Here is a 72,089-nt window from a genome sequence, read left to right on the forward strand (position 1 = left end):
CTTTTGTACCGCTAACTCTGGCTCAGGGCCTTTAACAACTGGTATAGCCCTCTGCAGCAGCTATATGGCTATATGAGAACATTGAAATGTTGAGAGCGCCACTGAAGACAATGTAGATCCGGGCTTATAGCAGCTGGTATAAGCCTGCCGCTCCAACATTCCAATGCTTGTCTTAATGTTTTTCTCTTTTTAATTTAGAACATTCCACCCTTAGTGAGTGGATTGTTCTAACAGCTGTATAGCCCAGCTCCTTTGGGCTATACCATTTTTTAAAGGCCCGCACCCGGGTTCAGAAGCTATAATGCTATAGTAGGCATTCTCCTCTCTCTTCATAATTTCAGTACCCTGTGCAAGCAGAGGGCTTGTTATTTTTATACTTCCTGCATACACAGCTAATGAGGAACTGTTAGTGCTCCCATAATGTTTTTACCACTTTCTGTTTTTATTTGCTTGTGAACTCCCTCCTTCAAGTGGTGCTTAGTTCCAAAAAGGTTCAAATGTGACTGTAATTATTTGAATTGCTGGTTTACTTTGTTATGTATTTTTCTATTTTATAGTAATACTTTTCAACTTTTGCAAATGGAATAAATGAAGAAGCGTTAGTGCACTTTTTTTTAACCATTCAGGCTGCAAGAGGCACAAGTTTAAACTTACCACTAAATTCAGCTTCTGCGTGTAGAACCGCAGAACCCTCACCTCACAATATCCACAGAGAATGCCAAATCTACCAATGTGGAAACCAAAAACTTCCTGTGGCGGGTCAAACACAGAAGAGCTACCAATCAGAGTAAGGCAACTGTGATTGACGCTAAAGCCATCCAATCATGATCAATAGATGACAGGTGAAGCCTTACATTCAATGATGTCTGCAACAGACAGCTGGAGCAAAATGAATACCAAAAGCCTTTGTAGTAAGTGCATCACATGTTTAAAAACGCCCTGCGTTTCTAATAAAAAAAGCAAAAACACTTGTAGAGGCATGGGCATTAAAGATGCAATCCTATTTGCAGTCCTTTGATTTTAAAAAAGCAGTGTGTTCTGTATTCACTGGATTGGTAATAATCACGTGACTAGAATATGCAGGTAACAAAGAAGCATGATGTGGGATATACAGTGCAGAACATTTTAACAATTCTTTTTATATGTTCACAGGGAGGCAGCACACCCCCATTGTTGGTGCCTTGGATGACGAACTATGCAAGACCCTAAGCATGATGGAAGAAGACCAGCCCATGCCTGGCGCTGAGCATCACTGGGGTGCTTGTGGACAGTAGCATCACAGATGCTCTTGGACCAACTGGGGCATCACAACTTCAGGCTGATCTTGAAGTACCCCCGGCAAGATGGTAGGGTTTGGGGAATAGGGACTGATTGAAAATTACTTTGATATAACCGTTAAAGTTCTGTGCCACAGCAGTTCAGAAAACATTTTACGTTAGGCAAGCAACTAGAGCCAAATTTCGGGGGGGGGGGGGGGGCTGAAAAAGATTTCAGGGGGTAAGAGGGGGGGGGGGGCTAATTCTTCCAGCCATAGGCAGAGTGGCTCTAAGAAGGGGTGAAAACAGAACAAAAGTCTCATTACCAAGTAAATGGTCTTCTAAAGACCTGTGAAGTAATCGGTGCGGCTACAATTAGACACACACAACGTGGGGGGGGCTGAAGCCCGGTGAGCCCAATGGCTGTTGTGCGCCTGGTTTACATCCTAAATCATAAGAACCATTTTTTGCGGCAAATTGAATGTAATCGTTTTTTAGAGGTGAAATATGTGTGTTCTCATTTGAACCATATCTACATCAATGTGAAATGCACTGTAAAATGTGATAAATGGACGGCTGTGTCTTAGCCCCTGACCATAAAGTGAAATGTGCATTATATAATCTATGCTTTCATTTTATAGGACACAGGGCTGCCCATTATGGCACCTAGGAACTAGGGGTGTGTAAAATTTTCTAATTTGTTTTTCCATAATTATGCAAAGTTTCACTAAAATTATAGACATTTTTAAGTAATTAGACAATATGTAATTCAGTCATTTTGTGGTAAATAAAATCTCGCAAAATACTCAAGAAGCATCCACTTGGGTTATGGCACCACATATTTTTTCTGCATGCTTGCAGTAAAATTTAGCAGTGAATGGTGCGTATTTACGCAATGTGGCATGATTTCGTGAATTTCAAGTAACAAGTGTAACATAAAATTCACAAAGCCATACAAATGATGCCAGCCACTGAGAAGTTCAAGTTCGGGTATTTGTATAGCGCACTGCTCACCCAGAGGGTCTCAAGGCGCTTGGGTAAGGGGTTCATTATTTGTCGAATAGCCAGGTTTTAAGTTCTTTTCTGAAGGAGATGTGGTTCTGAGTAAGGCGGAGGTGAGTGGGGAGTGAGTTCCAGGTCTTGGCAGCAAGGAAGGAGAAGGATCTGCCACCCATGGTGGATTTTCGGATAAAAAGTAACAAAGGTCCATAGTGGACTCATTTTTGAAGTAATTGCAGTACACATGTAATCCACCTTCACTCAGTTTACTGTATCCAATTATTGTCTCGTATATCTTTGTTATTTGTGTCATAAGTCAATATTGATATTGTGGTTTTTCCAGTGACTTCTACTATTTCCCTTGGGCTCAAATCCCTGCTGTCCTGATAATGACCTTTTAACCAACAATAAACATGAAACACTGTTGACACCCAAACAGGCAGATCTTGGGGCCAGCCTAGCTTCACAGCAGGGCCTCTTCATTCCTGTTTGTCCCATCCTAACAAATTGAGCGTCCGATCAGCTGCTTTAACTGTACATGCACTGCCTATCACTTCCTCTCGTCTGGGGATGATATCCATAAATGGATCACTGCAATGGAGAGAGCCTGCAGAGTACAGCAGATCCCTCAGGAGCAGTGGGCAGCAATCTTGTGCCTCTCCTTTGAAGGTAGAGGCCGAGACAGACTCCTCACAGTTAGTGATGGGGATGCTAGAAACTACCTGGTCCTGAAGAGTGCTCTGATTGATGGGTTAGGCTTAACCACTGAACAGTACAGGTTAATGTTCAGAGATACCCAGAAGACACAGACTCAGGACTGGTCTGAATTTGTTGAGTGAGCCACTAAGGCTCTGGAGGGATGGTTGCTGGGAAGCAAGGTTACAGACTATGAAGGATTGTATAATTTGCTGATGAGAGAACAAATTTTAAATAATTGTCAGAACCAGCAGTTGCATCAACATTTGGTTGACTCAGATTTGACCTCTCCCCAAGAATTGGGAAAGAGGGCAGATAAATGGGTAAGAACCAGAGTTAAGCAAAAGAACCAGAACCAGAACCAGGGTGGTGACCAGAAGAAAACAGACCAGAAGGGTGGGGAGCAGAAAGCTAAAGACCAGAAGTCTTCAACAGGGCCCCAAAATGATACAGAGGGTGGGTCCCAAACTTCCAAGAAGAAGAAGAAAGAAGGTCAGAAGAAACCCTGGTGTAAAACTTGTAAAAACACCTCTCACTGGACAAGTGAGTGTAAAATGGGTGGAGCCCCCAGCACTGCAGCCCCTAAGGCAACTGCACCCACTAGTACAGCTAGCAGTGCTGGTCCACAAACCAAGGGGGTAGTGGGTATCACCTTGGGAACTGAAGGAGATTCTGACCTAGGCAGAACCCTTACTCAGGCTGTTCTGATTTGTGAAGGGGACATAGATTTGACCCCTGACATAAGTCCCAGTAACCTGGGCAAATACAGACAGACGCCTTTGATTAATAACAAAGTGGCTCAAGCTTACAGGGACACATGTGCCAGTGTCACTATGGTGACACCTAACTTTGTGGACCCTGGACAATACATGCCAGGTGATAATTACCTGGTGACCAATGCCAGCAATGTCACTACTACACATAGTGTGGCACTTGTTAACTTTTCCTGGGGAGGGGTAACTGGCCTAAAAAGAGTTGTGGTTAGTGCTGATCTCCCAGTAGAATGTTTGTTGGGCAATGACCTGGAGAACTCTCTATGGTCAGAAGTTGAGTACAGGGCTCATGTGTTAGGGTTTGCCTGCAACAGAGAGCATCCCTTTTAAAATAGCTGGAGACCAGTTGTATTCGTTACATAAAGTTTGCTTGTCCAGATGTCAAAAGCAAAATACTATTGGCATTAAGAGAATTTGGTAAAGAACTTTAATGTACAACTGTTTCTTTATACATGATGGTGCATGTTAATGAGTTGTGTCCATTTGACTTTAGCAAGGCTTGTTGATTAAGTTGATGGACTCGTTTTCATTTGCACACGATGAAAAGACTGTTTACCAGAATCCTAGTCAGCGCTGCACGTTCCTAACTGTGGAACCTGGAACGTGCAGCGCGTGAGAGACCCCGCCCGCCCCTGCCTATAAAAGCTGGCTTGGAACTTTGCCGGTTGCTTGTGATCGTCGTCCCTCAGTTTACCTGCATATCCTGCGTCCTCCGTCCTCCTTCGTGAAGCCACATCCTTCCTTCCCTCAGCGCCGGAAATCATCGCATCTGTGCTGGTCCTCCTCCGGAGTCATCCCTTGCATTTCCAGTTAACTTCGGACATCTCTAGCCAAGGTTCCGCCTGCAATAAGAAGCAGAAGAAAAGAAAGACATTAATCAGGTATCACGCGTGAATACCAGTGCACTGAAAGTAAGTTCAATTATTATTTTTTAAGCAGCGAACTTATTTTTCTGACTCAGTGGATAAATCCCAGACTCATTTGCAAACTGTGCAAACGCATTGACTTTTGAAGGTGAAAGAAGTTTATTTCTCTGAACAAAGCGCTTTTGTGCACTACTCCAAATCAATGCAAAAATCCCAGTGCTTATTAAACGATCGTTTTTTGAGAGTTGAAACAGTTTTGGATGGAATTCAGAGTTTGAATCAAAAGACTTTGAAATGCAGCAGAGGATCTAATCTCATCTCATTTATAATTCACGAAGCAATTTAGCAGAGTTTATTTATAAACATCAGTGGACCAATACTAAGTGAGTAGCGCCATCTCATGGATACAGGTGGAATCAATATTTAGAATCCTTATTTTGAATCAAGCTACACTTTATCTAATGTGATATTGTTTTTGTTTAAAGGAAAGAAGCTACACTAAATTCAGGTCCACAGTTCTGGCGACCTATTGAGCCAGAGCAGAGAGGTATTGTTGGTGTTAATGTTTTAACATATATTCTTATATAAAGAAATCTTAGAATCAAGAAAAGAATAAAGTGTTTTATTTCTCTGTTTATTATTTTGTCCAATTTCCCCTCTTGGTACCATCACACTCTTTCTCTTCAGTGCGTTGGAGCAAGGGGTCCATGGGTGGGTTGGAGCAGTCTTCAGCCTTCCAACAGAAGATTACAGGATATTCAGGTAACTGATTCTTGACAGAATCACAAGCCTAATCCTACTTCTGTTGGAAAGATGAACACCGATGTAAATCAAGATACCATTGATGTTTCTGAAATGGCTCAAGCTTTAAGTGAAGATGTGGCTTGTTCTGAATCACTTACAGTGCTTTTACAACAAATGCGTTTAGAGTTAGATCATTTAAAGCAAGAAAATGAGACCTTAAAACAAGACTTAATACGTTATAAGCCTAGAGAGAACTTGTGGGGTTCACCTGTTCCTCCTACTTTTAAACCATCTTTTAACACTGATACTAGACCTAAAATTCAGAAACCCTTATTTTCTCCAGTAGAGGTCACAGTTAATGTCCCTAATGTCGTGCCTTTAGCAGCCCCAGAGCGTTTTAATGGAGACAGCAGTAAGTTTCAAGTATTCTTAAATCAGTGTCAGTTACATTTTGTCTGTAAGCCTCAACAGTTTCCTACTGATGTCACTAAGGTGGCTTTTGTGTTATCTTATTTAGGTGGAACAGCTGCCAGTTGGTCTATTCCCTATGTGGATCGAGATGATCCAATTTTGCATAATTGGAATTTGTTTAAGAGGACGATGACTCGTTTGTTTGCAAAACATACTTATATACAAGCTAGTGATAATGAGCTTTTAAATCTAAAACAGGGAACAAAAGATTTATTAACCTATCTTACTTCTTTTAATCGTCTGCTAACAGAAACTCAATGTCCAGAAGAAAAACGAGTGTCTCTTTTTTATAAACGATTAAGAGATGATTTAAAGGATGCCTTGGCCCATATCGTGGATCTCCCTGATGATTATTCAGATTTTGTTGATTTGGTGGTCAAGCTAGACCATCGTTTAGGTGAGAGAAAGGGGGATAGAGCTAAAACTGAACCTAGATTATCATTTTTTAAGCATGAAAAGAAGGACGTTGAGAGTAAACTTCCAGAACCAGAACCTATGCAGATAGGTACACTCAGAGGGCCTTTGACAACTGAAGAAAAGGAAAGACGGAGGAAACTTCAGTTGTGTTTATCTTATCTTATCTTATCTTATCAAAGTCTTATAAAGCGCTCGCACACCCAGAGGTTTCATGGCGCTGACCAGTAGGGGAACTAACTTACAAGAGGCCGTTAGCACTAGGCCGCAACCTGGGTGAACAGGTATATTGTGGCAAGTCTGGTCATTTTGCTAGAGAGTGCCCAGTTAAGCCAAAGACACCTAAGAAAGTGAATGTGTTAACTTCCATGGAATCGGAGTCGGAAAACTGAAAGGCTCGACAAGGGCAGAGGTCACTTGTTCGAGAAAGAGTCATAATCAGACCTCATTTTCTGCTGCCTTTACTGTGCCACAAATTCCAAAACATTTTTTAATACATGTGATCTTAATTGTGAGTACACAGTTCAGATATACACTGCCTGCGTTATTGGACTGTGGTGCCACAGGAAATTTTGTGGATATTACTTTGGCAAAAAGACTAGATCTACCTATAGTTTTGAAAACACATCCAGAAACAGTGTGTGCTGTAGACGGTTCAGATCTAACTTCAGACTTGATTACTAAAAAGACTAGTCCATTGACCATGGTGTTCCAAAATGGTCATACAGAAGAAATTAGCTTTGATTTGATAGATACTCCCAATTTTGGTCTCATATTGGGAGTACCTTGGCTCACTACTCACAATCAAAAGATTGATTGGGTGGCCAGAACGGTAACTTTAGATTCATCCTTTTGCCATGCTAATTGTTATAGAGAAGCAACACAGGATCATCTTTCAGTGTTGCATTGTGCAATTACTGCTTCAGTAAACAACACAGGTATCCCTTCAGAATATTTGGAATTTCAGGATGTCTTTGACCCAGTTAAAGCTAGTGTTTTGCCACCTCATCGCTCCTACGATTGTCGTATAGATTTGATCCCTGGGGCTCCTCTCCCTAGTAGTAGAGCGTATGCTTTAACTGAAAAAGAGACTCTTTATTTAAGAACATATTTGGACGAATTACTACAATCTGGATTCGTTAGACACTCCACATCACCGGTGTCCTCGCCCCTTTTTTTTATTCCGAAACCAGATGGCTCTCTGCGCGCCTGTATCGATTATAGGGGATTAAATAAGGCAACAATTAAAAATAAGTATCCGCTCCCCTTAATACCGGTGCTTTTAGATCAACTTAGACACTCCACTATTTATACCAAATTGGATTTACGAGGAGCGTACCATCTGGTTCGGGTGAAAGAACACGATGAGTGGAAGATTGCCTTTAAGACTAAATTTGGTCTATTCGAATACACAGTCATGCCATTCGGGCTGTGTAATGCACCAGCGGCATTTCAATTCTTTATTAATGAAGTGTTGCATGAATTTCTAGATGTCTGTGTTATTGTATACATAGATGATATTCTCATATATTCAAAAAATCTTGAAGAACACACTCATCATGTGAAAGCAGTCTTAGCAAAATTAAGAGAACATCATTTATTTGCTAAGTTAGAAAAATGCACCTTTAATTCCACCACAGTAGATTTTCTAGGATACTGTTTAACACCAAAGGGTATTGTGATGGATGAAAAGAAAGTCAAGGCAGTTGCAGAATGGTCGGACCCCACATCTCTTAAAGAGGTACAGAAATTTTTAGGTTTCGCCAATTTTTATAGGCGATTCATTTCCCATTTTGCAGATATAGTGGCTCCAATTACTAAATTATTACGAAAAGGGCAACAATTTTTGTGGGATGCTGCAGCATCACAGGCATTCCAAACTTTGAAACAAAAGTTCATTTCAGCACCTATTTTAAGACATCCCGATCCAAATCTCCCATTTTATGTGGAAGCTGATGCCTCGCAAGTGGCATTAGGAGGAGTACTGTCACAACGAGATTCAGGAGATGGGCAGTTACATCCCATTGCCTTGTATTCTAAAAAATTATTACCTGCAGAACAAAATTATACTGTAGCTGAGCGTGAGTTGCTGGCAATTAAAGTAGCTTTTACTGAATGGCGTCATCATTTGATGGGGGCTAGGTTTCCAGTGACCATTTTTAGTGATCACAAAAATTTGCAATTTTTTAGTTCAGTAAAAGCATTAACACCGCGTCAAATGAGATGGTTGAATTTTTTTAGCACTTATGATTTTGTGAAAACTTATAGACCTGGTACAGAGCAAATTCAGTCAGATGTATTATCCAGGTATGGACACATTTCAGACTTACATCAAGAAACAAGAGGTCATCCCATAATACAACCTCAAAAGGTATTAGCTCCTATACAACAACAGGATTTCATGAAAACTCTATATAATGCACATTTACACATCAGTTCTCAAGATTGGGTAAAAGATAAGACTAATTCCGTACAAAATGGGTTAATGTATCATGGAACCCTTTTGTATATACCAACGTTTGATTTACAACAACAGATTGTTATGTGGCATCATACTTCAGTTTTAGCAGGGCATCCTGGGTGGTTGAAAACTCTTGAAAATGTACGAAAACATTTTTGGTGGCCAAAAATGAGTACTGATATCAAGAAATATGTGGAAACTTGTTCTACATGTGCTTGTCAAAAAACATCACATAGAGCTCCAGCGGGTTTATTAGTGCCTATGCCTGTTCCACAAACACCTTGGCATACTCTGAGTGTAGATTTCATAGTGAATTTGCCTCTTAGCAAAAAATATACTACAGTTCTTGTAGTAGTGGATTTCTTGTCGAAAATGGCTCATTTAATTCCCCTGATTAAATTGCCAACAGCAGGAGAATTTGCAGACATTTTCCTTAAAGAAGTAGTTCGCCTTCATGGACTGCCGAGTAAAATTGTGTCAGATAGAGGTGGTCAATTTAATTCTAAATTTTGGAAGACACTTTGTTCAAAATTAAAAATAGAACCAGCTCTGTCTACAGCATTCCATCCAGAAACAGATGGACAAACAGAGCGCCTAAATCAGACGTTACTACAGACCTTAAGGTGTCTGTTAGCAGAGTACTCAAGTGAATGGTTGGAGGCAATTCCAATTGCTGAATTTGTATATAATAATACCATTCATGCTGCAACTCACTGTACCCCTTTTTATTTTATGCAAGGGTATCATCCTAGAGCCCTGCCAGTTATGATAGATGACTCACTACTTCCAAAAGTTACTGAGAGGCTAACCAATTTAATTAAGATACAGGAAAAGCCAAAAATCATTTAACTACCTATAAAGAACAAATGAAGAAACAAGCTGATAAACATAGAACTGAAGCCCCTCTCTATCAGGTAGGAGAGAAAGTTTGGCTTTCTACTAGGAACTTAAATATGGAAGGATCCCGAAAATTACAACCAAAATTTATAGGACCTTTTGTTATCAAAGAATTATTGAATCCAGTAACAGTAAAATTAGACCTTCCAGATGAGTACCCATACATCCAGTGTTTCATGTATCCTTACTCAAACCCCACAATCCCCTTACCCGAAAAGGAGCTCCCCCACCTCCTATTTCTATAGCAGGTCATCTAGAGTATGAAGTCCAGAAGATATTAGATGCTAAGAGAATTCGGGGTCGCTTATTTTATTTAATTGCTTGGAAAGGTTATGACAATACAGAGAATTCTTGGGAACCAGCTTCCAATGTACATGCACCACGATTACTCAGAATGTTCTATTTAAAAAATCCAGGTAAGCCACGATCTGTGAGGGGGCCTTTGAGGGGGGCGACTGTTAGTGTTTGCCTGCAACAGAGAGCATCCCTTTTAAAATAGCTGGAGACCAGTTGTATTCGTTACATAAAGTTTGCTTGTCCAGATGTCAAAAGCAAAATACTATTGGCATTAAGAGAATTTGGTAAAGAACTTTAATGTACAACTGTTTCTTTATACATGATGGTGCATGTTAATGAGTTGTGTCCATTTGACTTTAGCAAGGCTTGTTGATTAAGTTGATGGACTCGTTTTCATTTGCACACGATGAAAAGACTGTTTACCAGAATCCTAGTCAGCGCTGCACGTTCCTAACTGTGGAACCTGGAACGTGCAGCGCGTGAGAGACCCCGCCCGCCCCTGCCTATAAAAGCTGGCTTGGAACTTTGCCGGTTGCTTGTGATCGTCGTCCCTCAGCTTACCTGCATATCCTGCGTCCTCCGTCCTCCTTCGTGAAGCCACATCCTTCCTTCCCTCAGCGCCGGAAATCATCGCATCTGTGCTGGTCCTCCTCCGGAGTCATCCCTTGCATTTCCAGTTAACTTCGGACATCTCTAGCCAAGGTTCCGCCTGCAATAAGAAGCAGAAGAAAAGAAAGACATTAATCAGGTATCACGCGTGAATACCAGTGCACTGAAAGTAAGTGCAATTATTATTTTTTAAGCAGCGAACTTATTTTTCTGACTCAGTGGATAAATCCCAGACTCATTTGCAAACTGTGCAAACGCATTGACTTTTGAAGGTGAAAGAAGTTTATTTCTCTGAACAAAGCGCTTTTGTGCACTACTCCAAATCAATGCAAAAATCCCAGTGCTTATTAAACGATCGTTTTTTGAGAGTTGAAACAGTTTTGGATGGAATTCAGAGTTTGAATCAAAAGACTTTGAAATGCAGCAGAGGATCTAATCTCATCTCATTTATAATTCACAAAGCAATTTAGCAGAGTTTATTTATAAACATCAGTGGACCAATACTAAGTGAGTAGCGCCATCTCATGGATACAGGTGGAATCAATATTTAGAATCCTTATTTTGAATCAAGCTACACTTTATCTAATGTGATATTGTTTTTGTTTAAAGGAAAGAAGCTACACTAAATTCAGGTCCACAGTTCTGGCGAGCTATTGAGCCAGAGCAGGGAGGTATTGTTGGTGTTAATGTTTTAACATATATTCTTATATAAAGAAATCTTAGAATCAAGAAAAGAATAAAGTGTTTTATTTCTCTGTTTATTATTTTGTCCAATTTCCCCTCTTGGTACCATCACACTCTTTCTCTTCAGTGCGTTGGAGCAAGGGGTCCAGGGGTGGGTTGGAGCAGTCTTCAGCCTTCCAACAGAAGATTACAGGATATTCAGGTAACTGATTCTTGACATCATGCAGAGATGTTAGGGATATCATCACATGTCCTTGCTGTGACCAGGTCACAGGCCAAAAAGTGCCTCTCTGAACCTCAGGTCTTGGATCCTGGAACAATGGACCAAGCACCTTCCAAGAAGAAGAACAGGAGGGTTAAGGCTGTGCCTTCCCAACTGCCTGCAAGTGAGGATCAAGCTTCACAGGAAGCTGGTCTTGAGACCCCTGAAGGAACTGTCTCTGAAGAACTTGAACCTGATCAGGTTGAGTTTCTGGGGACAGGGGGACCTTCTAGGGCAGACTTGGGGCAGCTCACAGTTAACCTGTCCTTCTCTTGAACCCCTCAGACAGCAGGCTGCTGCTGAGGCTGCTGGGAATGCTCAAGGTGCCCATAAAGTTTATTGGGATGAAGGACTCCTTTACACAGAGGGTAGAGACCCCAAGCCTGGTGCAACCAGGAGGTTGGTTATACCTCTGCAATTTAGGGGTTTCCTTCTCACCTTGGCCCATGATATTCCTCTAGCAGGACACTTAGGCCAGAACAAGACCTGGGACAGGCTTGTCCCTCACTTTCACTGGCCCCACATGTCTGAAGACACTAAGGAGTTGTGTCGCTCCTGTGAAACCTGCCAAGCCAGTGGTAAAGCAGGTGGAACAACAAAGGCCCCCCTGATACCACTACCTGTGGTGGGGGTTCACTTTGAAAGAGTGGGGATTGATATTGTAGGTCCAATGGATCCCCCTACAGCATCTGGGCACAGATTCATACTGGTGGTAGTGGATCATGCCACCAGGTACCCAGAGGCAATTCCACTTAGGACCACAACAGCTCCTGTTGTGGCCAGGGCCTTACTTGGAGTTTTCTCCAGAGTGGGGTTTCCTTAGGAGGTAATATCTGATAGAGGTGCCAACTTCATGTCAGGATATTTGACAGCTATGTGGAAGGAATGTGGTGTCAACTACAAGTTCACCACTCCTTATCATCCATAATGTAATGGGCTTGTTGAGAGATTTAACAAGACCCTAAAGGGCATGATTAAAGGATTACCTGAAAAGCTCAGGCGAAGATGGGACATCCTACTGCCCTGCCTTTTGTTTGCTTACAGAGAGGTCCCTCAAAAGGGGGTTGGCTTCAGCCCCTTTGAATTGTTGTTTGGGCACCCTGTAAGAGGACCCCTGTGTCTGGTGAAGGAAGGATGGGAGTTACCTCTCAAAAAGCCTAAGCAAGACATAGTGGACTATGTACTTGGTCTCCGCTCCAGGATGGCAGAGTACATGGAAAAGGCATCCAAAAACCTTGAGGCTAGCCAAGAATTACAGAAAGCTTGGCATGACCAAAAGGCTGTCCTTGTTGAGTTTCAGCCTGAACAGAAGGTATGGGTGTTGGAGCCAGTGGCCCCAGCAGCACTCCAAGACAAATGGTCTGGACCCCATACAATTCTGGAGAAGAAGGGAGAGGTTACCTACTTGGTGGACCTAGGAACTCACAGGAGCCCCCACAGGGTGCTCCATGTTAACAGACTAAAGGCATATGTCAACAGGGAAGACATGGGCTTGCTCATGGCTACAGATGAGGGACAGGAGGAAGAGAGTGACCCTCTCCCAGACCTGCTCACTCAGAACCCTGAGGATGGCTCAGTTGATGGTGTGGCCTTAGGTGGCAGCCTCACTGAACATCAGCAACATGACTGCAGACAAGTTCTACATGCATACAGGCATATGTTCTCATTGACACCCAGTCAGACTAACTGGTGTACCCATGTGGTGGACACTGGTGACAGTCTTCCTGTAAAGAGCAAAATTTACAGGCAACCTGACCACGTCAGGGACTGTATAAAGACTGAGGTGCAAAAGATGCTGGAATTAGGTGTCATTGAGCCTTCAGAGAGCCCCCGGGCAAGCCCAGTGGTTCTGGTCCCCAAACCTCACACCAAAGATGGCAAGAGAGAGATGAGGTTCTGTGTGGATTACAGAGGACTCAATGCTGTCACCAGGACAGATGCACACCCTATTCCAAGGGCAGATGAGCTCATTGACAAGTTGGCTTCTGCCAAATATTTGAGCACATTTGACTTGACAGCTGGCTTCTGGCAAATCAGGTTAGCTGAGGAGTCTAAAGCCAAGACAGCATTTTCTACCCCTAGTGGGCATTATCAATTTGTGGTAATGCCCTTTGGTTTGAAAAATGCACCTGCCACCTTCCAAAGGTTGGTGAATCAAGTCCTTACTGGGTTGGATGACTTTTGTGCAGCATATCTGGATGATATTGCTGTTTTTAGCTCCACCTGGGAGGATCACCTGGTCCACCTGAAGGAAGTGCTTGAGGCTCTGCAGAAGGCAGGCCTCACTATCAAGGCAACAAAGTGCCAGATAGGGCAGAGCAAGGTTGTATACCTGGGCCCAAAACAACAGTTAGTTTGGGGAGAGGCACTCCTTTACTTAATCAAATAAGTGTACAATGTTAGACAAATTAAATATGCGTGCTGTGGAGGAAGATACAACGTCCAATTTGCATCTGTGAACTAGAACATGGAAAAAATCAAGCGTGACCGCTTGTCCTCTACGCACTGTTGCAATTCTGATCAAGGATCAGATTCATTCATAAATAAGCATTAAACCCAATTTTAAACAAGTTTCATGCATGAAAAACTCTTAAATCTTTAAGGTTTCAAAATTTATTTTTAACTGGCATGTCACTTTTTATGAAGCACATTCAACATTAAATGTACATGTATGCCATGAATTCGTTTTTTATAAGCTTATGTCCTTACAGTGATTATCAACATCACATTAACATAATTATAATTTTACTGACAAGTTTGCCCTGCCCAATGCATTTCGGGCCCCATGGCCCTTCGTCAGGGGCGGTACCTGAAAAGACACAAAGTTAAGGAACTCTATTACTTAAATAAAACTGGCTCTTCAAACATGCATTTCGTGGTTTGTCACTGTTTAAATTTCACAGTCAGCATAGTTTTTTTTTTAATTTTTTTTTTAAAAAGACCATTGAATCAGTTGTAACATCTCTATGACAGCCTTATGTTCCATAACACTCACTTGTGTATATTTGTGTAAAGGTGATCAAAACTAAGAAACGACTGAAAAGGGCTGGTCCCAGGAATGGGCTGGATCAAGCGCTCTACAAAAAAAATGACCGTGGTGAGTGATGACAATATACAGAATTTACTAATAAACGGCACGATACAGGAGCAAAGCACTTACTAAGATAAACGGGCGACTCTAATCACAAACGTAATAACTGGTTTTCTCCTGGCTGTTCGTGATCTCTTAGTCCAGAGCAGACCATTATCTTTCACGAGAATTCACCGCATGCAAGGCGCCGATCCTACTGACAGCAAACTAAACGTTATCCAACAACTTGAATGCTCGCTTACGTGTGATCAAATCTATTTCACACTGTTGTTTATGCCAGAGTTCTAGTGACACGTACCTTGTAAAAATAGCAAAATGCGGAAAATATAAGCCTTCCCTTTTTTTAATCGCCTGTTCGTGTCAACTGTCCACAGTAGCTACAAAAGAAAAAAAACAACATTAACTCTACTCTCTACCGTACTATAAGCCAGCCTAACCACGCATCTATCGCCTGTACCTCATGAAGCAGCCACCTCAGTCCTCTTGCTTTTCCTCCTTCTCAATACGTGATGTCGGTCATTCTGTTCGCGAAGGGAACGCCAATTTAGACGCGACGGCCTCTTTTTATGACGCAAGAGCCTAGGTGAATAGAAAAATAAAAAACGGAACGAAAACCCGGAACGGGATGGAAACAACACAGGCGCCATCTTTAGTGTAGCGTGGTGTATGAAAATTAAAACACTAATAGTACAAAGTGAAAACATTGTATGCAAGTGTCTATACCATCCTGAGACATTGGCTATCATTCATGCAAAAAAAATAATAAATCTTGATCAACATTACAGTGCTCCAGCGTTTTTGTTGTGCAATAGTCACAAGAAGCAAATCAGGTCTACTCGATCATTGATCCCTTTGGGATCTTGTGTCTGAAGTCTTTTTATCCAGAATATCTCACGTTGTAACAAAGTTTTGGTGAGACTCTTGCCGGGCGAAGCAGCAACAACTTCGAGAATCTGAAATTTCATTTGGGCTATGCTGTGTCTGTTTTTATCCCAATGGACTGCCAAACTGCTGTTAATGTTCTTATTGCGAATAGTGCTTTTATGTTCTGAAATGCGTATCTTGATTTTTCTCTCCGTTTTACCCACATACAACAACCCACATGGGCATTTGATGGCGTATATAACATTCGCAGTGTTACAATCTGCGTTGATCCTAGTAGGAATTGTTTCTACCGTGTGGGGGTGTTTCACTGTGTCTGATACTATAACATTGTTGCAATGTACACAGTTTTGACACTTTCTCATGCCTTTGTAATTCTCTGTGGGTTTTTTTATTTTGGGTTTCAAAAACTCTTTAATGTTACGAGATCTTCTGTACGCAAAAATAGGTTTATTTGCAAATAAGTCTTTGAAATCGATTTCATTACTGAGCAGTTCCCAGTGATGATTGATACTTTTCTTGATTTCCTGAGAACAAGTGGAATATTTAGAAACAAAAACCTGTCGTTGGTGTGACTGTTTGCTTTTTTCTTGAAATAAAGTTTCCCTGGATATTTTTTCTGTCTTTTCTTTGGCTGTTTCCAGTACCATCATTGGGTACTTTTTTGATACATATTTGTTAAAGATTGCAGTGAGATTGGTTTGTAAGGTCTCTTCTTGAGAACAGATTCTTTTAGCTCTCAACATCATGGAATATGGCAGATTGTTAATGAGGTTTTTGGAATGAAAACTATTATACGTCAAAGCTGTATTTTTGTCTGTTTTCTTATGGTAAACTTCTGTGTCAATTGTGTGATCTCCCAGTTTTACCAATACATCCAGGAAAGGGATAGATTTATCCTCAATGCTGTGAGTAAATTGAATGTTTTCATCCTTCAAGTTTAGCTGAGAAATCTTTTGTTCCAGCAAGATTTTTGAGTTCTGCCAAATTAAGAAAATGTGATCTATATAACGACAATAAAGAACTGTGTTGTCAATCCAGTCATTGTCTGTTAACAGGTGTTGGTCCTCAAACCTTGCCATATAGGTATTCGCATAGGCTGGTGCCCCGGAAAAGCCCATTGATGTTCCTTTGTTTTGCAAATAATAGGCATCATCCCACTTGAAATAACTGTGATGGAGGCTAAAGTGCAACAGTTCCAATAGGAAAATTTTATTGACAGGTAGATCCTCTTGTTTTAGTAGAGCCCATTCTACTGCCTCTATTCCTGCGGTATGCGGGATAGAGGTATATAAGGCCTTGACGTCCATTGTGCATAACAGCATGCCTAGTTTAACCACAACTTTCATCAGTTTTTGTAGAAAATGTGTGGTATCCTTTGTGTAAGAATACCATGACTGGACGAATGGTTGCAAAAACTGATCAATGAATTGACCCAGAGGCTCGAATATGGTGCCACACCCGGTGACTATGGGGCGAAATGGTGGATTCGAAAGATTTTTATGAACTTTTGGCAGCATATATAGTCCGGGTTGTTTTGGGCATGAGACTGTGAGAAATTGACGGGTCTTGGTATTAATCCATTTCATATTTTCTGCTGTTTCCAATATTTTCTGTAGTGTTTCCTTTAGTTCTTTGATCGGATCATGTTCCAGTCTCAGGTATGTATGAGTGTCTGATATATGTTCGAAAACTTTGGACTCATAAAATGTCTGATCCATAACAACGATGGCACCGCCTTTGTCTGCTTTCTGGATGTGTATTCTAGAATTTTCTGCTAGTTCTTTTAGTATGTTTTTCTCTTGTTTGGATAAATTGTGTCGACATTTTTTGTTTGTATTAATCTTTGTGAGATCATTCATCACTAGTTTTTCGAATGCATCCAAGATCTTATGAGATGTAGGTGCCTGAAAGGTGGATTTTGGTCTAAATTCCAAATATTCCGATGGATCTGACTCCGTAACTTGGTCTGGAAGGTTAAAGAAAAAATATTTCAAACGTAAAATTCTCATGAACTTAAAGAAATCAATTTCAATTTCAAGTTGATTTGTCTGGTACGTTGGCACAAAGTTTAATCCTTTATTGAGAACTTTCGTTTGTTGGGGTGACAAATTATATGTGGAGATATTGATCACTAAGTCAGTCGGGTACTTCTCAAGTTGGGTTTTGTTACCTCCTTTGCCTCTCCTGGTTTTCCTTTGGTTTTGCCTGGTGGTTGTGTTGTTTCCGCATCCTGGGCGGAAAAAGACGTTTTGGAGGATGCAGCTCCCTCGATATTTGCCGGGTCTGCTGCCACAGATGTTGTTGAAATCACATTTGGAGGTGCTCTGTTGGCATGGGTATCTCCCTCGGAAGCCACACTTTCTTGAGAAGATGTGTTCGGATTCCGTTTTGTGAAGGTTCTCCTTTGGGCATACACCTCCGCCCACGTGTACACTTCATTAAGCTTGTAGTCTAGTGTGTCACGCTTGTATTTCCTGAGTTTACCCTCTTGGATCTCTTTGGAATGTTTCTCCATTCTAGCGTTCATCTCTTCTAAGAATTTAGACCAATCTTCTGAGTCCATTCTAGATTTCAGATCTGATTCGATTACTGCAATTTCCTCAGTGATTTCCTTGATGACTGATGCAAGTTCTTCTAATAATAATAAAATAAAATCTAAGGAACATTTATTCAACACTGCATACCATCGGTCCATAAAATCTTTCTTCATGTGGAAGCGGAAAAGCATGGGTTTGATGGGCATTCTCAGACCCCTTGGAATTCTCTTGGCACGATGATATTGCACAAGTGTGGACGCGTGGAGGCGCTGATTCAATTGTCTTTTTGTCAAGAATTCTAGTTGTTTCAATTGTTGTGACAAACTACTCCCCTGCACGTTGAAGGACCTGACATCATGGATCAGGGAGTAAATTTCTGAAGCTTGATCATTGGTATAAGCTAAAATATTAGCCCGATTATCTGTTAGACTTGTAATAGCATCAAACGACATGATTGAAAAAATGGGTGCTCACTCCATATGGACAGGGTACAAAACAACAGTTAGTTTGGGGAGAGGCACTCCTTTACTTAATCAAATAAGTGTACAATGTTAGACAAATTAAATATGCGTGCTGTGGAGGAAGATACAACGTCCAATTTGCATCTGTGAACTAGAACATGGAAAAAATCAAGCGTGACCGCTTGTCCTCTACGCACTGTTGCAATTCTGATCAAGGATCAGATTCATTCATAAATAAGCATTAAACCCAATTTTAAACAAGTTTCATGCATGAAAAACTCTTAAATCTTTAAGGTTTCAAAATTTATTTTTAACTGGCATGTCACTTTTTATGAAGCACATTCAACATTAAATGTACATGTATGCCATGAATTCGTTTTTTATAAGCTTATGTCCTTACAGTGATTATCAACATCACATTAACATAATTATAATTTTACTGACAAGTTTGCCCTGCCCAATGCATTTCGGGCCCCATGGCCCTTCGTCAGGGGCGGTACCTGAAAAGACACAAAGTTAAGGAACTCTATTACTTAAATAAAACTGGCTCTTCAAACATGCATTTCGTGGTTTGTCACTGTTTAAATTTCACAGTCAGCATAGTTTTTTTTTTTTTAAAAAGACCATTGAATCAGTTGTAACATCTCTATGACAGCCTTATGTTCCATAACACTCACTTGTGTATATTTGTGTAAAGGTGATCAAAACTAAGAAACGACCGAAAAGGGCTGGTCCCAGGAATGGGCTGGATCAAGCGCTCTACAAAAAAAATGACCGTGGTGAGTGATGACAATATACAGAATTTACTAATAAACGGCACGATACAGGAGCAAAGCACTTACTAAGATAAACGGGCGACTCTAATCACAAACGTAATAACTGGTTTTCTCCTGGCTGTTCGTGATCTCTTAGTCCAGAGCAGACCATTATCTTTCACGAGAATTCACCGCATGCAAGGCGCCGATCCTACTGACAGCAAACTAAACGTTATCCAACAACTTGAATGCTCGCTTACGTGTGATCAAATCTATTTCACACTGTTGTTTATGCCAGAGTTCTAGTGACACGTACCTTGTAAAAATAGCAAAATGCGGAAAATATAAGCCTTCCCTTTTTTTAATCGCCTGTTCGTGTCAACTGTCCACAGTAGCTACAAAAGAAAAAAACCAACATTAACTCTACTCTCTACCGTACTATAAGCCAGCCTAACCACGCATCTATCGCCTGTACCTCATGAAGCAGCCACCTCAGTCCTCTTGCTTTTCCTCCTTCTCAATACGTGATGTCGGTCATTCTGTTCGCGAAGGGAACGCCAATTTAGACGCGACGGCCTCTTTTTATGACGCAAGAGCCTAGGTGAATAGAAAAATAAAAAACGGAACGAAAACCCGGAACGGGATGGAAACAACACGGGCGCCATCTTTAGTGTAGCGTGGTGTATGAAAATTAAAACACTAATAGTACAAAGTGAAAACATTGTATGCAAGTGTCTATACCATCCTGAGACATTGGCTATCATTCATGCAAAAAAAATAATAAATCTTGATCAACATTACAGTGCTCCAGCGTTTTTGTTGTGCAATAGTCACAAGAAGCAAATCAGGTCTACTCGATCATTGATCCCTTTGGGATCTTGTGTCTGAAGTCTTTTTATCCAGAATATCTCACGTTGTAACAAAGTTTTGGTGAGACTCTTGCCGGGCGAAGCAGCAACAACTTCGAGAATCTGAAATTTCATTTGGGCTATGCTGTGTCTGTTTTTATCCCAATGGACTGCCAAACTGCTGTTAATGTTCTTATTGCGAATAGTGCTTTTATGTTCTGAAATGCGTATCTTGATTTTTCTCTCCGTTTTACCCACATACAACAACCCACATGGGCATTTGATGGCGTATATAACATTCGCAGTGTTACAATCTGCGTTGATCCTAGTAGGAATTGTTTCTCCCGTGTGGGGGTGTTTCACTGTGTCTGATACTATAACATTGTTGCAATGTACACAGTTTTGACACTTTCTCATGCCTTTGTAATTCTCTGTGGGTTTTTTTATTTTGGGTTTCAAAAACTCTTTAATGTTACGAGATCTTCTGTATGCAAAAATAGGTTTATTTGCAAATAAGTCTTTGAAATCGATTTCATTACTGAGCAGTTCCCAGTGATGATTGATACTTTTCTTGATTTCCTGAGAACAAGTGGAATATTTAGAAACAAAAACCTGTCGTTGGTGTGACTGTTTGCTTTTTTCTTGAAATAAAGTTTCCCTGGATATTTTTTCTGTCTTTTCTTTGGCTGTTTCCAGTACCATCATTGGGTACTTTTTTGATACATATTTGTTAAAGATTGCAGTGAGATTGGTTTGTAAGGTCTCTTCTTGAGAACAGATTCTTTTAGCTCTCAACATCATGGAATATGGCAGATTGTTAATGAGGTTTTTGAAATGAAAACTATTATACGTCAAAGCTGTATTTTTGTCTGTTTTCTTATGGTAAACTTCTGTGTCAATTGTGTGATCTCCCAGTTTTACCAATACATCCAGGAAAGGGATAGATTTATCCTCAATGCTGTGAGTAAATTGAATGTTTTCATCCTTCAAGTTTAGCTGAGAAATCTTTTGTTCCAGCAAGATTTTTGAGTTCTGTTAAATTAAGAAAATGTCATCTATATAACGACAATAAAGAACTGTGTTGTCAATCCAGTCATTGTCTGTTAACAGGTGTTGGTCCTCAAACCTTGTCATATAGGTATTCGCATAGGCTGGTGCCCCGGAAAAGCCCATTGATGTTCCTTTGTTTTGCAAATAATAGGCATCATCCCACTTGAAATAACTGTGATGGAGGCTAAAGTGCAACAGTTCCAATAGGAAATTTTATTGACAGGTAGATCCTCTTGTTTTAGTAGAGCCCATTCTACTGCCTCTATTCCTGCGGTATGCGGGATAGAGGTATATAAGGCCTTGACGTCCATTGTGCATAACAGCATGCCTGGTTTAACCACAACTTTCATCAGTTTTTGTAGAAAATGTGTGGTATCCTTTGTGTAAGAATACCATGACTGGACGAATGGTTGCAAAAACTGATCAATGAATTGACCCAGAGGCTCGAATATGGTGCCACACCCGGTGACTATGGGGCGAAATGGTGGATTCGAAAGATTTTTATGAACTTTTGGCAGCATATATAGTCCGGGTTGTTTTGGGCATGAGACTGTGAGAAATTGACGGGTCTTGGTATTAATCCATTTCATATTTTCTGCTGTTTCCAATATTTTCTGTAGTGTTTCCTTTAGTTCTTTGATCGGATCATGTTCCAGTCTCAGGTATGTATGAGTGTCTGATATATGTTCGAAAACTTTGGACTCATAAAATGTCTGATCCATAACAACGATGGCACCGCCTTTGTCTGCTTTCTGGATGTGTATTCTAGAATTTTCTGCTAGTTCTTTTAGTATGTTTTTCTCTTGTTTGGATAAATTGTGTCGACATTTTTTGTTTGTATTAATCTTTGTGAGATCATTCATCACTAGTTTTTCGAATGCATCCAAGATCTTATGAGATGTAGGTGCCTGAAAGGTGGATTTTGGTCTAAATTCCAAATATTCCGATGGATCTGACTCCGTAACTTGGTCTGGAAGGTTAAAGAAAAAATATTTCAAACGTAAAATTCTCATGAACTTAAAGAAATCAATTTCAATTTCAAGTTGATTTGTCTGGTACGTTGGCACAAAGTTTAATCCTTTATTGAGAACTTTCGTTTGTTGGGGTGACAAATTATATGTGGAGATATTGATCACTAAGTCAGTCGGGTACTTCTCAAGTTGGGTTTTGTTACCTCCTTTGCCTCTCCTGGTTTTCCTTTGGTTTTGCCTGGTGGTTGTGTTGTTTCCGCATCCTGGGCGGAAAAAGACGTTTTGGAGGATGCAGCTCCCTCGATATTTGCCGGGTCTGCTGCCACAGATGTTGTTGAAATCACATTTGGAGGTGCTCTGTTGGCATGGGTATCTCCCTCGGAAGCCACACTTTCTTGAGAAGATGTGTTCGGATTCCGTTTTGTGAAGGTTCTCCTTTGGGCATACACCTCCGCCCACGTGTACACTTCATTAAGCTTGTAGTCTAGTGTGTCACGCTTGTATTTCCTGAGTTTACCCTCTTGGATCTCTTTGGAATGTTTCTCCATTCTAGCGTTCATCTCTTCTAAGAATTTAGACCAATCTTCTGAGTCCATTCTAGATTTCAGATCTGATTCGATTACTGCAATTTCCTCAGTGATTTCCTTGATGACTGATGCAAGTTCTTCTAATAATAATAAAATCAAATCTAAGGAACATTTATTCAACACTGCATACCATCGGTCCATAAAATCTTTCTTCATGTGGAAGCGGAAAAGCATGGGTTTGATGGGCATTCTCAGACCCCTTGGAATTCTCTTGGCACGATGATATTGCACAAGTGTGGACGCGTGGAGGCGCTGATTCAATTGTCTTTTTGTCAAGAATTCTAGTTGTTTCAATTGTTGTGACAAACTACTCCCCTGCACGTTGAAGGACCTGACATCATGGATCAGGGAGTAAATTTCTGAAGCTTGATCATTGGTATAAGCTAAAATATTAGCCCGATTATCTGTTAGACTTGTAATAGCATCAAACGACATAATTGAAAAAATGGGTGCTCACTCCCTATGGACAGGGTACAAAACAACAGTTAGTTTGGGGAGAGGCACTCCTTTACTTAATCAAATAAGTGTACAATGTTAGACAAATTAAATATGCGTGCTGTGGAGGAAGATACAACGTCCAATTTGCATCTGTGAACTAGAACATGGAAAAAATCAAGCGTGACCGCTTGTCCTCTACGCACTGTTGCAATTCTGATCAAGGATCAGATTCATTCATAAATAAGCATTAAACCCAATTTTAAACAAGTTTCATGCATGAAAAACTCTTAAATCTTTAAGGTTTCAAAATTTATTTTTAACTGGCATGTCACTTTTTATGAAGCACATTCAACATTAAATGTACATGTATGCCATGAATTCGTTTTTTATAAGCTTATGTCCTTACAGTGATTATCAACATCACATTAACATAATTATAATTTTACTGACAAGTTTGCCCTGCCCAATGCATTTCGGGCCCCATGGCCCTTCGTCAGGGGGCGGTACCTGAAAAGACACAAAGTTAAGGAACTCTATTACTTAAATAAAACTGGCTCTTCAAACATGCATTTCGTGGTTTGTCACTGTTTAAATTTCACAGTCAGCATAGTTTTTTTTTTTTTTTTTTTTTAAAAAGACCATTGAATCAGTTGTAACATCTCTATGACAGCCTTATGTTCCATAACACTCACTTGTGTATATTTGTGTAAAGGTGATCAAAACTAAGAAACGACTGAAAAGGGCTGGTCCCAGGAATGGGCTGGATCAAGCGCTCTACAAAAAAAATGACCGTGGTGAGTGATGACAATATACAGAATTTACTAATAAACGGCAAGATACAGGAGCAAAGCACTTACTAAGATAAACGGGCGACTCTAATCACAAACGTAATAACTGGTTTTCTCCTGGCTGTTCGTGATCTCTTAGTCCAGAGCAGACCATTATCTTTCACGAGAATTCACCGCATGCAAGGCGCCGATCCAGCCCTTTTCGGTCGTTTCTTAGTTTTGATCACCTTTACACAAATATACACAAGTGAGTGTTATGGAACATAAGGCTGTCATAGAGATGTTACAACTGATTCAATGGTCTTTTTAAAAAAAAAAAAAAAAAAAAAAACTATGCTGACTGTGAAATTTAAACAGTGACAAACCACGAAATGCATGTTTGAAGAGCCAGTTTTATTTAAGTAATAGAGTTCCTTAACTTTGTGTCTTTTCAGGTACCGCCCCTGACGAAGGACCATGGGGCCCGAAATGCCTTGGGCAGGGCAAACTTGTCAGTAAAATTATAATTATGTTAATGTGATGTTGATAATCACTGTAAGGACATAAGCTTATAAAAAACGAATTCATGGCATACATGTACATTTAATGTTGAATGTGCTTCATAAAAAGTGACATGCCAGTTAAAAATAAATTTTGAAACCTTAAAGATTTAAGAGTTTTTCATGCATGAAACTTGTTTAAAATTGGGTTTAATGCTTATTTATGAATGAATCTGATCCTTGATCAGAATTGCAACAGTGCGTAGAGGACAAGCGGTCACGCTTGATTTTTTCCATGTATACCTGGGCCACCTTGTAGGTGGAGGCCAAGTTCAACCACTGGAGAGTAAGATCCAGACCATCAAGGACTGGTCCCCTCCACCTACCCAGACTCAGGTCAGAGCTTTCTTGGGCCTGACTGGGTGCTACAGGAAGTTTGTTAAGAACTATGGGTCCATTGTGACTCCTCTTAATGATCTGACATCCAAGAAGATGCCCAAAAAGGTTCAGTGGACAGAAGTCTGTCAAAAGGCATTTGATGACCTGAAGAAGGCCATGTGCTCTGCACCTATCCTGAAGAGTCCTGACTACTCAAGAGAGTTCATTGTCCAAACAGATGCTTCTGAGTTGGGAGTGGGAGCAGTGCTTTCACAGCTTAATGTAAATGGCCAGGACCAGCCCATTGCTTTTATTAGCAGAAGGCTGACCCCCAGAGAGAAACGTTGGTCAGCTATAGAGAGGGAGGCCTTTGCTGTGGTGTGGGCCCTGAAGAAGTTGAGACCATACTTATTTGGCACTCACTTCAAGATTCAGACCGACCATAAGCCCCTCTTATGGCTTAATCAGATGAAGGGTGAAAACCCCAAACTACTCAGGTGGTCCATTTCCCTACAGGGGATGGACTTTATAGTGGAGCACCGCCCAGGGACTGACCATGGCAACGCAGATGGTCTCTCCAGGTACTTCCACTTAGAACATGAAGACACAACTGGTCAAGGTTAGTCTAATGTCCCTGCGTTTGGGGGGGGGGGTTATGTAGGAGAGTAGGGTCTGCTATCCTATGGTCACCCCAAATTGTTGCTTTTTGCTTCACTGGTTTATGACTTAATGTGGCTGTGGGACTGCTAATCAGACCCACAGTCTTCTGTTCTCTCTCTAAATTACTGCCAATGCACTCTAGGTGCATTACGAATTGGAACTGGTTCACCTTATTGGCCCCTGTAACAGTGTACCCTAGGTACCCAGGGCATAGGTGTTTCCAAGGCCTACCAGGGGCTGCAGCATGTATTGTGCCACCCCTGGCCTGGCCTCCATATTTGACACAACTGGCTGATCACTCAGCTGGGGTAAGTTGGTGTAATCACCTCTTACTTAGGTACAGTATGTCTGTGCCTAACCCTAAACTGGATACATATGTTCCTATCAGCCACTCCTATGGAAGGCCTCATCAATCCTGGAGGCAGAGTGCTTGGAAATATGTGAGATGGTGCTCTAGCATGAGCTGAGTCTGTCTGCAGCTGTCGGGAACCACTCCCTAAGCTGGTCCGGGATATTGCCATACCATATACTCTTAAGTGCATTATAATCCTCGCGGGTAAATGCTATCTTTGGTTTGGCTTTATCAAAGCATGTCGAGTAAGGTGTCATACGAATTGGAATACTATCCCCTCGACAGTTCTGTCGACGGGGATAGCATTCCACCCTTCTAGAGGGACACAACATGTGTGTAGCCTTAACCCCGGTTAAAGTTAACCCGAGCCTCAGCATCACAAAATGGATGCTGCCACCACAGACACGAGTCTGGCCTCCTGCTGCTGACCGAAACTCGACAGATGGTGGCCTGGACAAAGGGTTTCCTGCCTTGGGAGGTGCGAACACCACCCCAGACTGGGTTTTGTGTATTGGGTAGGACAGGGCTGAATAGAATCAGACATGCCCGGGGCACACAAGGTGTCCCCGTGCATAGGCCAGTCCAAACCGGTCCTGGGACTTTCCAGATCCAGTCCTGGTGAGGAGCTGGACAAAGGAAAGCGGGTGTAACCGCCCCCCTTCCTGGTTCCTCCCAGAGGAGGGACCTAGTAGGTGATCCACCCCTCAGATTGGGAATAAGAGTGGGAGCAGTGCCATTGCACAGCAGATCATCCTGAATCAACTTTAAACGAAGAAGAAGACTGGACTTCGACATTCTGCTGCTCAGAAGACTGAAGAGAATCTCCCTTGTGGCCTAGGAGTGGCCACCCTGTGAACACAGGCACCAACCAGCAACACAACGTCTGCTTTGCCGCCGCCTCCTGCCGGAGCCCGAGCCTAGAGCCCGACAAGAACCAGACTCCCAGACCTCTCAGAGCCCGATCCACAGTTCCTGCAAAGAAGGGACCCGTGGAGGCACCGAGTGACGTGGGACCGGACCTCTTGGAAGACACTCGAAAAGCTGACTGCGCAGCTTCTGAGGTATCCACGACGTTGTGCTTTGGGGTCTGAGAACCCCCACTATCGAGCAGCCCTTGCACCGAAGATCAGCCCCCCAGCATCTCCACGATCTGCGTGGGGCCCTTTTGCATTGTGCCACTCGACGCGTCATCCCGGCCACTAGCCACGTGGTCAGCGGCCATCTTGGTGACAAAACCGACAAACTACACAGCAGGTCTGGTTGCTCCCGACCTACCCAAGCTCCTGTGAAAAGGAGCACCCGCTCTGACCTTGCTGGTCCGAGTGTTAAGCATCTTTCGATTCCTGCGTGGCTTGCATTAGCCAAGGCCTGGTTGCTCCGATCAGGTCGCTGACACCGCCAACAGCGAGAAGCCTGCATGGGACAGCTCGTGACTGACTCCTGGACGTCCTTGACCCCCGGTGTCCACGTGGCTGCAGAGAGAAGCTACATGACAACGCCTGTTTGCACCCGACATCGCCTGGTTCCAATCTGGTTCCACGGTAGTCACTGGCTAGTGACTTTGAACATTGTCCCCTCTGCTTTCAGGTCTTCACCACTTCAGATCCTCCCTTGGATTCACCGGAACTTCACCTCGAGCCGCCTGCAGCATCTTCAGCTCCAAGCACCATCGACCAGCGTGACGAAACCCGACACTACTTCGACCCTGTGCACCCGCTTCCTGTGGGTGAGGTAACTCAGGTCCGCCAGTGTTCCTACACTGGTACACATCTCAAGGGCCTGTGTCTTAAGTTTCAGCGTTCTAGGTCACTCAGAAGGTTCCTAACTCTTTAACTTTGTACTTTTTACGCACCATAGACTTTACATTGGAAAGTGCGTGCACTTTGAACACTGCACCCGAGTCCCGCGGGCCTTTCCCGACTTAATCATTGATAGTCTCGAATAGCTCCAGCGATTCCCAAGGCCCTAGGCCTGGTCCCATTCCGATTGGTATCTCTTATACCACTTTCTTAGTATATGGTTTAGGTGGCCCCTAGGGCTCATCCATATTGTGCAACTTTTGTGTATTTTAAACTGTCTTGTGATTTGACGCTTGTGCTTCTGTGCTCATAAAGAGTCTAGGGGATTTTATAGTTAATAAATCAATATATATGTTCAATATATATCTGTGTGGTGTCCCTTTCATTTGGTATTCAAGGGGGTTGTGTATGGTAATACAGCTGGCTTCACATGCCTTTCAGAGTTTAGCCTAAGACTGCTTTGTCCACGTTACCACTAGGATAACTGGTCTACGAGGTTGAATTACAACCAATCATCATAAGGGTTGCTTGGCATGGTACAAAGTGATCACTAAGAATTAGTGAGCATTATATACCAGGCGAACTTCTCACAAGGACCTCTGTGGAACTCATCCCTCAAGGTTCAAACATGCTGCTGCTGCCCGAGGGGGATTCCTTTGCATGCAAGTTTAATCGTTTTTCTAATGTTTCTCTAATTGAGAAAATTGAGAAAAGCCTTTTGTTCACCAGGGTCTAATTTTTATTCCCTGCACCTTTTTACCACTGAACACCTTGACAAGTGTAAACTCTAGGGGGCCTTTGGTTTGCTAAAAATTACACCATTGATGATATGATGAGAAGGACGAGGGTTTTTTAATGGTACAGAGAAAAGTGTAACAAAACTTTTGATTTTCATGCTAAATTGAAAGCATAGATCCCTTTCAATGTATGACCTTGGCTTCAACATGTGTGTCTACCTACAAGCACATGTTTATGCAGCCTGCAAGCACAGGATTGGTGGCATCCGATTTGTATAACAATAAAAAAAACACTATTCCACATCCTCCTTTCAAAAGCTAATGTGTATCTCCAAAAGGAAAATGTTTTAATTCGGTGTGCTGTGTAGGGAGGTGGATAATGCTGGCTTGAACCCTTGGAATATAGCAGTTCCTTTCATGGTTCTCCACAGTGCAACAAACACCACATGATTAATGTCCTCCTGGGTACCACATTTAGCATCTGTACCAACAGATGCTGTGAGAGGCCCACTGTGCTGCAGTGTCATTGTGAGGTCTGTGTGGGAGCACAAGTGGCTGGACACGGTGTACTCAAATGAGGAATTCCGCTCCTTAAATAAGAGCCAGGAATTGTCAAAGGGGCGTATGTACAAGCCCCTATCGTCACGGGAACGTCAACTTTTGTGACTGTCCTGTGGCAATAGAGGCCTTGCCTTATGTACAAGGCAGTGTGAAGCCATTTAAGGTGACTTAACGCTACCTTGTACATAAGGCACTCTATCACTCTATGCTTAGCATGAAAGGGGTGTGCTGTAAGTGTTGTGGTGGACGTTTAAGACCAGGAAAACCCTGGTCTTAAGGCGGCGAAACGAGGAGAAATGCATTATTTCTCCTCGTTTTTGCTTTTTCCGTGTGTGCTGCCTTGTGCATCACAAATGGAAAAAGCACAATGCCATAGTTTGTTTATGTATAGGAAGGTGTCCTTCCTGTACATAAACAAACCTTTTTAAAAACGCCATTTTGTAACGTTCATGTGTGTTGCATGAAGCAGCACACATGAAAGTTACAAAATGGCATTTTAGGATTGGCTATGTTCAGGAAGGGACACCTTCCTACAAATAACAAATCCTCCTCTGCACACAGACAGCCTTGCACTCTGTTGCCGTGAAATGTTAAACCTAGCATCATTACAGGGGGAAACGCAAGGCTGCACCACATTCTTGTAAATATGGTGCAGCCTTCCATTTCCGAAGTGCTGGAGCGTGTCGCTAAGCCCAGGAGGCTAACGACGCACTCTGCCACTTTGTCGTACATATGGCCCAGAGTCTCTTGGGCGCTGTGATGCCTTATGTGAGGTTTGCTATTCTACACTTTTGCAAGACTATCAACGAGTACAGGACAGGTGGCATGTCTCACAACCACTCATGCTTGTAGGAGCTTTACAAAGTGAAGGTCAAACGTCAGGACAGGTGGCATGTCTCACAACCACTCATGCTTGTAGGAGCTTTACAAAGTGAAGGTCAAACGTCAGGACAGGTGGCATGTCTCACAACCTCTCATGCTTGTAGGAGCTTTACAAAGTGAAGGTCAAACGCCAGGACAGGTGGCATGTCTCACAATCACTCATGCTTGTAGGAGCTTTACAAAGTGAAGGTCAAACGTCAGGACAGGTGGCATGTCTCACAACCTCTCATGCTTGTAGGAGCTTTACAAAGTGAAGGTCAAACGTCAGGACAGGTGGCATGTCTCACAACCACTCATGCTTGTAGGAGCTTTACAAAGTGAAGGTCTAACGTCAGGACAGGTGGCATGTCTCACAACCACTCATGCTTGTAGGAGCTTTACAAAGTGAAGGTCTAACGTCAGGACAGGTGGCATGTCTCACAACCACTCATGCTTGTTAGAGCTTTATAAAGTGAAGGTCAAACGTCAGGACAGGTGGCATGTCTCACAACCACTCATGCTTGTTAGAGCTTTACAAAGGGAAGGTCAAACGTCAGGACAGGTGGCATGTCTCACAACCTCTCATGCTTGTAGGAGCTTTACAAAGTGAAGGTCAAACGTCAGGACAGGTGGCATGTCTCACAAAGTGAAGGTCTAACGTCAGGACAGGTGGCATGTCTCACAACCTCTCATGCTTGTAGGAGCTTTACAAAGTGAAGGTCAAACGTCAGGACAGGTGGCATGTCTCACAACCACTCATGCTTGTAGGAGCTTTACAAAGTGAAGGTCAAACGTCAGGACAGGTGCCTGTCCCACACTACAGACTCAGTGATATTCATGGTTGAGAAGAATAAGGGGACCCCTACATAACACAATGAAAACGTGCTAGCTCGTAGGGAAAACAATGTCAAGGGGAGAAGAACAAGCTAATCACAAGCAATAATATTTCGAATTTTAACAGGACATCATACATATAATCCAACGACTTAGTGCTTAAATATTATCAAAAAATATATATCTCGGTATTTTCATGAACAGCCATAAGATGAAGACCCGCAGCCTGGGGAGCATTAGGGGAATTTCAAAAACGAACTTGCCCCAGATGGACACATCGTAGAATTTGTGTCCGCGGGTTGGAAAATTTATTTATATAGAACATCCAAAAATGTTGTTTGCAGGAAAAGCAAAGAATGGTGCTTTGATCCGTGCACACAGACTCCTTGTGAAATCCAATAGTGCAAGTCTCTGACATACAAGAATGGTGCTATGATCCGTGCACACATATTCCGTGTGAAATCCTGTAGCACCATTTCCCTGAAGTTCAGGGCACGCACTCACTGTGACATTCCAGAGTGCGCGGCCTCTCCCAGGAATACCATGAAATCTAAAACTGCATCAGAGCTGTCTCATAAGAATGGTGCTTCGAGCCTTGCACACCTGCTGGCTGTGACACCCAAAGTGCAGGGTCTCCGACTCACTAGATGGGGGTACAACCCTTGCACAAGCTCCCTGTGAAACCCCAGAATGCAAAGACTCTAACTTACAAGGAGGGTGTTAAGATCCCAGAACACACTCTGGCTGTGACATCCCACGGTGCAGGGTCCCTGAACTGCCATCATGTCACTACGGTCCTTGAACACGGTCTGGTTGTGACACCCCAAAGTGCCAGAGATGACAGTGTGAGAAGTGCAAGATGTGTGCACAAAAGTAAAAACAGGGCCAGCAATCCAAGCGAACAGAACATCTTCAGCATTTGAATAAGACTTGAACCTCCCGCTCCCTCCCACCCCTCAGCAAACACAAACACCAGCTTTTAATCCATTACCTGCACTGGAAATGATCTCAGGTGTGAGGGAGGGCCCGGAAGCCTGCACGAGTATTCAAAAGGACGATACAAAGTGCACCCACTCAACGATGAAGGTGTAAAGAGTGCCAGTTGCAAAAAAAAAATTAATTTAAAAAATGAATTAAGCGTTAGCTATGAGTTTAGACATCTCGGGCATTTCACCCTCATCTCATATATAACAAACCATGTGTATTTGTAAAGCGCAGCTTCACCCAAGGTTGTCTTGGTGCTGAATAACAGATGTCTATTGTTATTGGTTCTGATGTTTTCTACCTCAGACGGATGAAGGGCTGAGTGGCCCCGCCGGGATGAGGTCGCACACAGGCCCCTGCAGTGGTTAGTCCACCAAGCCCCAGACCCCCCCACCAGACCTGGCACAGACCCTCTTTTATTGCATCTTTCTAAAGCAGACCCGGTGCAGGCCGCTCTCTTGTAAGGAGCGTTCACCAGTGTAAGTGTGACGTGCACCCTCTGCTCACATGTCCGTCATGTCTGTAAGTGCACAGCACGTGCGCTGCTCACTGATGCCGTCTGTGGAACGGATGAGACACCGACCTGCTGCTCATGTTCACAGTTCAGCACCTCATCAATGGAACCTGTCACTGTCTCTCACGTGCAGTTTTCTTCCTTCATCCGGCGTCACCCCTGCAGTTTTACAACCGCAACAAGTTGTTTCCAGTGCATTTAAATGCACATAACTGGTCCAGTGCATGAAAGCACCCCCCAACCCCCCCCCCCCTTTGCAACATACCTGGCTGTTTGAGGGAACAAACCGACAAGGAGGTGCAGAAAGTGCGCCTCGAGCTGCAGGGGTCGCTGTGACTCTGGAGGCAAAGACGAGAGGTGCCTGAAGCAGGGGCTCCAAGCCACGGGTGTGACCGAGGACACTTTGTGGGTGACCGTGGGCGCTTAGTGTGTGACCTTGGGCTTTTTGTAAATACACATCAGAGTATCACACACTTATGAACAGGCCTGTCTGTAGCCCTTTCAAAGTCACTCACTGCACGCAGAAAAAATATATATTTTCTATGAAAGCGCGGACTCTGATCAAGTCAAGTATAATTTATTAAAGTTTATTAAAAATGATTACAACCATGATAACATAATTATTCTGCGCTCTATACATTCTTTTGAATAATTAAAATTAATTGTCTTCTTGAATTGGCGAAACAATTAACAATCCATGCTACTACCAGGACAAGGTAGGTATGACACGTTCTGTGGTAAATTAATATTAAATTCACAGGATCTAAAACACAACAGATTCATTTCTCACTTTAGTACACGAGAGATATTGAGCGGGCCTACAGGACTGATAACAATTAGTTGTATTTAATAGTCTAATAGTCGAGAACCACAATGGAAAGAGAGACCGTGTCCAGGCTCGGGGGGTGCTCAAAGTCACATCAATGACTGTGACCATGGTGCAAACAAACGTTGCTAAACACAACAGTGTCAGCAGCAAGGCTCATTTGTCCTAGAGATGGGGGCGATTGTCCATGGATGTCCCTGAATCTGGAGGGACCACCAATGTGTGACCTCTCCCCCTGACACTAGCATGAATCTCACAGAAGAAAGTCTGTGTTTTTTCGGAGCTGGTGCTCAGTTTGTGTATTCTCAACGCAGGAGTTGCTGCTGACTCTGCTGCTGGTCTGCGTGGGCAGACGCAGAACAGGAGGCCGAGCCTTCTCCTACCTCACACCCAAAACTTGGAACGACCCCCTCCACACATGAGGACCCCTCTTCGCTTCTGGAAATCCACAAGAGGCTGCAGACCTGGCTCTTCAACTGACCTCCGGCAGACGACCAACACACCCGCTCCAGCGCCTGGATACCCTGCGAGTGATGAGCAGCGCTTTATGAATCCAAATAACACAGCACAACTTCAGTGAGTGCCAAAGTCATCTGTGTATGGAACGAATAGTGGTGGGGTACGGCCCGGGGGTGCAGGGATATAGTGCACCCCGCTTCAGTTCACGGTTAGGGGGGATCTTTGAGGAAGTGGCAGAACCCGGCCCCACTCTGACCTGAACCGAAGTATTTTCAGTCAAAGTCATGATGACTCCCAGCACCATTGGCTGAACCCCCTCACCCCCCCTTGCGGGATCCATCGTTCCTATGGGGGAGCTACTACCAACCCCACCAAATGCTGCCTTGAAATCAATGCACCGAGTGCAGAGGGTCACACGTCTAATGTCTGTATAGTTGTGACCTAGCATCACAATCGAGACAGTATTGTTAAACGCACGTGAGGTGCAGAAACAAGTCTGGAACTGGGGAGTCAGGCGGTGGGCACATGACCCCTCGTGGAGGCTTGTTAAAGTTTCAAGCACCGAGGGCTGTAGCCACGCCACAGTTAGTCGGGGCGGTGCCACCACCTTTCAGTAATGGGCACATAATCAACGATGACACAGTGAGTGGCAATGAAACCTTGTGCACTTTGCTCTCAGTCTCTACACACATAGATGTGTGCAACATTCCTCTGTTGGTACAACTTGAAGTTTAGTAACACCACGTTTATTCACAAATGTCCAAGTTCTACCGTCTTGCAATTTTTTCCAACAATTATTTGATTTTCAGAGTATTTTAGTTTTGCTGTCGTTCATTTTTTCCATATTCCTTTTTATCCAGTGCAATCTTGCCCCAAAACACATCCCATCTGGTAATTATCTCATCAATTGCTCAGGTTTTTATTCATCCAAATTGGTCAGTCAAACTACCTAGGTGTCAAAATAAAACAAAATACTGTGTCTAGATATTTAAACAGGATTCTAATTCTGAACATCTGTGACTATCCCCTATAGATTTACACTCCAGGCAAGGAATAACATTTACAGTTTAAGCAGGAAATGTTTGAACAAAAAAGCAGTGTTTCATGTCTTTACTTATCCGCAGTGCACATCCACTGGTCCTGTGTTCCCTCTGGTGTCTTGTCTGACTCTAGATGCAGAGTCTTTTAAAGGCACAGGGAGGTCCCCTGAGGCCTGTTCAGGCAGTGATGGGACCTGCCAGGGCATGGGTGTGGGAGACCGAATCCACTGGGCAATTATCAGATAAGAGTTTTTAATTGCATTTGAAAAGGTCTCAGAGCACCATGGTAAGTTTCAAACCATGTTCATGTTCTGGTGATTTTTTCATATTTTACAATTTTGGAATATGTCCTATTTTTTAACTTCATTTATTAATGTCATGGAAATGCATATGTGTGGTAGATTTTTGCAAGAAACAGGATGCACCGATATAAAAATCAAAACTGGTGTCCTATCTGCTGTGTAGAAAAATTTAGTGTAACAAAATCCATCATTTAAAAATAAAAATACATTTAATAAACAAGTCAGTGCCAGATGTATCTTAAAGCAAAGGTCAAACAACTCTTCTCACAAGTTCGCAGCTATTTTAATATAGACAACTGTCAGGAAATGGGAGACAGAATCACGCAGAGATATTTTAAGGACGCAGGAAATTTAGTTTAACAAAATCCATCATTTAAAAATAAAAATGCATTTAATAAATAAGTCAGATATTCACACATACAGGTTGCTTCATGCCCTGGGCTGGGCTTTGGACAGGTAAGAAATGTCACATATATGAGTGAGGGTCCCCACTTTGACCAAGTTTCCCTGACGTGATGTTTAACGTCAATCCCACACTCATTGTTGCCCCAAAACTAGGGGGACTACTGGCTACCAGAGGCGGCTCCTCTGTAAGGGCGGAGGAGCGTCGCTCCACACCCCGTGCCAGCAGATGATTAATAAAGTGACAATAAAACAATGTTATTATCATTTTATTTATGCTGTTGAACATTAACTGCATGTTACACCTGACCATAAGTATGGGGCAGGCATGGCATGTCAGGGGGGAGTACAGTGCACTTATAAGTGTGCATGTGTGTTCAGCCGGCTGACCTAAGCCGTCCAAACACCCACGCCCACTTATGTTTCTCTCCACATCAGGGTCGGAGAAAAGACACAGGCTCCAATGCACTATCTGAGTGTCACACGAGGCCACTCAAACTGTCTGGATTGGGTATGGAGCCTGTGCCCTGAAGGCCCATACCCTTCGGCTGACGAGACCAGAAGCAAGGCAGGCAGGGGCAGAGAAGAATGGAGGGGAGAAACAGGTAAGTCTTTTTTTATTTATATTTTATTATCCCCTCTCCATACGTGGCCGCCCTACCACTTTATGTAGGTGGCAGCCGCCACTGCTCCAGACCTGGCTCTTCAAATGAGTCCTGCAGCACATGCCTGGGTACTCTCACGGGTGACAAGCCACACTCTATAAAGACTACTTGATTGATGATTCACAGTGTCTGCATGGTATGTAATGGGTATCACAGTATGTCTATACATGTAGGTGTGACTGTAAGAGTCACTGTATAGGTTTGTAAATGGGTGTAACAGTGTCTCTACAGTTTGTAAATGAGTGTAACAGTGTGTATGGGTTTGTGAACGGGTGTGACAGTGTCTGGATGAGTATGTGTGAGACTATCTGTTTTCATGTGACACTGGGAGTAAGAAGGTGTCACTGCCTATCACAGTGGGTGTGAGGTATTTGTCTGGCTGGCTGTGAGAATGGGTGTGAGAGTGTTGCTTCAGGTTTGAGAGTCACTGTTTGAGTATTTGGTTGACTATTTTTGAATAGGTGTGTGGTTATATTTATATATTAATTTTGATGGTTGCCTAGATCTGCTGACCCGCCCGCAAATTTATACCGGAGCCGTGCTCGGCTCCACAAGTAGTTCTGCGGAACTTAGAGAACACTCCCCAAAAAATTGTGTGCGTTTACTGCCCATTACTTACTCTTTACCCACATGTGATTTATACACTGTGGGTAAGAGGACCGACCTGCACCCTAACCCCATAATTTCCTTTACCGCACATTTTAACCCCAGGGTCCGTAAGTGTGCACCTGGATGTGAGTGGCTGTGACACAGTCTCTATAGGCATGCAACTGTGTGTGAGAGTGAATGTCTGAGTGTGAGAGTGGATGAGAAAGTGTCTGGGTGTGAGTGTGGGTGTGATAGAGTGTACCTAGGTGCAGGGGCGGTGGGTGACATTTGAAAGTGGTGGGGTGCAAAGTGATATGCATACAGCACCGTAGCGAGTGAGCGCAGCGAGCGAACCAGAACCCCAAAAGGGGGGTGTGGGGGGGGGGGGTTACCCCTCCAAGAAAATTCTGAAAAAAAAGAAGAAAAATCGTGCATTTTCAAGCAAATTTGAGAAAGCAGGAAGATTAATAAAGCAATTGTGAAAGTGCAGTTATTACATTAATAGATGGCATAACATAGGTTGCTGCTTATTCAGTATAACCACAGAGCTTTATACATTCTGTCCTGTTATGTTCTGGTGCTGAATTCAGCATCCCACACACAAGTGACTGAACAGTAGACAATTGCTCACCCTCAGTGAATGACATAAATGTAAAAGTTCTATAGCTCACTCACACCCTCAACCACCCAAAATATAAACCGCAAAGAGTCGGTGGAAACTCAACTGCAATACTGTAATGGTCCTTTAATCTAACAGGTACAGTCACTAAGGCCAACACAGAACAAATCTATAGGTCCATAGACCCATCAAAAAACAATTGACTACAGTGGCTTTTGTCTGTGGAAAGCCCAAACTGTGAAGAAAGCCAAGCATGTACTACTGAAACATCTGTGAGGCAGAAATGGCCAATTCTAATGCTGATAACATAACACTTATTTACAACCCTGCTGTTTTACTATGTAACCTTTTTCGATATAGATATTACAAACTGCATATTTTCAAAATGTACATGAACACTAACTTTGGAATTAATATTTTCTGAGTGGTAAAGACGGTCTTATAATCAGAGTATAGGGCCCAATCCAAAAATGTTTTTTCCTTGATTAGATATGTCATCCCCATAGAAAAGCAGGAATAATGCAGGAATATGAGAAGGGGGAAAAATGGCAAATCAAGCTAATAGAAACGAGAAGAAAAGTAGACAACTAAGACATCGCCTGTATTTCCACAAAATCAAAAGTTCTTTTCTTGTCTTCTCTATTGTAACTAAAGTGTGTGATATTTCAGAATCCATTTATGTGTCTGTGTCCAAGCTCCGGTGGTTTTCCAAAGTTGGCAGCATTTAGAAACAGGCTAAATTAGATTTAAGCAGTGCTTATAAAATAGTTGTGCATTTACATTAACATAAGAAAGGAGGCCAGGCACAATCATTTGGGTTTCCATTTGTGCCATACTCTGAAACTATTTCTTGTCAGTCTTAGAGGGTTCCAGTGTGTGTGTGTGTGTTTGGTTTTGAGTTTGCTTCCTTATCGTAAATCAGTGTAATTTCCCCCCAAAATATGTCTTGCCAAGGGCCCCAAAGACTGTAAGATGACACTGCTGGGCGTTGCTCTTTGTCCTTCAAGTCAAGGTTGAGCCTCTCGCCACACACAGGGTCACACGTTTCTCTTCTGAAAGGCAAAAGCTGACCTTAAATCAGAATCCTAGGTCTTTCCTGGACCTTGAAGAAGAAAAAAAAGCCCCTTGCAGAAGCTGTTCACTGACAAAGGTCTCTCTGGTCTGGTAGGCAAATTTCAGGTGCCAGATGAAGGCCAGTTGCAGGCTCGAGGGCAGCCAGTCACACTGTTTACCATGTCATGATTTTCGTCACTACTCTCCTAAGCGCCTCCCTAGCATAGAGACTCTCTGTCACCGCTGGCTTTGCATCAACACCTCAGACGCACGTGTCTCAGGGCTTATACACACAGTGTTCATTTTCATTGCTCCTGGGAACAGGGACGGTGTTCGCCACCCATGCAGGCCATCAGCCGGTACCGTCAGGCATCGAGGTTTCACTTTCTCGGGTTAAATAAACACATACACCGACAAGTCAAGAAGCGGAAGTGATTTAGGCCTATCAGCTTCCAGATCCCTTGGCAACGACCACTGAATCTGGAAAGTAGATAAATAGCAAATGTCAGAGCTCAGGAGGCTGGAGGAGAAGGTGAAAAGCTAGGCAGGGGCAGAGCCAGAATCACAGGTGAGGTTTAAAGCCGGTCATGCAGACACATACTCATACTGGAGAACAGAAGCAAACCGAGCCTGAACGTCATAGGGTCAGGTGAGGCAGCTGTCTTCTGCTGTTACTTACTTTAGACCCTGGACCCAACTTGCAGTGGCAGCATTTTCTTCCTTCAAAATCCCTGATAGCACTATTCATTAAGTCATTGGTTCCCTGGACTGAATTGCAAACGCCGCAGAGTGGAGAGCCACGTCGGGTATAAAACAGTAGAGTGGCAGACGGAGAGGATCTGTGAGTCCCCAGTAGTATCTAGGTGAAGCAGTCAAGGACGCTTACTAAGAGGTGGCCGTAGGTTTGCACATTTTAGAAGAATTCTTTTTTATTTATACACAGGGAATATAGAAGAGTTAAGTCACATATAAAAAGTACTATGCAAGCTTTTTTAACACCTTCTCAGCCTTTACTAATATTATAATGAAATTTGCTACTACTCACTACTATCATCAACGACGATGGGTCGACTGCGACACTGTCTCTGATGAAACAAACCACGTTGGTTTTAAATGGTAACCAGTGCCACACAGCACAGGGGGCAGACAGACACAGGCAGGCAGGCTGGCTGTCGCGCACCACAGGGCAAACAGACACGAGACCAGAGACACCACGACGAGTCCACGACCACGATGAGGCGACTGGAACCGGATCCTCCTACATTACCAACCTGAGCAGCACTGCGAAATGGCCAATCACTGCATGACTATATTCAAGTCAAACACAGTGATTGGCCATTATGCAGTGCTGCTGAGCAGCAGTGCACCACCCACGCACGGCATCCAATAATGGATTGCTGCGCGGTGACCGGCCAATCCTGGCGCAGCGCCATGTTTGGCTAGGGGGCACACTGTCTGCTCACCCTCTCGCCCTTCCTAACACTGGGGGCTGCTGCCCGTCTAAACCTGCACCCCCCTGGTCACTCACTATGGGAGGGGAGCTGACTGCGCATGCTTGGGCTAGTTTCAGCACCATGCTCCACATGCACGCTAGGGGGGTACTGTCTCACTGCTGGTGTCACTGACTCAAGCTGTGCCCACTCCCCATGCGCTGCCCGGATTCCAGGCGACTCGGCAGCGCATTAATACATTTCTGCTGGTGGCGATTTCTTTTTAAATAAAACAATTGCCTTCCAATCCAGCCGCGGCGCGGGTCCATGTGGGCTAGTGGGGCTACGCCCCTATGCCCCAATGGACGCACCGCGGCTGCCTAGGTTTCACAGTGGGTGATAGAGTGTCTCTGATTGTGAAAATGATTGTAAGAGTGTTTGGGTGTGACAGTGATTATGAGAGTGTTTGTCTGCCTGTTTGAGTGGGTGTGTGGTCATATCTTCTTTTTTTTAATGGTTTCCAAGATTTGCAGATCCACCCACAAATTTACACGGGCCCCCATGAGCCCTGTGGGTAGATCAGGGGATCTCGTAAACCGTCCAAAAATTATACATGCATGTATTTTAACTTTACAACTTATGCTTATGGCCTACGTATACCTCCTCATGTAGTCAGGAAGTCTCTACCCTGACCCTTTATAAACATTACAGCCCAAATTTAAGCCCTGGGAAACATTTCCCAATAAAAGAAAATGGCAGCTGCAATATTTCTGTGAAGCTGCTGCCAGCCAATCAAGTCTTTACTGTGGAGTGTGTATCAGCAGATGGATCCACGATGGATCCATGAACGATCTGCGTTCCTATTTATAGAATTTTTTTTAACTCTAATATCTCAGAAACTACTGGACAGATCTACACCACATCACCAAAAGCGTGATCTGCATAAGAAAATATACCTTTTAGTGTAATTTCACCCAGCAGTTTGGGCTGTAGTGGTGTTCAAAACTCCTTTGGTAATGAACATCCGGAAAACACTTTTTGGGACCCCCCTTTTTCTCGGCCCCTGCTTCACAGATCTTCCTGAAACTTTCAACAGAGCTGCTGATCAGAATAAAGTATACATTTTGAAAATTGAAAGGAGGTCTGTCACTGTGTCACAAGGATGGTGTCATCAGTGATGTCATGAGTGATGTCACTGACCATGTCATGAGTGATGTAATATGTGACGTCATCAGCAGTGCATTGCAGGTGCGCAAGTTATAGTGAGTCCAACTAACTATAACGTGGGAATTTCAATGGTTTTATGTCAGTAAAATTTCCAGCTAACTATAACTGGTGTCAAACCTATGGTTTTTTCAGTGAATCTATACTAATATAATAAAGAGAGAGCCCAAACCTTTGAGGCGGGTAATCTCAGGAACCACAGCACCAATCACAACACCCAATACAGCATTGGAAAGGGCAGTTGCAGCAGAAGGACATAGGCTATGCAGAAGCCCACCATATACATTTAAAAGGTAAAAGAACCGTGCCAGCAAAGTAGTCCCCTGTGGGCATGTCTGCATTGTGCAGTGGGCGTGTGCTGGGGGCGTGACAAACGCTGGGGGCATGTGGTACGTTCCGCCCTTCATGCCATGTCTCATATCGTGTGCTGTGGGCTTGTGCTGGGGGCGTGGAGCGCAAGATTACAGAAAAAAAGCGAGCATTGTGCCTAATATTTCATTGTTTTTTCTTCCCAGGTTCTGTACATTCCAGCTCCGGGTGTGCTTGCCCCGCGCTCCCAGTGACGTGCACCTGCTTTACTGTATTAAGGTCAGGTATGGCGCTATTCCCAAGGGCCGGAAGGAGCGCAAACAGGGGCCATTGTGCAGGAAATGTAATCTCGCTTTAACTTCCGGTGACGCCTGAAGCGCACACTGGAGATTTTCCACTTCTGTTGCGCACAGGCTTCATGCCACGCACATCCGGACACAAGGTTCACCTCCACGGAAATGGTAAGAAAGGTACTATCCCTCCCCCAGGAATATGTGATGACATTCCGCAAACCAACATTCCGCATACCATCACTCCGCAATTTATATAACGCAGGACTATTACTCCGCAAAGACATCATTTCTAAAACTTTTACAACGCATATGACTTTATCACGCATGCCATTATAGCGCAAATGCATGTGTGGTGAAATCATATACATTGTAAAAGTACATTATTAAAACATCAAATATATATAGTTTGTATATATGTGTAGTTATATATTTTATAAGTATATGAATATAGATATATGTATAGAACAATGATAAACTGTCCCTTCATCTACTTAAGAAAGCTACCAAGCGTACTACAAATACCAAGATGCATAGCAGTGCTACGAAGCACGGAAGGCACACTAAATGCCATTTAAGTGAATGAAACACACGTGGGAAAGTATCCGCAAAGCCTCCACACCCAGAAGAAAAAGCAGAAAGCTTTGAAACGCGTCGGCGGAGGGAATTAATTACGGGAGGAATGCCACTTTGGAATGCAAAATAAAAGATGGTTTTTCCTACCTGCTGTGGAGTGCGTCCTTGCTGCAGAGAACTTGTGGTACAAAAACATACGACGGCTTCGGTTGTAGAGGGTGCACCACCTGGTAAATGAGGAAGAAGCCGCAGGAGAAAGGGCAACCGGAGCAGGAATCGATCCAGATCCGTGGCACAGCAGGATGCTAACAATGCAAAGTGACGCTTCTCACCGGGGCCCACTGAAGGGCCTTAACTGACAGTGAACTGTACAAACATCACTGCGACCTTTTAAAATGAGGGCGAATTGCGGGACCCACTGTGGGTAAGAACAATGATAAACTGTCCCTTCATCTACTTAAGAAAGCTACCAAGCGTACTACAAATACCAAGATATATAGTTTGTATATATGTGTATTTATATAAGTATATGAATATAGATATATGTATAGAACAATGATAAACTGTCCCTTCATCTACTTAAGAAAGCTACCAAGCGTACTACAAATACCAAGATGCATAGCAGTGCTACGAAGCACGGAAGGCACACTAAATGTCAGAGGGAAGTAATTACGGGAGAAATGCCACTTTGGAATGCAAAATAAAAGATGGTTTTTCCTACCTTCTGTGGAGTGCGTCCTTGCTGCAGAGCACTTGTGGTATATATATATATATATATATATATTACCTATTGGCAGACGCCCGTAGGTAGTTATAGTTAGGACCTATTATTCATAGGAAAATTGCAAAATATTATTTCCGATAACTTAAGTGCCAATTGACGAATCTTCGCGAAATTTTCAAAACTCGTGGGGCGCACCAGTCTGCTCCTCTCTTGAAAGTTTCGGGGTGATTCGGGAAGCAGGGGCTGAGAAAAAAGGGGGGTCCCAAAAAATGTATGCCCCATGTATTTTTCCATAGGAAACTTTAGACACGACTACAGCCCGAACTGCTGAACGGAATTAAACAAAATTTGGCAAAAAGGTAGAGCTTGGTTCAGAAAGCTGCCTTTTTTTTAAATAGTGTAATCTGTTCTGTAGTTTTTTAGATATTAAAGGAAAAAAATACATATATATCTCGGCGGAGCCTAACCACACATCTCATCGTGATATCTGATTGGCTGTCAGCACTTCATCCAAGAAGTGTTGGCAGCCATCTTGGGACCAATATACATGATAGCACCTCTTTAAAAAGCATTGCAGTTAATAGAAGGTTTTAAGACTTTATTTACATTATAAAACATTTGTTGATTGTACCATACTCATTCTAGGAATTCTCGTGTTTTCTAAGGTGATTTTACCATGTGAAAAAGCCTTCTGGGATATCATGAATCATGTTTGAGAGAAGACTATTTTCTCATGCTTTTCCCACAGAGGTTTGGAAGGTGATCTATAAGCTAAACTGAGAGCATATTTTCTGTAAATTCACATTATCTTTCTCACTCATGTGAGAATGAAGTCTGTCATTCTCAGTAAAACATGTACATCCAACAAGGACAGAGACTGTCAGTTGATTCCTTTGTTTTTATGACGGGTAACAGTTTTTTCATAGTGCATTTTCTTAAATTTAATAACATGTATTTCTATGTCTTTTGGAATATACAGCTTGCACTTTATTTCTAGCCTCTTTGCACACTAGGCAAGGTTGTCCTAGCTTTTTTGGTTGTTATTATTATAATTCCGTTTGGCCCTGTATTTGTTGACATAATTCAACTTCACTCTGACATGATGTCTATACATGTCAGCATACAGATTCACGCTATCTTCAGTTGATGTGTACGATAATGTCATAACAATCAATGTTTACACGATTTACTGGATTTAAGCAGCTATGATATCAAATGTTTGGAATTTATTCCGAGATTGAGTTTTCATGTATTATCATTTATATGAGTGTATACATTATGCACAGAGGATATGGAGGAGGTGGATGGGGCAGCAAGCTAACTGTTCAGAGAAGGAAGGAAGGCCAGTCGCAGAACAACGGCCACACAGGGCTATAATAAGGTAGCAGGGACGTGGACTTGGACAATGAATGGCTAGGAGGAGGGAAGGCAGGAGCAGCAAGCTTGGGTGGGGGCAGCACAATGCCAGGCCCTGCTTCCAACCCCCCACCATTCATTGTGACATGTATCTTACTTAAAGTTTAAAAAAAAGCTAGAAATTTTCTGAAAAAAACAAAGATTCCTGGGACGGTATACTTAGACTCAGATTTCACTCATACACAACCAGTGAAATTCAGCAGTTATAGTTACCTGGGATAACTATAACGTATGCCCCACAATGTACTGCTAATGACCTCACACATTACATCATATATGACATGGTCAGTTACATCACTCATGACATCACTCATGACATTTCCAATGAGCTGTGATTGGAATGAAACTATAATCGCTAGAACTTTATTTAGGGATAGTGTGAGTATATTAACACCCCATTTTTCGTTTCTTTCGTGTAAGAACCATTATAATACGCAACGTGCCTAGATTAATATTCCTGATAGCCTTTCACTTTAAAGTAATGTGTAGTCCATTGTTTATGTTGAAGTTTGCAATCCTAAGAATGTTTATTATGAATAAGTCACGTTGACCAACATACAGGTATGGCGGGGGAAAGATATGCTGAAATGACATTGTGCAAAAACAACAGTTGATGGACAGAATGAAGAACAATGTCATACATTCACCCCAGTACAGAGATATGGGCCTAAATCCATTGTTTTTCTGCTCACTATGGCATTACAGGTTGAACCCAGCCATTTGCAAATCAGTCTTGAGCCTGTGCCCCATGGGAACAGTCCAGCCTGAACTGTCAAGCCAGGTCCTCCCTGGACTGGAAACAAGCATCCTAGGACCGGTTTCGGGCTTTCGGCCCTCAAAAGGCAGGATAGCTTGATTCCAGTGGCATGGAGAGCACGGGACTCACGTCTTAGCATACCCGTCCCACTCAGGGTGACAAATGCAAAAACAACAGTTGATGGACAGAATGCAGAACAATGTCATGCATTCACCCCAGTACAGAGGTCTGGGTCTAAATCCATAGTTTTTTCTGCTCACCGTGCAATTCCAGTTTGAACCCAGCCATATGCAAATCAGTCTTGACCCTGTGCCCCATGGGAACAGTCCAGCCTGAACTGCGAAGCCAGGTCCTCTCTGGACTGGAAACAAGCATCCTTGGACCAGTTTCAGGCTTTCAGCCCTCATCATCCAGGATATCTTGATTCCAGTGGCATGGAGAGCACAGGGCTCACATCTGAGCATACCCGTCCCTCTCGGGATGACAAATGCAAAAACAACAGTTTTTTTTAAGTTTGATTTTATCAAATAGTAAAGAAATACAAAGTAAATGAGAGCAGGGAAGAAACAGTCAATGCATGAAAATCAAAAAGATTATACCAGAAATGGGTACAGGGGAGTGAGGAATCATACAAATACATCAATAATCAAATACTTGAAATAATGACAATACCTGGAATAATGACAATACCTGAAATAATGACAAGCAAGCAGTAAAAACTATAAAACAGATACATAAGTTAAAATAAGAAAAGATAATACAAGGCGGTTTGAGTACTTCAGTAGAGTGAACATTGTGTGTGACGGAGGAAGGGGCAGAGGAGGAGAGGTAATTCACTAAAGGAAGCCAAAGGAGATCTCGCTTAATTGCTAGAGAGACAGGGTAAACAAAATTAGTATCCAACCTGTGGTGAAAGCATATTGTATTCCACCAGGACCGGAAGGAGACATTAGCGGCTTGTTTCCAATTGGAGGTGATATGGTGAAATGCAATGGCGATAAAGAGATCCATTAGCAGATAGTAAATATGTGTTTGGGGGAGTTCAGGGGACAAAGAGCCCAAAAATATGTGAGTGGGAGAAAAGGGAATGTTGAAATGGAAAATTTTCTTAAGCTGAGACCAAAAAAGTTCCAGAATTGAGAAATGGGAGGGCATTCAAAAAGCATGTGTTGTAAATTTGCTGATGGACAGGGACAAGACCAGCAGATAGGGAGAACGTCTGTCGAGAAGAGGACAAAACAGTGGGAGTAAAAATGGTGCGATTATAAATAAAGTAAAGAGTTTGGGTCGTGTTGGCAGCTCTAGAAGTCTTATGAAGTTTGAGACAGATTTTGTCCCACAAAGCAATCAGCCAAGCTGAAGAGAAATCCTGTTCCCATGCTAGTTCAACCTTTGATTTGGGTTTGTCAGTAGAGGAATGGAACAAATTGTACAAGGAAGAAGCAGAAGGAGAAGAGTCTAGAACAGAGGCTATAGTACGATGTGCAAGAGGGATGGGATTAGAAGCCGGCAAGGATGCCCGATAGGACAGAAGGATAGGATGAAGTGATTCATATTGAGGGCGCAAACTGGAGGGCAATGAAAACTGAGATCAAAGATCTGAGAAAGATAGGGGAAGATTATGGGAGAGAAGCTGAGAAATCCTTCGAATGCAACGAGAGTGCCAGGACTTCCAGAAGAAAGTACGATTGCGAATCATAAGTTTTTTGTTATGCCAGATAGGCTGTCCGTGTGTCAAGGAAATACAGGGATAAAATGAGGAGAGATACGGAGAAAGTAGTTTACGAGAGTGAGAAAGAACGGGATTACGAAGGCTATGCAGAGGGGAGGTAAAGGATACGAATTCGCGAAATTCGAAAGGAGAATGGAAAGAGGACTCAATCATTAACCAAAGGGGAGGGTAGAAAGGAAGTTCTGTGGACAACCAGCAAGCAGATTGCTTGAGAGAGAAAGCACGATGATAAACTTTGAAGTCAGGTAAACGGACTCCAGAGTGAGATTTATCCTTACAAAAAGAAGACAGTGCAATGCGAGATTTCTTACCCTTCCATAAAAATGTTATCAGGATAGAGTCAATCCTTTTAAAGTAATAATCGGGAATATGAATCGGTATCATGGAGATAGTATATAATAGGAGAGGATAGAGCATCATTTTGATCAAACTCAGACAACCCCACCAAGACAAAAAAAGTGGATTTCAACGATTGATGGTGGATATGGCCGGATTGCCTATCACCCCCTCCCAACACAATCCCAAGGATGGGAAGACGGACACAGTTCTGAACTTTTGGAAGGCGGGAGGGAGTTACCCTCCCGGCCGTATTTAATAAAATATGAAACAAAATTAAAACATTAAAATAACAGTTTCATATCATGTACAATTTTTCCTTTATACATTTACTGCAGTCACGTTTATTGGCTAACCTTAACAAATCTCTAATACAAAGGTTCTCCTAGCCGAGTCTAAACATGCTGCAAATGCATACTTTCTAAATAAAAAATTGTACATCCTAACATTACGGGCCAACGGCAAGGTCGTAACCGGTGTCAGATCCCCACTACCAGAACTCCCCCCTCACGTGTGAGGGGCGGTCGCACAGAGGACTGTACCTCTAATGCCAACTTCCAATTTCCCTTGTCTTAACGGGGGCCCCTTATTTAACTCGACGCCATCTTAGTGGTCGTCCGAGGACTCGTGTGAGGTGTCTAGAAGGTAGCGTGGACCCCCCTCCCACCCCACACTGTTCACCACATCCGCCGTCGCGGATATCCTGGCCCCGGGAAATTCCTAGGAGGGGCATCGAGCCGCCTCCTCCCCTAGGAGGGGCCTATGACCGCCTTCCCTTCGGCGACCCCATACTTAGTGGGTGCCGCCTCCCCTTGTGAGGGGCCAATGGCCGCCTCCCCCCGGGCGCTCCCATCCATAATGGGTGACGCCCCCTCTAGGGGTCTTGAAATTACTGCTCACCGATCATGACCTTACCGCCACAGGCCGGATAGTTGACCGGCTATCCGGACCCCCACACTCCTACTAAAGGTCATGACTATACAAATCCCGTAACCATGCTATGAAGTCTCCTATGAGTAAGACATTCCCCTCCCGGGACAAATGAACCCCGTCTTCGAGATACATGTGATCCCCCCGTATACATCCATGCGGAATACAGTGCAACTGCCCTGAACGAAACAATCTACCCAGCTTGTTATTAACCTTCCTTACTGAGTGATTGAAAGCTGACACAGAGAGGGCCCCCCGCCACACCTTCCTTGGAACGATGTGTGACCATGCTATCGTGCACCCCGGAATCCTCTTTGCCAACCAGCTAACAGTGGATAGAACCTGCTCGAGGAGTACCCGTCGCCCTAGCGACACCAAGTCATTGCCCCCCAGATGCACTATGATTATAGACGGCGGTGACCTCGTCCGCCCTAACAGTTCCTCCACAAAACACTGAAACCGGTCAATACAGAGCCCGCCCCTTCCATGGAAGGTCACCCTGTACCCGTATTCCCCAGCTGCGTGAATCATGTCACCTGCTTTGAATACGTCCGCGGCACGCCTCACGTATGAGTGGCCCACGACCCACACCACTCTTTCCTCAGCCGGTGATCTTTGACCGCTGTTTCCCAGGTGTCGGGTCGACTGTACAGTCCGCCCCGCCGCGCAAGCTCGCGAAACTGTAAACCAAACAAAGACAAGAAGCGTGAGTGCATGACATTAGCTTCATAACATGTGCAATTGCACATACCTTTTATAACAGTTCAAGGACCAACGCCCCAATTGTTTCACCATTTCAACACTTTGACCCCTGGCTGTAGCCTCTGTAGCAGCCCCTATCCTGAAGGAATGGGTCCCAAAATCGCTCGGGTCCAAGCCCGCTGCCGCGATTGCCAAAGTCAACACCCGCTGAAACTGAAACCTTGTCAGTGGGGTGGTGTCGGTGTGTCTCAGCAAGCTTCCCCCCCATGTTACAGCCCTTTGCGCCAGGTATTGCTCGACGCACTGCACCAGGCACATGGGGGACCCTCGCATGCGCTGGACCACAATACTGTCCCCCATCGCGCCCTGGTCGGTTTTAGACCTGGCTATTGTGATTACCATTGAATGAGGTAGTGTGGCTCACTGGTTAGAGGCGGCAGACCCGAGAGCAGAGGACGGCCCGGGACCACGGTTCGATTCCCGGCGCGGCAGGATTCTGGACCAGGGTCAGCGGACTCGATAATTCTCTCGCCTCGGTGCCCACTCTGATCAGCGATCACACTCGGCAACTCTGGGCATTAGCTTGCCTCATCCTCACTAACGGCCCCACCAGACCGCCGGGGATGCCTGGTCTCACCCTGGAGATACCCACTAAGGGACCATCTCTCAGGGAAGCCAGGAAGGGTTTCGCAGCGGTCGAAGCGCCTTGGGACCCTACGGGTAAGTAGTGCGCTATATAAATGCCTATACATTTACATACATTACATACATACCCTTAATCTGAACGTGTTCCCGACATAGACCTCCCCCCACATCCTTCTTATTTCTTGCCACCAGCTCGCTCACCCGCATAGCCCCATGGAACGCTAATGCGAAAGCGGCCCGGAACAGCACTGCTTCGGACTGGGAGGAACAGGTCGCGGTGAGCACTGACATCAACAGGGACAGTCTTTCTAAGCCAATCGGGCGCCTCTCGTCTACTTTATGACTCTCGAGGCGTTGCCACCCTCGCAATGCCTTCTTAACCAAAAAGGACGATGTAGGGTCCTTAATGCCTTAAGCCTGCACCATGAATGCAATGGCGGCCCGGTGCCTATTGGCCGTCGCCGCGGATCGGCCAGCCTTGGGAAGTGCTACTAAAAATTTCAGCACATACTCCTCCTCTCCCCACTTATCCCCTCCTGCCGGACCCAAAAATGCACAATAGGAACGAAACGCTCCTTCGTATGCCTTCCTTGTCCTGGGGGCTAAGCTGGCTCCCACGAGGTCCTGTAATCCGGGGCACCGAGTGACCAGAGAGTTTTGGGAAATGGTGCTGCCACTAGATCCGCAGAAGGTAGATGACCCCTGAAGGCCTGCATGTGGGAACGAGAGAGTGCATCAGCCGCCTGGTTCAATACACCCGGCACATGTCTTGCCCTAAACTGAACGTTCAGTCTCATGCACAGTAGGACAATTTCTTTCAGCAATCTCAAAATCAACTTGCAGCGTGCTGCCTGGTTATTTATGCATTCAACAACGGTCATGTTATCGGACCAAAATACCACTGAGCGATCACGGAAATTGTCCGGCCATGTTTCCAGGGCCACCAAAATGGGGAACAGCTCAAGAAACCCAATGTTACCTGTTAGCCCACTGGTGTGCCACCACGTCGGCCATGTTTGCGCCGACCATCGATTACCAAAGATGTTGCCAAATCCCTTGCTCCCTGCCGAGTCGGTCCACAAACCCAGCTCTTCCGAGGATGCTGGTGGTTTGCTCCATACCACTCGACCGTTGAAATCCGCCAGAAATGCCAACCATATGCGCATATCCTGGCGAACCTTGTCCCTGGGCAAACGGAAGCATCCCTCCACTGAATCGAGCTCAATTCCAAGAAACTCGAGTGAAGTAGATGGCCCTACTGTTTTCCCCGGTGCCAATGGCACGCCGAATCGTTTCATGAGATTGCAAAATTCAAATAAAGCCTGTGCACATTCCGTGTCCCCAGCTGGCCCCAAGAACAATAAATCATCTAGATAATGCATAACCTGCGTATAGCCCGTAGCTCTGGTGAACGCCCATTGCAGAAAACAGCTGAATTTCTCAAAATAAGCACAAGAGACGGAGCAGCCCATTGGCATACATCTGTCCATGTAATAGCGTCCTCGGAACACAAAACCCAAAAGACGCTGATCCTGAGGATGTACCGGGAGCAACCGGAACGCTGACTCAATATCCGATTGATCCATCAACGTTCCGGGCCCCAGGCGATTCAACATGGCGACGGCCTCATCAAAGGATGCATACCGTACTGAACAGACTCCTGGATCGATGGCATCGTTTACCGAAAGACCCCTAGGAGCCGACAAGTTATGAATTAACCTAAATTCACCAGGGCCCTTCTTGGGGACCACTCCCAGTGGTGAACAAATAAAATTAGGAACCAGCGGGTGCCTATATGGGCCGGCGACCCGGCCCCGGGCAACTTCCTTCGCAATCTTACCTTCCACCACTTTTGGGTGCTGCTGAACGGACAGTTGGTTTCTGCACAGTGAGTCCCCCCGAAAATCCCCCGCCGGGATGTGGAAACCATTCGAAAAACCGTCCCTTAACACCCCAGCGGAGACATGATCAGGGTATTCGTTTAGCCAGGGGATCATTGCCATGATATCTACAGGGGTAGGTAGTGGTACCCCTTGGCCGATATTAGACCTGTTTGGTACCTCCTCTACCCCCGGTATCCCCATTCTTGGCTCTGCACAAACTTTCCGGGTGTGAAGAATGTCCGCAACCTGCACACTCATGCCTGAACTTACATGTCCCCTGTGGCCTGGTGCGCTTGCCTCTGTTAAAACTCCAGCAAACTCCTTTTCTGCCCCCATTCTCACTACTCTTGGGTTGGTGATCACCTGCGGGGTTTGCTCGAAAGGGCGCCGCCGATTGATGGCGGGAAGGCGCCGAACCATACTCACCAAGCGAGGCCGACTTCGTCGTGCCCGGCAACAGCTGCTTCTGCCAAGAGACAGAGTCGAGACAGTCCCACGTCAGTGACGAATCGTGCTCCTTGGCCTTACGAAATTTACTATCATAACCCCTATTTTGATCGCCCTCATATGTTTCGTAGAAATCCATTATACGTGTCTGATAACAGGCTAATTAAGTCATAATCTCTGGCTTACGTTCACCCATAATAGCAGTAAACATCCCAAAGGCCTTGGCCCAATTCGAGATCGTTTCATCCACCATGAAGCCCGCCATTTTGGCGCGCCACACACTCGGATGCAACAAATCCTTCTGAGACTTAACGTACTCAATCTCGTGATGATCCGTCAGGAGCGAAAACATATTTACATATTTATCAGCCCAAATCATCTCTTTCGTGGCCAGAGGAATATGCTGAACTACTTTCTCCCTCCTTGAGGGCAAAGACCCCCGTTTGCCATTGGCAATGGCTGCTTACCAGACTCCGTAGCTGGTCCTGCTGATTTTTCACCGCCAGTCGCTGGTTCTCCCATGGGAATCTGTGAGGGGACAAGAGGGACATTTGCCTTTGCAGCATCTCGCGATTGCCGCAACTGCTTCATTAAGAACCTAGCCTCTCTGGCCATGTCTCCGGGCGCTGCTGCACCCTCGGTATTCTTTCCGAGCCACGCGGCCAACTGGGCGGCCAACTCAGGAGGCATTTCCTCGTCGCTGGTAGGCGTAACTACAACCGGAATCGGCTGACCTGCATCCGGGATCGGTACAGGTACCGAGGCTTCGACCGGACTAACTGGGCTTACCGGGGGTGACTCGGGAACTGGAGACTCCCCCCCTGCCGCCCTATTCCTGGCCCTTTTACCTCTCCCTGCAGGAACTACTCCGGGCAATGCTGGTCCGATTACCTTCTTCGGCCTGCCCGTATTATCCATTGCCGCCATTTTCTTTTTCATGTTCACCATGTCCTTTACCAACATGCGGAGCATCTGCTCCATCCCAGCCTTCTTTCCGACCTTCTTGCCAGGCATCGTTGTCAGAGCCTTGACCCTTGCTGTTCAGTTGCTCGACGAGGTCCTGGCTTCAGAGGTCCACAGAGAAGGAACCTGGAAGAGAAACACAAAAATCAAAATTGCTCCTTGTTCCGTCTAGGGCTCACGTGCAACGAGAGGGTGCAGCTTCCAAGCACAGGAACAAGAGGATGCTTCTCTGGATTGTTGCTCCTTTTATTCCTCTTCGGGAGGGCGTGTACCCTCCTCTGGTACGCCTACGGGGCGTGACCAACGGTGTAGGTGTCTAGGACAACCCCTTCTTGGGCGGGAAAAGGCGCGCCCCGGCTACGCCGCTTCGGGCATACCAGCCGAGACACGCCCCCCGCCCAAAATGGTTTCCCGGGGGGATCCGGGCACCCTGCCATACGTTCGGGGGGACCGAGTGGTCGCCCCTTTCCATTCTAATTTTTTTGAGACATAGTCGAAATTGAACTTGAGAGTCTCTGATAAGAGAGGGGCGAACCAAACACCTACATATTTAATTTTAGTCGGTTGCCATGAGAAACCAGAAATATCAAAAAGGTGTTTTTGACAATGCAGATTTAAAGGAAGGATTTTGCATTTATCAACGTTGAGGCGATAGCCTGAGACAGCTGATAAAGAGGAGACCTGTTGCAAAAAAGAAGGAAGAGAAGAGATCGGATCTGAGCAATAGAAAAGAATATCATCAGCATAGACCGAGAGTTTAACTTGCTGGGAGGCAAAAGGAAAACCAGAGATTGAGTCGTCCTGACAGATTTTTGGTAAGGAAGGGCTCTAAAGCCAAGACAAATAGTAAAGGGGAAAGAGGACAACCCTGTCAAACCCCCCTTTGAAGAGTGAAATAATCAGAAACTGCACCATTGACAAAGATTGATGCTTGGGGACTGGAATAGAGTAAAGAGATAAGAGAAATGAATTTAGAAGGGATACCAGACCAAGAGAGAGCTTGAAACATGAAGTCCCAGCCAATTCTATCAAAAGCTTTCTCCGCGTCAAGGGAGATGGCAGCAAGTGGTAGATTCAGAGAAGAAGCCTTGCTGAGGATGTTGAAGAAGACTCTGGAGTTATCTGAAGAGAGGCGACCTTTCACAAAGCCGGACTGTTAGGGACCAATCAAATCAGGTAGAATGGGGTCCAGTCGAAGGGCCAGAATTTTGGCCAAGATCTTATAATTGGTGTTAACTAATGAGATGGGGCGATAGTTTTTACATAGGGAATGATCTTTATCTTCTTTAGGGATTAAACAAATTAAAGCTTGTTGGAAGAAACCACTAGATAGACCGGAAGCCATAAAGGTGTGATAGAGAAATAATAGTTTTGGTAAAAGAAGGGAAGAAAAGTGACTGTAAAATTCAATCGTAAATCCGCCAGGACCAGGAGCCTTGCCATGCCGCAGTTTGGAGACCGCATGAGAGACCTCAGAGAGCGTAATGTCGGCATTCAGAGGTTCGAAATCCACATGAGATGCGGAAGGAGGAGAAAGAGACTGAAAATAAGAAATGATATCAACTGAAGAAGGGACGACCTCAGGTGTGTAAAGATTCTTATAAAAGAGCATGAATTCAGTATGGATGTCTTTATCTTTAAACAAGGTGTCGCCGGAAGAAGATTTAATCTGTGCAATCTTTGTGCGTTCCGACTGAATCTTGAGATAGTTAGCAAGTAACTTCCCATCCTATTTTGACCCCCATAATAGCGCGCGTTATATTTCAATAGCGAATTAGAAGCCGCCTCAGTGGTGAATTTATTAAAAGAAACTTTGGCTTCTATGAGATCTTTAAGAAAAGAGTCAGAATTAATAGAGTGATAAGTCTGTTCGAGCGTTTTGATATTCGCGAGTAAGGAAAGGAACTTAGCCTCGTTGGCCTTTTTCCTACGAGAGACAAAATTAATAATTAAACCTCTAGAGGCCGCCTTATAAGAATCCCAAACCATAACATAGGGGGAGGTAGGGGTGTGATTGAGCAAAAATAACTCTGTTGTAAAGTTAGAAAACTCTGTACAAAAAATAGGGTCTAGGAGCAAGGAATTATTGAACCTCCATCTTCCAGAATGGGGAGAGAAGGGGAGGAGATCAATGTCAATGAGAACCGGGGCATGGTCAGAGATCAGAATAGAACCAATGTCAGAATGTATAGCATGCTGTGTGAGAGATTTGCTGAGGAAAAGATAGTCAATGCGTGATTGTGAATTATGGGCAGGGGAGTAGAAACTATATTCCCTAAGATCTGGATTGCAGAGTCTCCAAATGTCTACTAAAGAATTATTGTGGACAGTATTTGTAAACTGGGAGTGTATTTTAGAGGGTGAAAATCTAACTTTAGAGTGTCGGTCTAGGATGGGGTCAAAAATTAAATTACAATCCCCTCCAAAAATGATATGGTCCTCAGATAAAGTAGAGAGTTTGACAGAGATAGAGGGCCAGAACAGTTTATCAACACCAGTGGGGGCGTATACATTAAACAACACAATAGGTATCTTATCGATAAGCAATCTGACTAGAACCCAACGACCCTGAGCATCACATTCCTGAGAAATAACAGAAACATTTAACTTTTTATGCAGCAAAATCAAAGTTCCACCCTTTTTAGTATCAGTGGGAGAAAAGAAAACATGACCCACCCAACAACGTTTAACTTTTAAAGCCTCAGTCTCTGAGAGATGAGACTCTTGAATGAAGGCCACATCAGCCTTTAGCCTAGCTAAATGTGACAGTACTCTCTGTCTTTTAATAGGGTTGTTTAAGCCCTTAACATTCCAAGTAATAACACGGAATGGAATATATAGAGCAAGACAAAGTCCTGCTTGCTACGTCAGCAAAAAGAGGGAGGTGAGAAAAATGAAATACAGCATCAGAAAAGTGAGGAAAAGTAAACGGAGAGAAAGAAGATGGAAGAGGCATAGTAAAAGAGATAGAAAAGGAGGAGTAAAGATGTAGAGGAAAGAAGAGTAAGAAAGAAAAGGAGAAGAAAACCAAAGCTAGAGAAAAGAAGGAATAAAAAGAGATAGAGAACATGAAGACAGTACAGTCTAAGACAGACGACTGAAAGACGTACTTACAAGACAAGACGTGGAATAGGGGGTGACGGTGCTAGAGACAACGGTAACAACAGCGAGAACAGCAACCGCAACCGGACTTCCACCTACATAATGAAAAGAGAAGGTGAGTTGAATAAACGACATAAGCAACAGATGAGAACAACAGGGTAAAACGCTTGGAAAGGAAATCTGGTAAGAGGGGAATTAAAACACAGGGCAATTATAAAAGGGTAAGACATTAGGAGGAGATGTAAACACATTAAGAAAAACAATGATCATGTGGATCAGACAAAATGGACATCAGTCAAAACCAAAACATATCAGGTGACTCTGGAAGTGTCCATGTCGGATGTGGCTGCTCCATGTCGACGAAGAAAATCTAGCAGTGCCTTCGGATCCTCGAAGGTAGTTGTTCTCTCTTGATATGTGACCTTGAAAAGGCACGGGTATAGCAGACCATAGCTAGTATTGAGCGCTCTCAGTTGTGGACGCATATCTAGGAACTTCTTCCGGCGATCAGCCATTACTTTGGCAACATCCTGAAACAGGTAGAGACGGTAGCCTTCCCAGACGATTTGTTTCTTGGTCTTGGCAGCAGAAAGCACTTGTAAAAGGTCAGTGTTTTGAAGAAACAACATTATGACGCTACGAGGTTTAGTAGAAACTCTGGGACCCAGACGGTGTGCTCAGTGTATGTTTACCGAAGCTAAGGAAGGAGCATCCAATATTTTTGGCAGAAAGGATTGGAAGAACGCAGTTAGGTTAGACCCTTCCTTTAGTTCCGGAAGGCCATAAAGGCGTAGGTTGTTCCTACGATTTCTATTCTCCAAGTCCTCTGTCTGCCTCTTGAGTTGAAGGATTTCAGCTTCCAAATTCGGGAGTCGAGAAACAGAGCTCTGGACAGATTCAGTGGATTGTTCGAGAAGTAGGACCCGAGAGTCCAGGGTTTCCCACTTGTCTTGCATGCTTTGTTGCGATTGCCCAGTTGATTCCATGAAGGGTCTGAGAGCCCGCAATTCCTCCAGAATAAGATCCAATGAAGAGGAAGAAGAGCTGTTGTCAGGAGATGGTGGTCTTTCTTTAGACGTTTAGATGAGACCAGAGTGGTCGGAAGCTTACTGCCATTATGAGATTTTGAAATCGCTCCCAAATGTGACTCAGGCTTAGACATTGCACCTTCATCCATATCCTGTGAGGGAGAATCAGAGTCCGAGTGGGCAGGACCTTTGATAGAACCTTTGATAGAAATGGCCAATTTCAAATTGCGAAGCTTCCCCATGTGAAAAATGACAGAGTGTGGAGAGTTGATATAGTAGCAGTGGCCAGCCACGGTCAGGAATTAAGAAAGGAATCGCAAATGATGCCACCAAGTGAGCAAGAGAGGTACCAGAAGAAGGAGTCACTGATGGAGAAAGTTATCATGAAAGAGAGCGTTCATATTCCCAGTCACAGATATAGCACAGCCATGAGGATGAAGAGGACTCTGCATCACTAGGGCAAAAACACAAAAAGGCAGTTGAGCTGGAGCGACCCAAAACAACGAGTGCAGAGGATTAGCATGGACCCACTGCGGACACTGTATGTGGAGAGAAAACATAGAGGAGCCCCTTTACTGTGGGAGAAAGCAAGGAGAGACGTTGGCATTAGAAGACCAGGACCATAGAATGCAAGCTGCACTATGAGAGGGCCTGTGTTGAAGTAGGAGCCCTCAGGTGAGGTAGAAGCTCAGCCAAACAAAGTAGACTTTAAGGAGAGCAGGAGAAGCAAGTCATATGCACCATGAAGACCATTGTATGCTGTAAGTATGCTGAGGCATTAAGATAAGGCAGGAGGAGCACTGTTCCAGTCAGGAAATGGCGGTCGCAGAATGAAAAACAGGACCCCAGAGTGAGGAGAGCCAGAAGGTGCGAGAAATTGCCAGCAGACAAGGGGAAGGAGGGCTCACCTCAATTTTATATTACTGTGCAGCAAGTCTAATGTGCAAACATCGTTCAGAAGGAAGCAGCGCACCTCGCCGAATAAATCGTGGAGCTCCGCCTCAGAGGACAAAATGGCGGACGGAGCCGCGAAATGCAGAGTCTTCACAGAAAAAACGTAGAGGTAGATGAAATTCCCCCAGAAAAGGCACCACCAGGCTCACGGCATCATGCGACTGTGTTGAGTGTAGTTGCAGACCGGAAACAGCCCGTTGGTGCGGAGAAGAAAAGAGAAGAGTGGAGTTCGTCACGGGAGCTCCGCCATTATTCCGCCATCTTGGCTGGTGCCGAGACCATGCCCCAAAAACAACAGTTGATGGACAGAATGCAGAACAATGTCATACATTCACCCCAGTACAGAGATATGGGCATACATCCATTGTTTATTTGCTCACCATGCCATTCCAGTTTGAACCCAGCCATTTGCAAATCAGTCATGACCCTGTGCCCCATGGGAACAGTCTAGTCCGAACTGCAAAGCCAGGTCCTCCCTGGACTGGAAACAAGCATCCTTGGACCGGTTTCGGGCTTTCAGCCCTCATCAGCCAGGATAGCTTGATTCCAGTGGCATGGAGAGCACATGACTCACATCGGAGCATACCCGTCCCACTCGGGGTGACAAATGCAAAAACAACAGTTAATGGACAGAATGCAGAACAATGTCATACATTCACCCTAGTACAGAGATCTGGGCCTAAACCCATCGTTTTTCTGCTCACCGTGCCAATCCAGTTTGAACTCAGCCATATGCATTGTGTGCATATTAACACTTGTTTTCTTTTCTTTATTGTATCAATTTCTGAATTTTCACACGGGACCAGGCCAATATATCCGCCAGCTTTTTGGATTAAAGTAATATGTAGTCCTTTGTTAATGTTGGCAACTGGAGGCATTTAAATAAGGATGCTACAATGACGTCTTGTATCGTTATCAAGGTTCGGACGAGCCGAAAATCGTGGATCACGTCCTTTGCAGATAAAATACTTCCAAACTACAACCTGAGTGCTTATTCCTTCCTTGTAAGAGTGAGAGGAGATTAAATACATATCTATAAAATTTACTTCAAAAAAACACACGTTTCAGGGACATTATAGTTAGAAATTAGCATTTAAAAAACCTCAGAAATTCCCTGAAAAAACCACAGGTTTCATGGACATCATAGTTAGTTGGACATTTAACTTGTATAAAACAAGAGAAATTCGGCCGTTATAGTTAGTTGTGCTAACTATAACTCACGCCCCGCAATACAGTGTTGATGACGTCACAGTGGAGAAGTGTGGAGAAGTGTGGCTCACTGGTTAGAAGCGGCAGACTCTGAAGCAGAGATCAGGCCCGGGACCAGGGTTCAATTCCCGACGTGGCAGGGTCTTTGGCTCCATGTCCGCGGACTCGATAATTCTCGCCTCGACGCCTACTCTAATCATGGGTCCCACGTTGCAACTCTGGGCAATAGCTTGCTTAATCTCCACAACGGCCCCAACAACACTGGGATGCCTGGCTTCACCTTGGGGGTGCCCAGGAGGGGCATCTCACAGGGAGAGCCAGGAAGGGTTCCACAGCGTTATACAGCGCCGGGATGCCCCGTTGCTGGGGCAGCTGTGCGCTTTACAAGTATACTACATTTACATATTACATCTCTCATGACATGGTCAGTGACATCACTGATGCCATTACTGATGACATCTCAAATGATATCACTGATGACATCATCCACGTGATCATCTGATGCACCTCCTCACACCCTAACATACAGACTACCAGTCTAGAAACCATAGACACACTAGTACTAGTACAGCTACAATATTCTGTGCACTATGAATGCAGACCTCTAATCAGCTATATAGCATTGATACCGCCTTTTAAATACTCAGTTAGTGCATATGCAGTCTAGGAATCCTTCTGTCTGTCCCATGCACTTGTCCATTCACCCAACCAGCACTATGTTTGTATCCTATTACTCTGCCAAATTCTACTGATAAATTTAGCATGCACTCTATTTGTAGCACTGAAACTACTCCAGTTATTAGTCATATACTCAAGTAATGTCCTAGCCACTAACCCAAGAACAGGTACAATGTGTTGTACACTATGCATGCAGATCTCTAACAAGCTACATACTATTAATACGCTCTTCTAAATACCCAGTTAATACCTATGCAGTGTTGGAATCCTTCTGTCTGTGCCATGTATTTCTCCAATCACCCATACAGCACTATCTACGTATCCTATCACTCCGACCATACCAAAGCACTTATAAATTCAAATTGTACTCTCTTTGCAGCACTGAAATTAATCTAGTTACAAGTCATGTACCTAAGGAATGGCCTAGCCTGAAAAACTAGTACAGCTACAATCAATCAATCAATCAATCATCGTATTTATATAGCGCACTACTTACCCAGAGGGTCTCAAGGCGCTGGGGGGGGAGGGGTATCTGCTACTGCTCGAACAACCAGGTCTTGAGTTGCTTCCTGAAGGCGAGGTGGTCCTGGGTCAGGCGGAGGTTGGTGGGGAGGGAGATCCATGTCTTGGCGGCGAGGTAGGAGAAGGACCGTCCCCCTGTGGTGGCTCTGCGGATGCGGGGGTCGGCGGCGAGGGCGTGGCTGGTCGAACGAAGCTGGCGTTTGGGAGCGTAGAAGTTGAGGTGGCTGTTGAGGTATCCTGGGCCTTGGCTGTGTAGGGCTTTGTGTGCGTGGATGAGGAGACGGAAGGTGATTCTCTTGTTGACCGGGAGCCAATGCAGATCTCTCAGGTGTCCGGAGATGTGGCTGCGACGGGGGATGTCCAGGATGAGTACAATATTCTGTGCACAATGCATGCAGATCTCTAATCAGCTACATAGCATTGACACAGTCTTCTAAATACTCAGTTAGTACCTATACAGTCTAGGAATCCTTCTGTCTGGCCAATGCAGTTCTCCATTCATCCATCCAGCTCTATCTACGTATCCTATCACTTCACCAATACCTTGTTGTAATCGAATCTAGGCCCCTAGTGCAATTTTCCCGATTCATGCCCTTATATAGGTATACTTTATCATATCCTTATATAGGCATAGAAATCACTACCCTACTTGGACTAAGCTACACAGCCCAAATACGGCATGGCTACTTCCACTAGCTTCCGAGAATTAACAACGATTTCTTGGAAAAACTCACCTTCAGCAGTTAGGAACTTCCCCCTGCTTGAATATAAAGTTCATTATAAACAGAAATGGAGAGTAAAGGGATTTTATCCACCTCGGTGGACGGAAAAGTACTCCCGATCCCCTGGGTAGGTAACTATATAACAAAAAAGGAGGAGTACCACCATAGATAAGGCTGGAAAGCGGTATCAGTGGGATGGGATTCTAAAGAGGAAAAAGAAGAAGTCCTTCTCTGTTTTTAATAAACCCCTCACTCACCGACCTGGTCGGTGACATGCTTCATCATCGGGGCCACCTTGACAGCTGAGTGCCATCAAGGTGTGCTGCAACACCTGGGATACAGTGGAGCGGGTATGTGAGTGATGAATGTAGAAAAAAGAAATCAGTGAGTTAAAAATTGTCCTGGTATGGTTTATACAAAATTTTTATTCTAAGACTACTGGACAATAATAAAAACAGTGTGTCGATACAGTGAGGGTTTTATTATGACTGAATGTATCTGTGAAATATATGTGAGGTCTACATGTTTCAAACCGCAAGGAAATTGCCGGTTTTTCTTCAGGACCAAAATAAAGGTGTTGGGTGGTCAGGGTACACTAACACCCTGCCATACCTGCAACCCTTTGTTCCCAAATAACAAAAAGTTGTTATAGGGCAAAGAAAAAGCAACCCAAAAGTGGTTGCGTTAAAAGCAGAACAACCTGTGGAGAAAAAGAAATTTTAAAATTCAAAACAAACAAAACTAGTTACATGCCTGCAACGTAGTGAAGTGACGGAATCTGCTCTTTCTGTGAATCATCCCACATCCATTTAATGCGAACTACTCAAGTGCGGTGATTGAGTGTTGTTTTTCAGTGAAGTTTAGGGTTGATTGTAGACACACCTATCAATATAAGTGTGAAGGAGAACGAGAAAAGTCTATTCACTGCATGTTCGTTTAGGCTAAAGTGTGCGTGCCTAGGTATTACCCATATTTTAATGGTGCCAGGGATTACCGACGTGCTAAGTGTACAACTTGATCCAAAATAGACAATACAGAACAGACACAACATACAACACATATTGTGTATAAAACGTGCTCACTCCTCTTTAGCGGTTAGAATGCTGCACGGGATTAGAGGGAAGGGAGGCTACAGTACAGGAAACGTATTCTGTAAATGGAAAGTTTAACAGATCAGCACAGTGCTAGGTGGAATGCTGATCGGCACCAAATTGCTGCTCGAGTTGGGCAACTAGAAACGGACGCGTTTCTTTTTTGTGCAGCCGGAATCTACTTACAGTTTCAGTGGTCTGTCTACAGCCGTATACCTATTTCGCCCCTCCATACGCCCGTCAAGAGCCAAATGCGGAGCCGTATTTAAAAGCAGCCGCCATTGGGGTCGGAGTGGGTGTGGTTACCAGGACATAATGACGTCACGCGGCCACAAGGAAATCTATGGAAGCCCGTAAGGTAGAAGGTTGCCATAGAAACGGAACACAGATTTACAAAAGAGCTCCATTGAGAGGAGCGTCCAGACACAAGGGGGTAGTCATGGGAACGTAGGGGATATGATCTCATTTGTGGAAATGAAAAAGAGAGTTAGCCATTCAGCATGGTATAATAGGGTGTATACCAATATGGAGTCTTACAATAGTATTTAGGAGAGTACACTTGCCCAGGGTATATTATCGTTCAGACCATTCACATGTGTGGATAATCTGTATACCCATCTTTGCTCTTTCTCATGCAAACGTTTTTGTAAGTTTGGTCCAGGGGCCACTTGCTCAATGATAGTCCAAAACATATCGTTTGGTGTGTGGCCTTTCTCAATGAAATGATCAGTAAGTCGGGTTGCATTTTTCTTGCAGCGTATGGTGCTGCGATGTTCGCATATCCTTTGTTTGACTTTGCGGGTGGTCATTCCTATGTATCGTTTCTTGCAGGTGCATTCGATCAAGTATACCACATTACTACTATTGCAATTGGTGTGTGAAATTTGCCTCCAGTTCTTGCCAGTTTCCAGATCAAGTGTTTTGGTATTCCTGGTCAGATGACATACACTGCAATCTCCGCAGCGGTAGTGACCGGTTACATCTGGTAAACCCCAGGTCCTGGTAATAGATGGTGTAGTTGGGGCTGTCCTTACTTTGGGTCTAGTGTTGACAAGAGTGTCTTTTAGACTTTGTGATTTCTTGAAAGAAAACAGAGGCTTCTCCCAGTGTAGATTTCCCGTGTTCACGATAGCCCAGTGTTTATTTATGCTTCTGGTCACTTGATTTGATATTGATTTAAATGTGGTCACACATGTCAAGGGTATTTCCTCATTTTTCTCAGTTTTTTCTTCAAGAAGTGCATCTCTGGGCTGATTTCTGGCCCTCTTTTGGCATTTGTTCCCTATTTTATTGGGATACCCACGGTTACCTAATTTTTCAGATAGGTCCTTTGCTTGTTTCTTGTATTCAGACAATTTGCTGCAGTTTCTGCGCAGTCTTAAAAACTGTCCGTAGGGTAGGTTCTCCCTTAGTGGCCGAGGGTGGAAACTCTCAAATCTTAAAAGGTTGTTTTTTGAGGTAGGTTTGTAGTGAGTTCTTGTCTCCAGATGATTTCCTTCTTTGCTAATAACTACATCAAGAAACACAATTTCCTCTTTGTCATAGCAGTTGGTGAATTTGAGGTTGTTGTCACAAGTGTTTATCCGGCAATGAATTGATCAAGGTGTTCGACAGCTCCTTGCCAAATCGCCAGGACATCATCAATGTAACGTCTCCAAAAAAGTCAGATTTTCGCGGAAAGGGTTTCTTTCACTCAGAATAAATTTGTTTTCAAAGTTATAAACGTACAAACCAGCTATGCTGGGGGCAAAAACGCTTCCCATTGATGTGCCCCCAGTTTGCAGGAACAGGGTGCCCTCAAATTCAAAGTAGTTGCGTTTTAGAGCCAACTTAGCACATTCCAAGATGAAAGCTTTTGATGTGTGAAAAGGCCAGTCTGCATTATCCAGAGTGTTACCCAGGACTCGGATGGTGTCGTCCTGGGGTATGCTCGTGTACAGACTCTCAATATCAAAACTGAGCAAGACAGTATTTTCATCAACCTCTAGATTCTGTAGTAAATTTAGTAGGCTCTTAGTGTCCTGTAGGTAAGTGGTTGATTTCTGAACAATAGTTTTTAAGAAAAAATCACAGAACCTTGAGAGCGGTTCGAGCAGGGAGCCAATGCCTGAAACGATTGGTCGTCCAGGTGGGGGTAGTCTACCCTTATGCATTTTGGGCAGGATGTAGAAATAGGGATTTTGCCTCGGTAGTACATAGGTAATCTGCTTCCTGTTTGGATATTGTACCAGAGGATTCTGCAATTTCAACTAATTGATGAATTTCAGCTTTCAATTCACTTGTGGGATCAGTGTTTAGAATCTGGTAGTTCTTAGTGTCGCTGAGGAGTCGGATACATTTCTCGCGGTAGGAGGTCATGTCCATCACCACAAGTCCACCACCTTTGTCAGCTGTTTTTTTTATAGTGGTTTCACAAGCACGTAGTTCCTTTATTCCTGTTTTTTCTGCTTTGCTCAAGTTCTGGAACTGAGAGGATGCCTGCATTTTTTCGACATCATTATAAACCGCTTGTTCAAAAGCAATCAATTCAACCGGGGTAGTGTGTGGTGGTGGCATGAAGGTGGACTTCAACCCTAATCCGCTCTCATTTTCCACTTCACATTCCCTCAGTGGGCCTTGCTTTTCAAAGAAAGCTTTTAGTCTTAATTTCCTAAAAAAACTGGCCAACTGGCAGTGTAACTGGAATTTGTCCAACCGGGCAGTGGGGACGTAGCCAAGTCCCTTGTTTAGAACACATTCTTCAGTAGGTGTTAGAGGTCTTTTTGCGAAAATCTGACTTTTTGGAGACGTTACATTGATGATGTCCTGGCGATTTGGCAAGGACCTGTCGAACACCTTGATCAATTCATTGCCTGGATAAACACTTGTGACAACAACCTCAAATTCACCAACTGCTATGACAAAGAGGAAATTGTGTTTCTTGATGTAGTTATTAGCAAAGAAGGAAATCATCTGGAGACAAGAACTCACTACAAACCTACCTCAAAAAACAACCTTTTAAGATTTGAGAGTTTCCACCCTCGGCCACTAAGGGAGAACCTACCCTACGGACAGTTTTTAAGACTGCGCAGAAACTGCAGCAAATTGTCTGAATACAAGAAACAAGCAAAGGACCTATCTGAAAAATTAGGTAACCGTGGGTATCCCAATAAAATAGGGAACAAATGCCAAAAGAGGGCCAGAAATCAGCCCAGAGATGCACTTCTTGAAGAAAAAAACGAGAAAAATGAGGAAATACCCTTGACATGTGTGACCACATTTAACTCATTATCAAATCAAGTGACCAGAAGGATAAATAAACACTGGGCTATCTTGAACACAGGAAATCTACACTGGGAGAAACCTCTGTTTTCTTTCAAGAAATCACAAAGTCTAAAAGACACTCTTGTCAACAATAGACCCAAAGTAGGGACAGCCCCAACTACACCATCTATTACCAGGACCTGGGGTTTACCAGATGTAACCGGTCACTACCGCTGCGGAGATTGCAGTGTATGTCATCTGACCAGGAATACCAAAACACTTGATCTGGAAACTGGCAAGACCTGGTGGCAAATTTCACACACCAATTGCAATAGTAGTAATGTGGTATACTTGATCGAATGCACCTGCAAGAAACAATACATAGGAATGACCACCCGCAAAGTCACACAAAGGATATGCGAACATCGCAGCACCATACGCTGCAAGAAAAATGCAACCCGACTTACTGATCATTTAATTGAGAAAGGCCACACACCAAACGATATGTTTTGGACTATCATTGAGCAAGTGGCCCCTGGACCAAACTTACAAAATCGTTTGCATGAGAAAGAGCAAAGATGGGTATACAGATTATCCACACATGTGAATGGTCTGAACGATAATATACCCTGGGCAAGTGTACTCTCCTAAATACCATTGTAAGACTCCATATTGGTATACACCCTATTATACCATGCTGAATGGCTAACTCTCTTTTTCATTTCCACGAATGAGATCATATCCCCTACGTTCCCATGACTACCCCCTTGTGTCTGGACGCTCCTCTCAATGGAGCTCTTTTGTAAATCTGTGTTCCGTTTCTATGGCAACCTTCTACCTTACGGGCTTCCATAGATTTCCTTGTGGCCGCGTGACATCATTACGTCACGGTAACCACGCCCACTCCGACCCCAATGGCGGCTGCCTTTAAATACGGCTCCGCATTTGGCTCTTGACGGGCGTATGGAGGGGCGAAATAGGTATACAGCTGTAGACAGACCACTGAAACTGTAAGTAGATTCCGGCTGCACAAAAAAGAAACGTGTCCGTTTCTAGTTGCCCAACTCGAGCAGCAATTTGGTGCCGATCAGCATTCCACCTAGCACTGTGCTGATCTGTGAAACTTTCCATTTACAGAATACGTTTCCTGTACTGTGGCCTCTCTTCCCTCTAATCCCGTGCAGCATTCTAACCCCTAAAGAGGAGTGAGCACGTTTTATTTACAATATGTGTTGTATATTGTGTCTGTTCTGTATTGTCTATTTTGGATCAAGTTGTACACTTAGCACGTCGGTAATCCCTGGCACCATTAAAATATGGGTAATACCTAGGCACGCACTCTAAACTTCACTGAAAAACAACACTCGATCACCGCACTTGAGTAGTTCGCATTAAATGGATGTGGGATGATTCACAGAAAGAGCAGATTCCGTCACTTCACTATGTTGCAGGCATGTAACTAGTTTTGTTGACTTAAAATTTCTTTTTCTCCACAGGTTTTTCTGCTTTTAATGCAACCACTTTTGGGTTGCTTTTTCTTTGCCCTATAACAACTTTTTGTTATTTGGGAACAAAGGGTTGCAGGTATGACAGGGTGTTAGTGTACCCTGACGACCCAACACCTTTATTTTGGTCCTGAAGAAAAACCGGCAATTTCCTTACGGTTTGAAACATGTAGACCTCACATATATTTCACAGATACATTCGGTCATAATAAAACCCTCACTGTATCGACACACACTGTTTTTATTATTGTCCAGTAGTCTTAGAATAAAAATTTTGTATAAGCCATACCAGGACAATTTTTAACTCACTGATTTCTTTTTTCTACATTCATCACTCACATACCCGCTCCACTGTATCCCAGGTGTTGCAGCACACCTTGATGGCACTCGGCTGTCAAGGTGGCCCCAATGATGAAGCATGTCACCGACCAGGTCGGTGAGTGAGGGGTTTATTAAAAATAGAGAAGGACTTCTTCTTTTTCCTCTTTAGAATCCCATCCCACCGATACCGCTTTCCAGCCTTATCTATGGTGGTACTCCTCCTTTTTTGTTATATAGTGAATATAAAGTTCTCCAAGAACTCCTGTCGTTTTCCAAGAATTTAGCCTTTGAGTGACGATATTAAGTCCAAACATGCGTCAAACTCGGCACCTTCAAAAAGTATAAATATGCTCAGGTTTGTCCAGTAAAACACACGGTGGTTTGGAGCAGATTGACTATCTACTTGCCCGACGCCCTCTAGCAGCAAGTGCCGAAGGAAGCCGACCCTCCAGCTGACACACTGAGAGAGACGCTGTCTTTTCTCTTGACGAGAAATCCCACTCCAGTGTTTCCGGCTTACCCTTGCGGGTATCTGGGAAATCGAGTTCTGAGAGAGAGATACAAGACCTCAATCATTCTAAAACCAAGGTACGGAGCTGATAAGACCTCTTAGAGAATTCTTGGAATAGATTCCTGGCAGAGAACTACTAAACTTAGACTACTCCTCACTTACTTCTTCCTTCGTACTAGACTTAGGTTAGGTACACCGGGGTAGGCGTATTTTAGAAGCACCAGTTGAGTACTTTTAATCATTAATTATTACTGTATGTATTTTATTCATTTTATGCACTTTATGGCTTAGAAACCATATCATGCTTTCACAGTACTACTTTATAATACTGTTCTTATTATATGCAGTGTAGTTTATAACAAGTATTACAATTGTAGCAGTTCATTTCCAATGTTTGAGAAAGAAGACTGTTCAATAAATACTTTTATTGAAAACGCACGTCTCTCTATTTTTTGTGCATCTCTGTTGAAACGAAGCATGCACGATTGACTGAGTAAATACTTGGCTCTTTGCACAGAAAGCCTAGTACCTCTCCCTGCATTCCTCTCTGCTGCTGCGGTTTCTTCTCAGCGCCAGGACACCTCCTCGCGAGGTAGCTGTTCGCGCTATACAAGAATCGGTATTATTATTAAAATAGCTATCTATTGTTTCCGCGACTCTAGAGATTTGATTTCTTGTTCTTGGGAAACAAAGTTGTCATGTTTATGCGGTTGTCAGAAACAAATCCCTTCTTGTTTATTCGAGAAAGTTTCTAGTGACCTCTGAGCTAGCTGGCACTCACTATTAAGTTTAATATATTCGGTAGAGACCTAGTAGACCTCAGGCCAACGTCTAAACTCCAGTATATATTATTCCAATGCGCAGAGTCTATTGGGAATATAGGAAATACACTACAACCTAAGCACTTATAAATAGAGCAATGTTATGGCTGGATTTTCTGAGTAGGTGGGATCAGCCCCTAGGGGCCCCTCCAACCCAGCCAGAATGTAATCACATCCCTCCTCAGGACCAACTATCCAGGCACCTGGGCACCCACCTGAAGATGGGGAACTCGCAATATACAAGCTCATATTATTAAAAACACCACTAAATCTATAGGGATACTAAGAATACTCACTGATTACTAGGGATATCCATACCCTACACCACACTTATATTCACATCAGTTGGTCTCGCGGCCACTCAGACCCAGACCGGTCTACCCTAGGGCAGATATGACACACAATCCGGTGCGTCTACACATGGGCCTGCAGAACCCAATGCTCCCTTTTCCAAACTGTTTGCAATCCTGCAAAACTACACGCTAGTTCAACCTCCTAGCGCTCTCACTTATTCAAGCCACAATCCTGTGGGTATCGGCACTGGTAATCCTCCCCAGTGTTCTCACTAACGCCGCATATCAACGACGACCACATTCCTATGAACACCTTTATATATATATATATTGGGAAGTCTCTTCACTAAGGGTCTGCTACTACAATAATATTATGGGATGGTGTACTAACTTAGTCCCTTAGTTGCAAGTCTCCTCTCTCCCTCACTATTACTTACCTGATCAGGGGCAGCATCTGTTCAAACAGTAATACCTACCAGGAAAGATTATTCTCACTGTATGGGGACAAAGATATACACACTATGTGATTGAGTTATTTCTTGATTTAAGCGCTCCTACTCCCTTCTGATCCATCAGTGGCTCAACAGCAACTGGCTAGAAGCCAGGATAACTTTATCATAAAAGAACTCATGCACACTAATTCACTAATTAATGGGGTCATTTATTTTATCAATAATAAAACATACATGTACAAAACTATGGGGGGTCTCTATAACTAGCAGTAACTTTAACACACCGCTGAAAGAGAAGGATTAAACATAACAGGAACACTCCGCTGAAAGGGAAAGGATTAGTTAGACATCCTAGGGAATAAGAACAAGATTAAGGTGTTGTAAGTGTAACTAATTCAGACTACCTCACCTATTAGAAGGAAGATTACTCTCTCTGCCTCTGGTGGGAGTAGGGCTCTCTCTCTGCCTCTGGTGGGATTAGGGCTCTCTCTGTCTCTCCCTCCTTCACCACATCACCACGCCTCTGGTTCAGTTGCTCCAGCTGACAGCCTTCTTTGATGCTCTCTGCACTGCTTTCTCTCTCCTCATCTTCAGCAATCGTCTGCCTTCTTTCTCCATTTAAGAACTGCACTCTATTCTGCAGCTCCAGCAGACATCCTCTCTCTCCCTGCAAGCTGTTCTGAGCTCCAAGCTGAACTGACCTCCCAGCTGTTCTGTGCTCCAAGCTGTTCTGAGCACCACGCTGAACTGCACACCACGCTGGACTGAACTCCAAACTGAACTGACCACTCCTCCTCTCCTGTAGCTCACTAATATGGATTCCTCTCCCCTCATGGAAATTTCCACCGGAGGGCTGTCTCCTACCGAATTCCTGTGCCAGCTCCCAGGCTTCCATGCAACCGCAGTGGCCATCTGCTTGTTACGTCTGGGCCCAAGAGAAAAACACATTTCTCGGATAAGAAGCAGTCCTAACTGGATTTTCCTCTAGCACACAACAGCCTTAACTATAAACATTGCCTTTACCCTAAAAAGCCTCTCAGCTTCATCAAGATGGAGTCCCTCTAGCTCTAGGCCTGCAGGCCTGAAAGGGATGCAGAATACCTACATAAACCATACCAATGTGTCTAATATGTCAAAGCCAATAGGCAATAGACAGGTTAAAGTCAAGAATAAAGGCATATTAAGCAGCTATCCTCTTCTAGGTCTGGAAAAAAGGGCTTAAAAGGGCCAACACAGGCTAAGAATACCTATACTTGATGTGAGCAAGATTAAGGTCTATATCACTGCTAAATAAAGCCAAAAACTCTGCCATTACACTCCACCCTTAGATCCTTATCTTGCGAGCATCAATAAACAACAACATCCATATAAACAAACATCAACACAATCTATCAACAAATCAAAAACTAAAAAACTCTCTAAAAAGAATGACAACTTAAGGAAATTCCACCTGAAACTCAATTGTAGGGAATACAAACCTAACAACCAACTGAAAACAAATCAAAGCAACCTTGACTTGAATGCTGAAACATATCTGAGATTGGATCTGATAACAACAGAAACTAACCAAAGCATCCTCAAACTAAATGTGCCTCAACTTCTAGTGATAACTGGTGAAATCTAGTGATGTAGGGATTTATGTGTTGAATGAAAACAGCAAGGGGCCTACCTACTTCGGACAACTTAAGCCTAAATGAGGCCTACCTACTATAGTCAACTTAAGAACTAAATGTGTTTCAACTTCTAATGAGAAAACAACAAAGGGCCTAAATGAGCCCTACCTACTATAGGCAACTTAAGCTAATGATGACTCATGAAATCTATTGGTGTAGGGGCTTGTTTGTGGGATGAAAATAACAATGGGCCTAAATGAGGCCTACCTACTATAGTTAACTTAAGAAAATATTTTGGTGAAATCTGAGAAGTAGACATGACAAACTGTTTCAAGGTCTGGGCAAACATTAATACATAATCATACTAAAAGATACACCACCCAGAACAATCCAAAGTCTAAGGTAACCACCCTTTGATCAATCAAGGTGAAAATGTAAAAACAGTAAAAAACAACCCCATATCTACAAGATAACTGGTGTAACACCAAGCCTAAAACAGCAATTTTACATCATACTGTGGAACACATGTGTGCAGCACCATTCAAAAAAAAGTCCTTCATTGGCAAAAACTGTTTTGAAGAAAACAGAAAAACTATAATAGGTGACATGTTTGTGTTTTTTCTTAAAAGTGGTGCCTGCTCGTAGTGATGTCAACAACAAAAAAAAAAAAAACATGGGAACAATGCAGGCCAAGGAATTATGTAACCAAGTCCTTGTGTAATTCTGTCACAAATAAAACATGTTTGTGTTTTTTCTTAAAAGTGGGGCCTGCTCGTAGTGATGTCAAGAAAAATACAGGCCAAGGAATTATGTGACCAAGTCCATTTGGAAAAAAAAAGTCAATTTTGTTTATTCAGTGTAGGCCACCACCCTGCATCTTCGGTATCCGGACACTTCCTCCGATGCGGCCATCCATCACCCTTCCGGTCTGGTCTGGTCTGGTTCCATCATCCAAAAATAATAAACTAAAATAAAAACATGAAAGTAAACAACAAAGGAAGTGGAAGGGGGAGGGGCCACACACAACCACAACCCAGCAATCCTAGGGACAAGAAAACAAGTATCATTAATCTTGCATGACAAACTTTTCCATTTAAAAAGCACCCCGGGTGCCTTTCATTATTGAAAAGAAAATATCCTAATTAATTAAAAACATTCAAAATTTAATTTTTAAGTTCATGCAGTGGGGCCTAACATACCCTAATCCTCTCTAAGCCAGCCTTCTCCCTTCAGACGCGGGAGCCAGGCTACAGTGTGAAGCTATTTGAATCACTGCCAAATGATGATCTCACAGCAGGAGCAGGGCACTGCAAGCCTCCCATTTCCCTGGTCAGAGAAGCCCGCCCAGGCCCACTGCAACTAACTAACTCCAAGGGCAAGAGTCTGCAAGAGTCCCTTATCAGCAGGCAATGAAGCCGCCTGCGTCAACAGCCAGGAAGAGCCAGGTCCCCCCGCCCTTACAATAAACAAGCCGTCCGCGGAAGAAAATTGGATTATAGCCAATCATAATGAACAGGGACGTGATCGGAGCTTGCAGAGGGAAGAGAAAAAAAACTCGTCTGCACAAACCAGCTGGTCTGCCAAGGTCGACAAACAAATTCCTTGCTTGTTCCCAGGCCTGATTGTACTAACGAAAGCCAGCATTTAAAAACAATTCAGTTACAGTGTACTGCTAATTAAAAGCTCCAGTTTCTAAAAAGACTTTTG

This window comes from Lissotriton vulgaris, unplaced genomic scaffold (genome assembly GCF_964263255.1).
Source record: "Lissotriton vulgaris unplaced genomic scaffold, aLisVul1.2 SCAFFOLD_753, whole genome shotgun sequence".
Taxonomy (NCBI): Eukaryota; Metazoa; Chordata; class Amphibia; order Caudata; family Salamandridae; genus Lissotriton; species Lissotriton vulgaris.